The sequence below is a fragment of the Diadema antillarum genome, unplaced genomic scaffold (assembly GCF_040938485.1).
Source record: "Diadema antillarum isolate AM-2024a unplaced genomic scaffold, OU_Dant_1.0 seq00000814_RagTag, whole genome shotgun sequence".
In the NCBI taxonomy this organism is placed as follows: domain Eukaryota; kingdom Metazoa; phylum Echinodermata; class Echinoidea; order Diadematoida; family Diadematidae; genus Diadema; species Diadema antillarum.
This window is the reverse complement of record NW_027271693.1, coordinates 582,893-654,981: the sequence shown is the minus strand read 5'-3', so window position 1 is coordinate 654,981 and position 72,089 is coordinate 582,893. Positions and strand designations below refer to the sequence as shown.

At 39.0% G+C, this 72,089-nt stretch overlaps 1 protein-coding gene, 1 long non-coding RNA gene and 6 other non-coding genes across 8 annotated transcripts; 1 reads left to right on the top strand and 7 right to left on the bottom strand.

The window, feature by feature from the left end:
- Positions 1 to 17,765: 17,765 nt before the first annotated feature.
- Positions 17,766 to 48,993, bottom strand: LOC139739742 (DNA ligase 1-like). The gene is made up of 22 exons (XM_071650346.1): positions 48,782 to 48,993; positions 45,627 to 45,695; positions 45,001 to 45,217; positions 43,685 to 43,805; positions 42,687 to 42,952; positions 41,504 to 41,826; positions 40,787 to 40,879; positions 39,736 to 39,965; positions 38,853 to 38,917; positions 38,201 to 38,302; positions 37,288 to 37,364; positions 36,665 to 36,756; positions 35,006 to 35,090; positions 33,266 to 33,467; positions 22,797 to 22,882; positions 21,890 to 22,082; positions 21,317 to 21,461; positions 20,793 to 20,875; positions 20,355 to 20,507; positions 19,431 to 19,628; positions 18,833 to 18,925; positions 17,766 to 17,846 (listed from the first exon to the last, which is right to left on the bottom strand). Exons 1-22 carry the CDS (start codon positions 48,802 to 48,804, stop codon positions 17,766 to 17,768), a joined length of 2,997 nt encoding a protein of 998 aa, XP_071506447.1. The 5' UTR covers positions 48,805 to 48,993.
- A 1,117-nt stretch (positions 48,994 to 50,110) lies between these two features.
- Trnaa-ugc (transfer RNA alanine (anticodon UGC)) lies at positions 50,111 to 50,183 on the bottom strand. Its single transcript has one exon. It is a non-coding gene; the product is annotated as a tRNA-Ala (tRNA).
- Positions 50,184 to 53,395: 3,212 nt separating this feature from the next.
- On the bottom strand, positions 53,396 to 53,468 carry Trnaa-ugc (transfer RNA alanine (anticodon UGC)). The gene has a single exon. It is a non-coding gene; the product is annotated as a tRNA-Ala (tRNA).
- Positions 53,469 to 54,837: 1,369 nt separating this feature from the next.
- Trnaa-ugc (transfer RNA alanine (anticodon UGC)) lies at positions 54,838 to 54,910 on the bottom strand. Its single transcript has one exon. It is a non-coding gene; the product is annotated as a tRNA-Ala (tRNA).
- A 3,212-nt stretch (positions 54,911 to 58,122) lies between these two features.
- Trnaa-ugc (transfer RNA alanine (anticodon UGC)) lies at positions 58,123 to 58,195 on the bottom strand. Its single transcript has one exon. It is a non-coding gene; the product is annotated as a tRNA-Ala (tRNA).
- Positions 58,196 to 59,564: 1,369 nt separating this feature from the next.
- On the bottom strand, positions 59,565 to 59,637 carry Trnaa-ugc (transfer RNA alanine (anticodon UGC)). Its single transcript has one exon. It is a non-coding gene; the product is annotated as a tRNA-Ala (tRNA).
- Positions 59,638 to 61,398: 1,761 nt separating this feature from the next.
- Trnaa-ugc (transfer RNA alanine (anticodon UGC)) lies at positions 61,399 to 61,471 on the bottom strand. The gene has a single exon. It is a non-coding gene; the product is annotated as a tRNA-Ala (tRNA).
- A 3,256-nt stretch (positions 61,472 to 64,727) lies between these two features.
- LOC139739748 (uncharacterized) lies at positions 64,728 to 66,188 on the top strand. The gene is made up of 3 exons (XR_011711525.1): positions 64,728 to 64,854; positions 65,255 to 65,465; positions 66,063 to 66,188. It is a non-coding gene; the product is annotated as an uncharacterized lncRNA (long non-coding RNA).
- Positions 66,189 to 72,089: the final 5,901 nt, after the last annotated feature.

Genomic DNA, 72,089 nt, shown 5'->3' with positions numbered 1-72,089 from the left:
TCACGGGCCCATCATGAATTTATTTTTGTAAGTTTCTTTTTATGCTTTTCTGTTCACATTGTTCTAGGGCTAAGTATAAGTGAAGGACATTGTAATGGCGTTATATATATATAACATTTAAAAAAATCATAAAGGGTATTTTTTTTAGTTAACTTATGCGCACTATACATAACTAATACAATTACAGTGGTAGGCTTACAATGTACAGGTAACATGTGAATAAAATTACGTTTTATTCATTCCCGCATATCCATCAAGTATTCCTGAAGGCATGAAAATTTTAAATATATAAAAAGAGGCATAAGAAACAACTATATATCTACAAGTGCATATTTTTTTTGGTGTACAGTTTAAGACACGTTAGAGAAGGAAAAACCACGGACGCCACCACCTATATAGATTAAAGGACAAGTTCACCTTCATAAACATAAGGATTGAGAGAATGTAGCAATATTAGTTGAACACATCATTGAAAGTTTGAGGAAAATCAGACAATCCGTTCAAAAGTTATGAATTTTTGAAGTTTTTGTGCAGTACCCGCTGGATGAGAAGACTACTGCAGTGTATGAATAACTTAGATGTCACATGCGTACAACAATATAAGGAAAACATAAAGAGAATTTCACAAAATTCCATCTTTTGAAAAAAGTACACATTCCCCTGACTTGTTACCGACAAATGTTATGGGTAATATTATTCCCCCTGCCTTTAGAAAGAGGCAAGTCAAGTGCTCTTTTATTATGCGAAAAAAGTGAAAATATGTTGAATTTTCTTTTACATTTTCTTTATACTGTTGTACGCATATGACTCACAAGCTGTAGTAGTCTCCTCATCCAGCGGTTCCAACACAAAAATTAAAAAAATTCATAACTTCTGCATCGATTGTCCAATTTTCCTCAAACTTTCACTGATGTGTTCTACTAATATTGTTGCATTTTCTCAATCCTTATGTTTATGAAGGTGAACTTGTCCTTTAAGCTTTAAATTGACAGAGGCTTACATAGGCTTATATTGAGGAGTTGAAAATCTCCATGTCTTGATCTTGCCCCAAGATGTAGAATGAAGAATGAATTGTTGCGTATTGGTCACGATACAATGTAGGCATGAACCTAGCGTTACCTATACAAAATACGTGCCTTAGTGTGTTTGTATGTGTATTTGTGTGTGTGTGTGTGTGTGCGTGTATCAGACACACAAACACATATGTTATGTTCATGTGTCGATGCAATGGTGTGTGCTTGTGTGTGTGTGTGTGTATGTGTATGTGTTGTGAAAAACAAGGCACTTGAATGGCATGAGCAGAATGGATCACTATTGCCAAGATAGAACATTAAAACATTTGAATATAATTATCATCAACATCAACGGACATCAACGTCAACATCAACATCAACATCAACATCAACATCAACATCAGGACATCAACGACATCGACCGCAGTCTGGGCCTAGCAACAATGGGACGGGATCCAGGCGATCAGCGCAGAAGACCCCCTGGAAGGAAAATGCCCCGCAATATCATCGTGAAATTCACAAATTATCGGATTCGCGAAAAGGTGTACGGTGCCAGGATGAATCTCCGCAAGTTTGCAGACGAAGCCATCTTCATCAACGAGAACCTGACGAAGGAAAGAGCAGATCTGTTTTGGAGAATCAGGAAAGCAAACAAGAAAAAAGATCACAAAATCTGGACACAGGATGGAACAATCGTCGTGAAAACACCGAGAGGCGTCCGCATCAAGGTGACTCGTAAATCAGATCTAACGAAACTAACTGATTTGAACATTTCATGAACTGTTGTATGACAGGTACATCGTCATTTACTCATTTTTTACTTACCTTTGTTACATCAGTGTAAAGACTCAGAGTGTGTTATTTTGATCGCTAGTGTCAATGGTTATTTCATTTCCATGTGTTAGGTGTGATAAAAGTGTCAAAAACAATCAGAGAGCTCTGAAATGTACGCAACGCCACAAATGGGTTCACATTGAATGTATAGACATATCAAAGTCAAAATATGATGATCTCAAAGAAACATTCCTTGACTGGCTATGTACTAAATGTTTGCTGACTCAGCTGCCTTTTATGAATGATATTGATTATCCAGAAAGTACGAGAGAGGGGCCTGAATATGAATGTAATCTGTTAAAAGAAGAGAATGTGAAAGCACGGTTTCCAACAGTAAAAGGACTGAAAGTAGCACATTTAAATATAAGGAGTCTTCGAAATAAGACTGCAGATTTGAATATTTTTTTAACGTGTTGTCCGTTTGAAATAATGTCATTTTCAGAAACATGGTTAGATGGTACAATAAGTTCGAATATGGTTCAGCTTTATGGTTACAAACTTGAAAGGAAAGATCGTGATCAATACGGAGGCGGAGTGTGTTGTTTTATTCGTGAAAATATTCCTTACGTGAGAAGGTATGATTTAGAAAAAGTTGATCTTGAACTTTTATGGATAGAAGTGAAGCCCAGAAACGAGGCTAGTCTCTTTGTTGGGATAGCCTATAGAAAACCTAGTTGCCAAACGTCTTTCTTTGATCTGTTAGAAGAAAGCCTCGATCGTGTGTATTCAATCTCGGATAGAATCATCCTATTGGGAGACTTTAATTGTAACATGTCTACGGTAAATCCACTCTCCAAAAGGCTGGCAGAGCTGAGTGGGCTGGTGGGATTATCTCAGTGTATTCAACAACCCACCAGGGTTACTCCCAACAGCAGTACACTTATAGACTTGATTTTTGTGTCGCAGTCATTAGGGGAACTTCATTGCGGTGTACAATCACTCGGATTAAGTGACCACTCCCTAGTGTATGTAGTAACAAAGTCAAAGACACAACAGTCGAAACCTAAGACCTCGTCTTTTCGTTCTTTTCGATCCTTTAATCAGGATGCCTTTCTGAGTGATTTGGCTGCTGTAAATTGGAATAGATTGTTATCACAAAATGCAGATGTTGATGTGAAATGGTGTAAATTCCATGAAGTGTTTTCAGACATGTGCAATAAACATGCACCCTAACCAAACAGTTCGTAAAAAGCAAAAGGGATCGCCATGGATAAATGAGCAATACATCAACATAGCAAGGGAACGTGATTTTAATAAGAGAAAACACAGTGAAACTAAGGAAATGGCATTTTGGGAAAAATATAAATATTACAGAAATAAAGCAAATAATTTGAATAAAAAGTTAAAAAGGGTGTATTATCGCGATGCATTATCAGACAGTGGTAATGATATGAGGAAAAGATGGAAAGTGCTTAAAGATTTATTGCCAAATAAGAAAGTATGTGATGAGTCAAATGTATGTATTGACGGTGAACCAACTGATGATTTTCATAGGATTGCAACAGAGTTCAATGTCATGTTCAGTAATGTCAGCAAATTATGTTGTAGTAATAATGACAAGAATGATGAAAATCAGCAACGGCAAAAGTTTTTGAATTATGTAAACCGTGCACGATCTTTTTTTTCTTTTGATGAAATAAGTACAGATTTTGTTCAAAGAGAATTACAGAAGTTAGACTGTACAAAATCTGTTGGGTTGGATGAACTTCATCCTAAACTTTTGAAAATAAGCGCTCATCTGATAGCCTCACCTTTAGCGCATATTTTTAATCAATCGTTAGAAACGGGAGTGTTTCCCCACTCATTTAAGCTTGCTAAAGTTATACCTGTACCAAAAAATGAGTTTGTGAGTGACATACGCAATTATCGTCCTATCTCACTCTTATCCACTGTAGCAAAAATCTTCGAAAAAGCAGTCCACTCGCAACTCCTTAGTTACTTGGATGAAGGCGAGCTGTTGACGGAGCGCCAATCGGGTTTTAGACCCAGTCACTCAACCACAACATGTTTAACAGAGATTAGTGATTTTTTGTCTGATAACCTTGACAAAGGCAATGTGGTTGGGGCAGTCTTTTTAGACCTAAAAAAGGCCTTCGATGTCATACCCCATGACCTGCTTTTACTGAAATTGTCCTACTTCGGCATAGACAAAACTGAACTAAAGTGGTTTAATTCTTACGTAATAGGGAGAGAGCAATGCGTTTCTTTTAAAGGCAAGAGATCCGAATTTCTCCCCGTTCAAACAGGAGTTCCACAGGGTTCAATACTAGGGCCATTGCTCTTTTGTATGTTCATCAATGATGTTCCTAACTTAAACTTTAGTACTTCGACTAAAGTATCTCTCTATGCAGACGACACGGCAATATTTCACCCAGGACGTGATGCTTATAAAGTACAGGAACAACTCCAAGCAGACACTATACTCCTCAGTAAATGGTTTTTAGACAATGGTATGATTGTTAATTTAGACAAAACGAAAGCTATGTTATTCAGACCTCGCCGAGGAAAACAGAGACATTCTCTTCAAATTTGTATGAATGACAGGCCTTTGGAAACTGTCGCGAGAATCAAACACCTTGGGGTAATCTTTGAACAAACTCTTGACTGGTCTCCCCACATCGATGAAGTAGTCACGAAAATGTCTCGTTCTATTGTATGTATACGAAGAATCAAATCGTGTTTGACACGTAAAATCATGAATCAGTTGTATTTTTCTTTCATACTTCCACATATTGATTACTGTTGTGCTGTATGGGGGTCATTAACAAAGACAAATTTAAATAGATTGCAACGCTGTCAAAACAAGTATGCTCGTGTAGTATTGAATGGAGGTTATTACATGTCAGCGCAAGCTCTTACTCATGCTCTCAAATGGCAGTCAGTTGAACAAAGAATTCAATATCATTACTGTGTCCTGGTGTACAAATTATTACACAATTTAGCCCCAACGTACATAGCCAAACTTGTGACCAAACGCCCTACTACTTATACCACTCGTTATGCCCTTTCTTGCCAATTACATATACCCAAACCTAGAACTGAATATAAGAAATGCTCCTTCACATATGCTGCAAGCAAATTGTTTAATGAGTTACCCATTTCTATTCAAACAGCCTCCTCATTGCAAACATGTAAGAATCGTGTACGCCAACATCAGTCTCTCATTTGATATAAACCCTTTACACTAGCTACGAATTATTCAGATATTTATTTTCTCATAAATAAATAAAATCATCTTATACTAGCATAACGAGGTTTGTCCGCCATCGCTAATGGCGGACAAGCCTCGTTGATGTACCTTTAAGTGTCGCTCGTCATAGAAGCACTTGCCGTGCAAGTATGCAGAAGTTATCTCGACGACACGAAAAAAAAAGTTACATTATACTTGGCGCGAAGAATCGTTCGCTTGCCAGGCGGAGTTGTGGGGGGGGGGGGGGGGAGGGAAGGGAAGCCCATTTCATTCACGATTTACATTAGAGAAATTCCTATATACATCACTCTCTGGAGTGTGCTCTCCTTTGGGTGCAAACGGATTTATTCATGTTATAGGGGAAGAGAGACTCGGAGAGGAAAAGAGGGTAACATGCCGAATAATAATTATGCGCGCCAAACGCTTCTCTCTCTTCTCTCTCTCTCTCTCTCTCTCTCACACACACACACACACACACACACACACGCATACATAAACACTCACTCACTCTCTGTGGGGTGTGTATGTGTGTGTGTATGTGTTTATCCTTTTCCTAAATGCACGTTCACTCGTGCAGATTGGGAAAGATAATTTGGCCTCATAAAAACCATAAGACATCCTAGACGAGAGGGAAAAGCCCCAACGTTCACGTTCCTTGCATGCGACATGAATTTCGAGGTAATCGTTTGCGGTGACAGGAGAAAGAATTATCGGGTTAGTGTTTTTTTCTTTTTTTATCCCTTTTTTTTTCTCCCCCAGGCATCGAGTGTCAAACTGTTGCGGGTGCCATGAGGTGAAGCATAAAAGGAAGGTAATAGAAAAGGTATTTTGCGAAGGAAGCCGGATGATCAATTTCTTCTGTTGTTGTTGTTGTTGCTTTAATCGCCTCTTCTTTTTTTTTAGTGAAATTAGTTGTTGTTTTTTTTTATTATTGTTGTTGTTTACTTTGACGGAAGTGCACTTGTCTTTCATCGAGCGTCAGGGCTGATCTGCCAAATGATGTGCGAAATACTGATGCACTAGATTATTGCGAACCCTATTGATTTCCATGGCTTTCTGCATATTCCGCCATTATTCGGGTATCTTATCATAATTATGCTCGTGCAGTTAAAACGGGGTCATCCCATGAGACCAACACCCCGCGAGTCATACAGCCCACCAGTTCGGCATTGAAAAAAGGTCCATGAGTCGTCATACAGCCCATGAGTTCGACACATGGTAAAAAACAGCCCACGAGTTCGACATTGCAACACGGGGCTTAATGTGTCGGTCTCGTGGACCTTGTTACTTTGTCTACTCATGGGCTGTATGACTCGTAGGCTGTATGACTCCTGGGTGTCGGTCTCGTGACCTGCATCCCACCACTAACCCCTTGCTCCTACGAGGGGGATTCGCTATATCTTCATTTCGTCACCCAAATCTAGACCGAGTTTATGGGCTGGAGAAGGCAGTTTTTAGTGGTTGATAATGTTTTGACCTCCGTAAGTGAAATTGAATTTCTTTTTAAACAACGATATCACAGTGGCTTTTACCAACAATAGCAAAGGTATCCTTTGGGTATTCAATATCTACTTTGAATCAAAACGTCACTAAATTAAACAACAACTACAACAACAACAAAATTATTCAAACTCTTTGATTTGCTTTTTTTTCTCCTCGAAGTGCGGATCGCGACAGCCCCCGGCACTCGGTCTTATTGAGAATGCTAGCACTTCCGCTGGTAGTGTGTAGAATATTCAGATTACTAAGAGTACTGGACCGCTTTGATACTGTTTCCTTATAAACTCAGGAATAATTTTGATTAAGACAACGTGATGTCTCATTTCTAGTCATTTCCGAAAGTGTGTGGTGGTGACAGTAGACATTTTGTCCAGGTTAACTTACACTCACAGATAAATAGGTTCAACTTTGCACCTTTAACAGTGTCATAGTACAGGGAGCACCTTTACTGGTGCAACTTTGCACCTTTCAGACCAGTGTCACAATGGGGAGCACCTTCAAAGGGTGCAACTTTGCACCTTTCTGGTCTGATAGGTTCAAAGTTGCACCCTTTTAAGGTGCTCCCAGTGTGATACCGGTAAAGGTGCAAAGTTGAACCAAAGTTTTTCTCTGAGCGCACTCTGGAAATCTGGAATGGGGATGGAGCAACAGTTACTGTCTTCGTTAATCAAGCCAGGATTAGCATTCAACAATTGATTGATTGACCGATTGATTGATTAAGTAATCTTGTCCCGAAACCCAGAACTTAGTATATGAAAAAAATCTTTCGAGTACGATGATTCTACCTTATGGAATGATGTCCCACTTAGTTTTAGAACTGCAGTATCATTTTTATTTAAGATGAAACGCAACTTATTTCCACCATTGATCGGTTACAACCACTTATTTATTTGATTACATATACTATGTAATTATGTTTTCTCCAACCACATACTCATCTTTTTTATGATTCCGATCCTTAATTATTATAATTATGAATTTTGGTTAGATATCAATCGTTTTATTACCCCTTTTTATCTCACTCTTGATCTGTATTCAGTTTCTAATTATGTATTATTACTTTAACAGTATTTTGGTATGAAACTTTTTATGTATTCTGTATTGTTCTTATGCAGGGCCCCTTTGCAAATCACTTCCCTTACTGAAATGGCTACCCTGTGAAAATAAAGCGGATTGAATTAATTAGATGAATGGTTGATTTATTACTTGATTGATTCATTATTGCCCCTTCTTCAAAATTGTAAAACAAGGAAACCCGTAGAATCATACGGACACTAGAAGGCTACAGAAATTTACATTGAGTGTTACGAATACGCAGGGCTTCTAGATGTGTATTACTTAATCAATGTTGACTGTTGAAAATGATAAACGCTTTTAAGGGATGAGATGAGAGGGAACGCCGAAGAACGGCACAATGATCAAACGCATGGTAGACTGTTTATTATGTGCATGCTTGATATTAAAAACTTAATTCGTGTGGAGACCGGTTAGTATGTTTGACGAGCCAAAATAATCATTGAATCCAATACATTACATAAACTCTTGGACCGGACCAGACGGTCGTAAAACCTTTACTAGCATCGCAGTTCTTAACGTCTTGTCTTGCATAGCTGCATATGAGACAAAGCTGGATCCTAAATGCGCTAATGAGGCATTACATGAGAGGAACACTTTACGAGTACCAATTCACCACGGTTCTTGCATCAGACACATCCGAAAGAGTGCATTTTGTTTTTTGTTTTTTTCTCTCATGATAGACGCTTTATTGCCGGTTGTTTACCTACATGGAGAGGATATTGAAACTGCGAGAGTGGGTGACAGAAACGGGCAAGCGGAAGCCATGACGTTCAGGGGCATTTTCTCGCTCGGAAACATCGACAAGAGAGTCTGGGAAGAACATAAGAGCAGTGTTTCAAAAATAGAGCGGAAAGGTCGCCGGCGAAGAGCAAGGAGTGTGGGTTTAGCGCAAACTACGTCATTGCGCGTCATACACGCGGAAAAAGCGTCCGTGCGGACGACAAGGGATCACGTTAAGTAGCGAAATATTCATTAGTTTGTTGTTACGTCATTTTACGTCACGGCGCCCAACAAACCCTGGTACGGTTCAGCCTTCAGTGAGAAAGCTCGCATTTTGTGAGATGGAGAGAGAGAGAGAGATGGGGAAAAGGGGAAGAGAGAGGGAGAGAAGGGGAATGTGAGGAGAAAAGAGTGCAGCGTAGCGGGGGCTCCAGTGCAGCGCGAATAAGGTGGTCTGGCAAAATGATGTTGGTGATGTAAAACCATGCAAGGTTGACTCTACGCACAAACACCGAATCCTTTTCACCGGTACGTATATAGGCTCGAAAGGCGAGCGGAAAAACATCCACCCTCTAAATGTCAGAATAGGGGTACTTTAATCATTTTCTCCCTTTTGTTGACTGACAAGCACCCCGGATGCGTGATCCCGAAATAGAAAATTAAGTGATATTATTAGCTCAGACAGTAAGTCAAGCTCCCATGGCCAAAGATCAAGATAGGATAATAAAGACTGAAAAGAAAAAAGATTAGCGGGAAACCTGTCTTTGGAGGCAGGAGTGAATTTGAACATGTCATGTACGGAAGTGAGTGTAGGGATCCATGGTCTCTTAAATTTCGCTGTTGCCTTTATTATTATTATTATTATTATTATTATTATTATTATATACAATGAATACAATACAATTAATGCTTGATACGCTCTTCCCACAGGCTCAGAGCTCTTACAAAATTACAAAAATAAAACAAAGATTGTTTAACAGAAGAATGGAATATTGAACAACAACAACAAAAAAACACACAAAAAACACAACATTCTGATCAACCTTATATAGATCCATCATTTAAACTGCATAGCATAAGAAAACACAGGCATATACACAATTCATTTACTCATCTATACATATATATGCATACACATATATGCATACACATACACATACATATACCTGCACTGTGCAGAGGTATAAGATTGGATTTAGAATAGGTACGTTTTCAGAGCTTTTTTGAAGGGGTTTATGGTTACTGATAATCATTATTCAACAGTTTTCAATTATGATCATGATCATGATTATTATAAATATTCTTGTAATAATAATGATAATTATCATTATTATTATTGTTATCATTATTATTATTATTAGTAGTAGTAGTATTATCATTATTACTATTATTATCGTCAGCATACATTTTATATACACATGCATATGCAAACGCATATTTTACAATGGATGATTGTTTATAACAGCCTTTGAAATTGGAAATGAACACACAGTCTCTAGCAGGAATAAAATATGGTACATTCGAGTCATGACAAAGTTTGTAGCAAACCTTTAGCCGTCGAGGATCCATCGTAATTTTCCTTCTTATTACATTTCTACAGACCTTTGAATTATATGTATCTACATTTATCTCATTAGGTTTCTATCTATAACATATTATATATCATGTAATCAGTGAGAAAGACATTTTAATGTCTGTTCGATAGCTTTATGCTCGATATTGATTACTTAACTATATATCACAATCCACATACCTAAAACCTTGGCATTGAGTATCTGTATAGCATCATCGTAAATGTCAAGCGATATTTCGTAATGAACTGAACTTTGATCTAAATTCTGGTATCAGTCGTCGGGTAATAGAAGAGATCATGAAATTTGATAAATACATTAATGTGTGTGTGTGTGTGTGTGTGTGTGTATGTGTGTGCGTGTGTGTGTGAGAGAGGAGATCATAAACCTTTACCAGCAGTTGCGTCTCTAATCGCTTGACATTTTATGCATTACATTAAAGAAAAAAGATATGTATTATCGGGATGGGATGGAAAGCATGAATGGAATCAAAATAAACACAACTTTAAAAGGATCAAGGACCATGTAGGATGATAATCCATTCTCATCTCCTGATGCGACGACATACAATGTAGAGAAACCACTTTCCACCCAGGAGCAAATATAGGGTCCCCATGATTGCTGTAGGTACGTACCTGAAGAGAAAGTGCCGCAGGCGACATCACGCACGTGCCCCGTATACGCGTAAAGGATTGGCACGCGCTCCGATGTGTGCGCAGAGTAGAAACATGCACCGTGTCCATTGACGGTGAGTTAACGATCGTCACATTCGGTTTAACTCTTCTATTACCACAGTTTCAAAAACACCAGCTATCACACTAGATTGTTTTGCTCTTTGTTGTGCTAGGGTTAACCACAGCCTAGCTAGAGAAAGTATTTCCCTGATTACAAAATGTCTCTACGGGAGACTACTTAGCATTGCACCCAACCAACCAGCTTTCAAGGTTTCCTGATTGGTATAACAAAAAATATCGTTTGTTCGTTAAGGAATGGCATTTGATAGCTGTTAAGGAGAGTTACTGTTCCACATGTAAAGCCTCTTACGTGATAGGGTAACTCGTATGTAAGGCCTACTTTGGGTATGAGATTTACACTCAACTCCATATCCATAATAGATTATCACGAAAGCGATAAATATCTTGACTGAATCCTGGCTGAACTTGGGTAAAGGATCTCTTAAAGTTTATTTCAACTAATGCACGGTGTACTGTACCATTATTATCCTATCACTATTGTACATTACTTGCTTGATGACAATAACCATGATCATAAAGGCGTCTATGAAAGTAAAGGGAAGAGCTTATACTGGAGGGTTGTTCAAAAGGGTGCACGTCACAAAACCAACACCCACGAGTCATACAGCCCATGAGTCATACAGCCCACGAGTCATAAAGCCAATGAATTCTACACTATAAGCAAACAAGACCCGCGAGACAGACACATTAAGCCCCGTGTTGTAATGTCGAAGTCGCGGACTGTTTTTACCTATAGTGTCGAACTCATGGGCTTTTTTGCCTAGTGTCGAACTTATGGGCTGTATGACTCGTGGGCTGTATGACTCAAGGACCTTTTGTCAATGTCGAACTCGTGAGCTGTATAACTCGTGGTTGTCGGTCTCGTGGGATGACCAAGTTCAGAAGACATAATCGTCGTTTACAGACAAATGTTTATGCTGTATGTCGTAGAGGGCTTCCTACTAGACATACCATCGTGAATCCTACCTCTGTTTTTGATAGTAAATGATGAGCCATTAGCAAACAAAAAACAAAAAATAACGATAAAACAATAAGAACAAAAAGAAAACAAAAAGAAAACAGCAAACAACAACAACAACAACAAAGAAAAACAAAAATCAGATCAAACAAAGAATATCATAAATCAACACAAGTTAACATCGCATTTGCATTGGATAGATTCTTTTGACAAGTTCTGTCTCGTATTCCCTGGCAAATTATTTTGCATGTCAATGATCGTGTTCAACTCAGGGCTACTTTATGATATCGGACCAGATATTTAAAGCTAGTTTATCATTGGTAATATTTCCCGATAAATAGTATGACGTCACTGGAAGAGATCATCAGTTCGGCCTGTGTGATTCTGACGATTAACAAAAATGAGAGTCATCTCTAGAAGGGGATAGAATGATTTCGTCACCCGAGGGCGCTCGTCTAAGCTGCTGAGATACCGTCCGTGTGTGACTTCGAAATCGTATTTGTTGGCCCCACGGCCTATGCGGGCGAAAATGGTTCCGGTGGTATCTATCGAATCAGGGCAATTAACCCTGCCGGTTAAATACTAGTTAGTGATAAGGTTAAAGTAAAAATAAGGGTTAGAGTTTGGGTTAGGCTTAGGGTCGGGGAAGGGTCCGGGGTAAATATTGTCCAGGGGGTAATTGCTCTAGAACCGAAATCTATAGCCCGCAAGAGCAACTAAGAATGTGATCACATTATTATCTGCAGTGATATGCCTTCCCTCCGACATTTTATTTCGTATCACGATAGCATCGTGGTGAAATGCAGAAACTATAACCTTAAATAGTAAATTTACCCAAACAATAACGGTCGATATGTACATCAATAACAGTGTTCATAGAGATTATGAAAACACTCGACGAAAGTTTAAGGAAAATTGGACAATATGACTGCACTGAACCAAAAGTACAAAATTAAATGAAAATGGTGACTTTTACAGGAAATGGTCCGATTTTTATTATACTTAGTACTGTCTTTTTGTTTGCATGTGGCGAAAGGACATGTTTGGAACGAAATGTCCCTTTAACAGTCTAGTAATGGCTATTTCGTCGGGCAAATTGAACACAAAATGAAAGAATTATATTATCGTCTTGATATTGAGAAACTAAAGCATACACGATCATGCATTCATTTGGGCTTAAATACGTTTAAAATCAGCTGCGCATCTGGTGACTTCAAGGAGAATAAAACCCAAATAGATCTATGTGTGTGAATAATGAGGGAATGGAGCAATAATATTAGTAGAACACATCATTTTAATCATTTTAAAGTTGTGAATATTGAAAGTTTTGGTGCTGCCATCGATGGATGTGAAGACTACAATATTTTGTAACGTCATTTATTATGTGTAAAACTATTTTTAAAAATATGAAGAAAATAGAACATAATGATATTATATGTTCTATTTATGTTCACTTTTCTCCCACAATGACAGAACACTTGACTAACATCTTTCAGAAAGCAGGGAATATTTTACCCTTAACATACACAATTCGAGGGAAAGTGTAATTTCATTTCAAAAAAATAATTGTTTTTTTTTTTTGTGGAATTATCTCTATATTTCCTAGATATCGTTTTCCATACGTGACGTCACAAACAGTGGCACTAGTTTCATCCAGCTATCACGGCAGCACGAAAATTCAAAAATTCATAACTTTTCAAAGAATTTTCCTGAAAATTTGCTGACGTGTTCAATTATTATTGCTGCATTCACTCAATCCATATGAATATTGTATTCCATTCCCTTTAAAGGGAAATTTCACTCGAAGAAACTAAAATAGTAATGTTTAAGCACTAGATCAGACAGATTTTGTGAGAAAAAAAGATGAGTAATCATGCTTACGACATTGTGTGGGAGTCATATAAAATGGGGTCGAGATTAAACATCATTAATGGATATGCACTCACACACACACACACACACACCCACACACACACACACACACACCCACACACACACACACACACACACACACACACACACACACACACACACACACACACAATTAGTTTATTGTCGGCTGTTTTTTTTATCCCCCTCCCCTCTGTCTCTTTTACGGTCACGAAATATGAATTTTGCGTGGGCGCGCATTTTCCTTTATACATTTTTATATGCCCAACCTGTCACAATCACAAGATGCTAAAATTACTCCTCAATTTATTTTTGACAGTCTTTGTGTTCACGTTATTGTTTTATTTTCATCTTTTGTCCGCTATCCATGTTTGTCGTTAAAATAGTCAGGGCTGAGCACTTACTGTTCGGGCAAAAGAAACAAACAAAAAACCTATAAGCGTTTCATTTTATTGAGGATGTTCCTGATTTCCCACAGCAGATCAACAAGGAAACATCGATTTTTGGTTCACTCCAATCTCGCTTACAACTCACGGGCCCACCGGGACGACTAAATATAACAAGGTTTGCCCATAACCTCCGCTTGCGTGGCATGTTATGAGGGAAAGTGCGAAAGAACAGTAGAGGGGAGTGGAGCGGGGGGGGGGGGGGGGGGGGGGGGGGGAAGCAACAACTTCAAGATGTTTGTCACCGTCCCATAGTAACACGTGGGAATTCCCTCTGCGAGTTCACTTTAGTTACCGATGTAATTCTGAGAACAACTTTGTGAATTGGTCTCCGCGCACGCGTACGACGGGGTTTGATAATTACCTCGTTAGCGGATATTTTTCATCGCGGAAACCTCGTCCGCCAACGTGAAAAGGTCAAGTTATTTTGATAACCGCGCATCAAGCCGTAGTACCAGCGCACTGCTTCCCCGGTCACGATGATTGAATTAACTGATTAATCCCGACCTTGCCACGGCCAATTTTGAAAGTTCTTGTAACCACAAAACCTCATTCTTGCACATTCCGCATAGATGACTTGCATGAAAATGCGAAGTATTTTGCGTCTTTCCCCCTGGCCAAAAAGTTTGTAAAATGTAGACCCTGCCAAGAAGTACACAATCTAATCTTCGTTGGCCTGTTGGATTACATAAGTTGGGCACACCTGGACCTCCGTATGGGGTCCAGTACCATTCGTGCGGTGAATAGGTCTACTACTCTAGACTGGTCTAACTCTAGACTTCCGTCTTTCTTATTAAAGATGAGATCGTAAAATGTGGAGTTACGTATAGGCATCCATCGGAAACCTTAGAGCAACTTGACTTACGATACGAGTGGACTTGTCAGTGGGCTGTAGCTACTCCCGAATATTTGCTTCGTGATTCTTGTAATGAGTTGGAAAGAGCAGGGAGGTGAGAGGAACTCACCTCCCTGGAAAGAGTAAGTGTCTGTAGGGTAGAGGAAAAGTTAGATAAGATTACTAGTACTCCAACTACGATCTCGTCCCAAACAAACCACTGGCGTGTGTAGTTTCATTTCCCGCCATTCTGAAGCAGACAGCTCCCGCAGAAAAACAAATTAAGTTGTGTGATGGACAAATTTCCCGCTTGTGCAAGATAATTCCAACATGATTATCATGATCGATGATGCAATTGAGTTAGAAATACATGTACTGCTTAGGACTGGATGATATGTACTCGGGCAACATTAATTGAGACATTTTCATTTCATGTTTCAACCAACATGGGGTATGCTGACTTGTGGTTTTGAGAAGTAAAACCCCAAACAATACAATACCTGTTGACTTATTAGGTATGAAATTCTATAAAAAGAAAAACCACACAAACAAACAATCAAAACCAAATAATATCCAATCACCTAGCAAACAATATTATACCAATCACCAAACAAACATAGTTCAACACCGAATCGTGTTACCAACACTTTGTCTGTTGACAAGCAGAAGGCCGTTATTGCTGCAGAGAAGCTCTAATGCCCTTCTTGTCTTCACCAGACAACCCATCTCTTCTTCCTGGCAAGCAACAAGTCACATTTTATGCATTCCACATATTGCATCAACATTCCAATACAACCACCACCCCTGTAACAATCCTTGAACAAAATTCATCATAAATCATGTACAGTTTTGGTTGCAAACCAATACATTTGTTTTTAATAAAAAAAGGAGTGAATTTCAATCAAGAAAAAAAGTTCATTTACAACAAAATTCCTTGCAATAATAAGCCATTTTTTTTTTGTTTCTTTTTTTGATAGAGTGGAAATGATTAACAATTTCTTGGGATCACAACTATTAGACATACATACATACATTGTACAAATATACAACTTAAGGGACTACATACGTACAATGTATCTTTCTTTGCAATTCTACATGTACCAGTTTGCATTCCCCGCAACACAAGATCACACATTTTTCTTGCATTGCCCCCAAGCAATGTACTCGGTATTTCACAAAATTGTAGCAAAAATCAGTAAACAAGCTTCCCCTCCATATTAATGCTCTTAAAATTTGCCAGGGAAATGCACTTCCTGTAACTGTTCATTTAAGTTCCTCAGGGGTGGGGATATGAGTAAACACCCCCCCCCCCCTAACAACAACAGTTCTTTGAGACATCTGTAGAATCACCCTATGTCTGTCCGAGTGTGTACATGTAAAAATCACCAATTTGTATCCATTTTGGTTGGTCTATATTCATATTGTGCATTTATAAAGAAGTCTCACTTAGACCTCAATTAGCCAGAAATGAGTTTAGAGACCAGCATATCTACAAGAACATTGTATGCAGTCCCATGTAAACTAATTTTAGGATTATTTCCATGAATGTTTTCCCAAATAAGCTTTGTACGGAGAATCAATATCATCTTCCACGAATGCAATTAATGTTGACCTACATCTATACAATGTAGGGCGCTACAGCAAGAGCACAGGATCTTTAAGAACTTGAGTCCATGCTACTTCACACTCATTAACATCAAACAAGATTACTGAAAGATGCTTTTAAAAATCCACAATAGCGAGAAAATTATGAATTAAATTCGTCTAAAGTATTAGGCTTATCCACTGATGCAACACTTTGTCATAGTCTGAGCAGTACAGCGCCATCTAGTGGTTACTTGTGTCTCATTTTATAAAAGATGTTAGGATCATAGCAATTCTTGCTAGAATGGCAACTTCTCCTAGCAACAGCCAATCAGGAAGCTGGATTCTTGTCTGTTACCATGGCACTTGATATTGCATCATTGCATCAAGAGTTGATATCATAGCAACTTTTTTTTGAATGAAATGTAGCTCTGGAGTTTATTGGCTCAATACCAAAGGTGGCAATTTTAACCCCAGTTTCAAAAAGTTGCTGCCAATTTAATGCTGAGTCACTCACATACTTAGAAAGATTGACTTAAAGCAGTTCTTTTTTTCTTAACCACAGAAAAGACAAAGCAAATCTCAAGACTTTCAACTTTTCTTTTCTTGTTAAACCTACTCACTTAAAAAGTCATTTACAGTCCTATTCAGAAATATTAAGTCTTTGTATGATGAACTGTACATATCCATAGCATTTCCATGAAGCATTATCCGATGACAATACACTTTCTCGCCACTTGTGTAGGGGCATCGGGGAACCTAAAGTCTGACTAATTCCCCAATTTCAAAGTATTGTTATTCCATAGGAAAATAATGCTTTCTTTAACAATTTTTAAATCCTAATGTCGAATACATACAAAACCGAACATTGAAAAATTTCATTATATCAGTAATTCGTCAGACTTCAGCTTAGTTCAAAAGGTGCAAATCATTTGACATGTTTTGGATGATTTGGCAGAATTCATGAAATGCTACACTCTCCATGTAATGTGATAAATCCTATATAAACTTTAATGATCTAGAATAGCAAATCCACCACAAAAATAACTTTGTGTGATGCAAATATAACGTCATCTGCTTTACAGTGGATTTCTCCTTTGCTTGTTGATGAAAACTTTGGTGTGTTGATTCTCACTTGCCAACAAAGCAGCCTGCTGTTCAAACACGTGGCCGTAAATGGCCAAAGGAATGGCTGCAAACCCAAGAACCAAACACAAACCTAATCCGGTCCAAGGGTCAGCAAATTTGTCTCTGATTTTGCAGCAATCATAACATGGTATGTTCCGACACTTGATGCACGTGTCCGACACTTCTTTCACTTTCAATAGGTGGTCACTGCTGGACTGCTGCATGTAGTTTTTTCATCTTTTTTGTTTTTTTTGGGATAAAAATCTAATAGAAATCCTCCTCTGCCATTTTCTTGCTGCCTTGCTGGTTCTTGATCTGGTCTTGACTTCGGTACATAGTTGCCACCTGTGAATGAGTACAGGAAATTTGTGTTGAATGATGGTGAGATGCAGGGCCTGCAAATTTTTTTTTCCACTATTCTGGACTGATGTGCATTAAAAGAGAACTACAGATGATTTTCAGACTTTTACATTTGAACAACTATAAATTGGATCTACAGGGTACAGGTTTCAGAATTACAGTGATTGGGATTAGGAATAATTCTTTTTTCTTCAAAATTTATGACAAATCACAATAATCAAGGATGATGACATAGCAGCTTCAATGTAAGAATGAATGAGTGGGGGCTCAAGGAGGCAGAACAAAAGAAGAAAGCACGCATAAATTCTACACAGGTGACCTGGTTAAGCAAGCGGTATTGTAACGGAATTACATAGCTACATTTCTGAAATATGTGAGCCTCTTCCTCATGCATTCTTACGATGAAGCTGCTATGTCATCATCCTTGTTCAGTGTAATTTGTTTTTTAAGTTTTAATTTCACAAATCTAAACACGGAGCTCTCGATTTATGTACCAAATGATGTGAAATTATGAAAATCACCTTTATGAATCTTGCCAAAAAAGATTATTTCTTGAACAATGGGAAAGTCATTTGAATTGATTTCCTTATTTTCCATCACATACATTTCCCTCCTTGTCCGACCCACCAACTTTGTACATTTGAGAACTACAGGAAATACAGGTAACTTTGCCTATATCGACCTTGCACAAGTCAAAAAATTTGATGTAAGTCCAAGAAAATTTTTTATACCAGATGGATAAAAACATGCGTTAATTCTATTGTGTCAACTGAAATTCAAGTAAGTCGTTCAAGGAATTTTCTGATCCCTTTGGATTCAACTTTAGCAATGTTGACTTAGGCTACTGGCAGACAGGAAAAGCTGTTACAAAAAAAAAAAAAAAAAAATGATGCCATATGGTATGTTTAAGCCATTGCCCGTGCCGAGTCCATTGAGCTTTACGAGTCTAGCAGGAAATGAGTTAATCTCACCTGTGATGCATTGGTTGCTTCCTCCGGCTTCTTGTCGTCCCGAACTCGAACGAACCTCGGGAATCGCAGCGATATCCCCTTGGCCGGATCGACCTGCAGTTGGCGACAAACACACACAAAAAATTTTATTTTGAAAAATACCTTACGGCTCTTTTGGGAAAGTGGTGTCTGTGTTATGAGGAGAGGACAAGGGGGAAATCACAAGAGGCAAACAAGTAGGCACCACGGCAGAAGCAGAGGGTATGAAATAAAATTTTGCTTACATTTGCTGGCTATTGCATAAAATAATCATGAAAGGGGGAAACATGAAAATAGAAAAAAAAAAAAAAACACATCAGTAACAGTGCTGTCTGCTGATGTTGTTATGAGTGTTTACTGTAAAGTGCCACTTCCCTGGTGAGTATTGGGAGTCTTATGATGTTGTTTTTGGTTGTGTGCTTACTACTTCTGTCCCGGCCGATTGATTGATATGAATGAAAGATGGCTGACGAAAATTTTGATGTCAGCCTTTCTCATATGCACTGTGAGTATCAATGGCAAATGAAGGAAGGCTGTATATTGTGTGTAGCTGAGAGAGCATCAGTGGTTGGCTACTCACGATTCCTATAGCTGCCTTGTGGACGGGCGAGACCGACAAGTCGGCAGCTTTGATCTCCCACACCTGCACGGCATCGAACCAGTGGTCCGGGGCCAGGGTGGAGTCGAAGTTGTAGTACGGGCGGGGCTTCTCCACGACGTGCTCCCGGAAGAACTTTGTGTGCTGCTCCAGTTCCTCTTCCTTGAAGCCGGTGCCAATCTGCAGAGAGTAATGATAGAGATTGATGTGGAGATGGTCGGTCATCTGGAGAAAACTTTATGCTGTTCTATCATAACATTAGTGACATCCTTCTTGATGTGATCAACTATGATTTCTATAATTACAAAGTATTTGACTGTGCAGTAGGAATATGATGAGATGAGATGCTTGCAATATTGTTTTTGATCTAAAATTACTCATACTGATACCACTGATTTTAGAGACAATCTTGTTGGCTTTTACTTTGACAAATATTTGCCCACACCGATTATTTCACTTTTCCTCTGCTGATGCTAGTAACTCTTGGGTGATGGCCCCTCAACAAAACATAAATTCATCACCTTTAAGAATAATTCCTTTTCTTTTTGAGCTCTGAGCTATCATTCTTGCATGAGAGTCATTCTTGAATTGTTGTAACACATACATGACACATCTAGGTATACTTTTTTTTTTAAAACCAAGCTGTCATCATGGTATATAACCAGGGCACCACTTCATCCCCTATCATCATCCCACTCCTCCTGGATTTCCTTTGCCTCCTTTGTTTTCAACTTCATTCTCTTCCTCCTCCTCCTCCTTACCCTCTCATCTTTCTTCTACTCAACCCTCTCCACCATTGCCTTCTCATCCCCTCCCCTCCACTTTCTTCTTCTCCTCCTCCTCCTCCTCCTCTTTCTGTTCTTCCTGCTCCCCTCCTCACCTCCTTTGCCTCCAACTCCATCTTACCTTGCAGATGGACTGGAATTCCTCATTCTCGTCGTCATAGCAAGCCAGCAGGAATCCGCCGTAGGACCCTGCCCGTCTACCGCGCCCCTGGTAGCCCCCAATGACCACCACATCCAGCGTGTCTCCAACACCCTCCAGGTAGTCCTTCTTCAGCTGTAAATTTCCAGACATTGAAAACAAATAAACAATGGTTTGAGGAAAACGGTACTTTCCCTGAATGTGATTTGGTGGACAGAGTGTGCCAAAGCAATGCCTGTCTCCAAAGTGCAACTAGTAAATTAATGAAACAAAGTTACTTTTGGTGAAAAGTTAAAATCATTGCTGAATAGCATCACAATATTGAGCTCGCACATCTGCAAATGTAAAGCTTATCTCAAGTACCATGCATGACCGAATACTAACATAACAAATTTACTTTCTTATACCTAGGATACTAACCTTGAGCCAGTTGTGAGACCGTCTTGCAATTTCATACGTGGCATCAACGTCCAGTGTCTTCACCATCAAGCCTTCACAGTTACCTGGAAAAGGTGTGTGTGTGTGTGGGGGGGGGGGGGGGAACATTGAATGCTGTTTGTACACCTTAAAGATGATTACACTTTAGTAAGATACATTTCTGAGATGTGACCACTATGCAAAGGAATATTAATGACCAATGGTCACCATTAATTTTGCTCAGGGTTTCATCAAACATATTAGTTAAAATGTCCTGATCACAGAGAAAAGACTTAGCAACAATAGACATGCATTTTTAATAAAAAGAGTTACCTCCACCTGCAAATCTTATGTTAATTGCTTTATCCAGTTATTTTGTGATTCTGGGATTTTCTGCTTATATATACATATGTCAAGAACAATTTTCTCCTCTTTATGTATATTTCAAAATATTATAAATTAGCAGTGTAATTAATTTTGTACAAGATGCCAAAAAACCTATATAACATAAAAACTTTTCAATGCACCTTTGACCGACTCATCAAGGAATTCTCCAATATCCTCTGTATTGGATGAGATCATAGACTTGGCAAAGACAAACTCTCCCTCCACCTCCTGGAAGTTTGACCTCAGGAGGTCACGGCGCTCCCTCAAAGGTTTTCTGACCAGCGACTGAAAAACAAATGCACAAACAGATGTGAAAGAAATTAGGCTGCTATTTCAGGAAAAATATTTGTCAGACATTATCATCTCGTTTCTTTTTCATCTCTTACAGAATCTGGAAGAATTGGCCGCTCTGCATCACTTAATGACTTGAACAGTTGTAAAAGTGGAAATTTTTGCACATTTCATATAACAAGAAACCAGCACGAAAATAGAAACACACAAATATTTTTTTTTTGTATGTTATATGTTTCTCTGACAAATGACTTGATACCATAGAATTAAAACACACGAAATTCATCTTATTCTGCCAAGCACAAAGAATAAAATATGACCACTTTTACAGTAGTAGCATGAGTCTCTTTATCTAGAGATAGAATATGTTTAACAACTTTCTGCAAAAGCTGGATAAAAATTTGTTTGGCTGGCGAGCTCACCTCTCCGTTGAGGTACAGCAGGTCGAAGGCGAAGACGCAGACCTGGACCTTGATGTCGCCAGCGTCCGCATCCTTCCGCTTCCTGGTGCTCAGGACCTGGAAAGGCAGGATCTGGTTCTTCTCCTTGTCCCAGGCCACCGCCTCTGAGTCCAAGATGCAGGACTTCACTCCCTCCTTCAGGGCAGACGGTAATCTGGGGGTGAGGAAATTTTCCCAAGTTTTTGATGATTATTTTTGACATATTTCAGTTATCAGCTGTTATTCCACACAAGTCAGTGATATGGTAAAAATATATAGAGTATCACATACAGAATGTTCAAACTTTTAAACAAAACTTTTATACAAGTTGAGATAACAACATATTCTAATTTCTATGACTAAGATTAGGTGACCGTGCAACTTGTCTTCAATAGGCAAATTAAGGACACAAAAAATCACACGCAAAATGCATAAAGTTATTATCACTAACAAGTGAAGGACTTATAAAAGTTAAGGTAATAGCATATTTTATCTCTATGTCTCAATTTAGTGACTCTACAACTTGTCTTAAATAAACTATGCCAAGGGGTCATGATGATAAGTAATGAATCAACTTTGTTTTTAAACACAGTACAAAATAGCAAGTTCAGAGACAGCTGTGCACATCTAGTGTTTGCAAGATGACCTAAAAATCAACTGCATTTGTAAACATTATATATGAAATATCACGATCAAAGACAGCATTGTACATTCATTTCTCACAGAATACGCAGCCCCACAGTTCAGCCTGGAAACAGTTACACAACCAAAAGTATCAATTATCAAGACAGCTCTACACAATATCTAGTCAAATGATCATGCCACTCCAACACTCTGTCCCATTTTGCCCTCTATTCTAACCAGGAAAATAAAAATAAAAAACATTCACCTTGAAATGATGTCTGGATACTTCGATGTGTTGTCCTCCTGGTTGCGGCTGTAGATGTGAATCTTCCCCGACTCTAGGACATGGATCTGGGGAAATGTTTTTGAATGACAAAAAGTAACATTTAGAAGAAAGCAGAGGGCAAAGACACACACACACACACACACAGAAAAAAGTCATTTTCAACCAAAGTTACGGGCAAACATAGGACATATTCTTCATAAAGATATATTATGATATCATATGGTATCAAATGGTTGCCCAACTCTGCAGGTCGCACTACTCACTGATGCACAGCAAACGAAACTAGATATATCGCTACGGCGACTGATATGCCTCCGCCATAATGCATGGTTCTCCTAATGTAGGTCTATAGTACAATGTCTTGACAATGTGTGATGACAGTTTCAAACTAGAAATATCACTTAAGGTGATTAATACCCCCGCCCCGTGACGACAGTCTTACCCAAGGAATGATCTTTACTTGATCTTCTGCCATTTAAATGCCGTTACCATGGCAACGCAGCTTCCGACACGTCCGAAAAATATGTCTTGCACATCTGCCCACCAAGACTATTGTGTGTGCCACATTTCATAAGCTTTTGTCAAAAACTGAGGAAGTAGTTCAATCCACAAGATCTTTCCTTGATCTTCCACCATTAATATGCCGTTACCATGGCAACGCAGCTTCCGACACGTCCAAAAAATATGTCTTGCACATCTTCCCACCAAGACCAACGTGTGTGCCACATTTCATGGGCTTCAGTCGAATACAGAGGAAGTAGTTCAATCCGCAAGATCTTTCCTTGATCTTCTGCCATTTATATGCCGTTACCATGGCAACGCAGCTTCCGACACGTCCAAAAAATATGTCTTCCACATCTTCCCACCAAGATCAAGGTGTGTGCCACATTTCATAAGCTTTGGTCAAAAAACTGCGGAAGTAGTTAAATCCGCAAGATCTTTCCTTGATCTTCTGCCATTAATATGCCGTTACCATGGCAACGTACTTTCGGGTACTGTCAAAAAATGCGTCTTGCACATCTACAACCAAAGGCACACATCTGTACCAAGTTTCATGGAAATTGGGCAAAAACTGAGGAAGTAGTTTGCAACACAAAATTTTCCATCATTTTGGCTCATAATATGTGAGCTGTTACCATGGCAACATACTTTTTGTCACTGTCAAGAAATGTGTCATGCTGACCTATATCCTAAGACAAACATTCAATATGAATTCCATGAGAATTGGAAGAACACTGATGAAGCAGTTTTGCCATGAAGCATTTTGCCCTATATTTTACCAATAACATGCCGTTATCATGGCAACGCACTTTTTGCCACTGCGGAAATATGTGTCTTGCACATTAACATATTCAGACGAACATCTGTACCTAATTTCATAAAAATTGATCAAAAACTGTGGGAGGAGTTCACGACGCAAGATTTGTAACCATTTTTGCCCATAATATGCCATTACCATGGCAACGTACTTTTGGGTACTGTCACAAATGCACACACTAGTAGTTATGTACATATGTATGATGTACTGTATGCATGACTGTTTTAATGTGTATGTATACAGGTTGACCAAATTCATGGAGAACATTCTACATGGTATAGATATAGTACATACAGGCTGACCAGATCAGTGGAGAATTTTCTAGGTGGTATACAATGTAGTTATACAGTACATGCATGTAAGAGGAAATACATTATAGCTCACTCAATCTAGATTGATTTCACCCATTCCAGAATGTTCTGGGAAGTGCTAACATATTTGGCTGAGTGAGGCACTGTCCCTGTAGCCCAATGTGATTGGTAGTTATTCTTGGCAGTGATGTTTTGTACATAGTTAGGCAGTGAGTCATCCAGGTTTCCTGGAACTTAGACTGGCTAGTAGGTTGGAGAGAGTTATAGAATGTGCTAGAAGGGGTGAATAGATAGTATATAAGCTAGAGAAATTCTGCAGTAGGCAGAGTACCCAACACCTCTGCTCTGAGAGTTACGTCACTTCTGGCTCTGAAGCGACTTGTTATAGTCAGTCCTGTGTTACCTGCTGACCTGTTATGTTTGTGGAGATAAGGCCTGGGAGACATTTTGCCTGCAGATAATTAATTTGCCTACATTGAAGATAGACTCCATATTTTTATGTCAATGGACATTGCTACGGAAAAGCTGTGACGGGCTGGATTCCTAGCTGGACAATATTAAGTGAATCATCATTCAACGCATCAACTGGACGTGGTCGTCACAACATTTGGACTCTGCACGTTTCGCCGTGGACGTATATCGTGGATTTTACCCCGGATCTATACCGTGGACTATCGTAACCTGTACCTCTGGAGTTACGTCAGAGGAATCATTCATCAGTGCATCGCGGATCATTCGTTTGTGCATCAAGCATCGTATTTGGACATTTCCAGGGATATTGCGTGTAATGCGTACGTAAGTGATTCCATTACTGACTATATTTGTTTCTATTGATCATTATTGTACTGATGTGAAACCGATTACCAGTCTGTACCCACAATATCACTGTTAATAAACCGCCTGAACATCAGTTGATTGTTTCTTTTGTGCGATCATTCTCAGAGTGATTTTGGTCGTAACAAAATTGGGGGCTTGTCCGGGAAGTGAATTTAAGCCAAAACTTAGAATTTGGAACGTTCCGGAATCCAGAATATTGGTACAGACAAAATACCAGTTGAGTTGATTGTTCAATTGTATATTGTGTGTTATACATTGTAACAATGTCAATCAGTACAATGGATGTTCAGGCATTTGTTCAGAGGACAGATTTGTCCCTCAAAGATTTGCAAAGGTTACGCAAATGTGATTTGACTGCTGTTGCACAGCATTTGAATGTAGATGTTCCACAAGGTGCAAGAAAGGCAGAGATTCTTGACTTAGTAGCTGGTCACATGGAGCTCAAAGAAGAAATTGACACTCCAGATCAAGCTCAAATTTCTGATCAAACACGGCTTGAACTTGCTAGATTGGAAATGGAGAAAGAGAAGATGAGATTAGAAATGAAGGAAAGAATAGAAATGAAGAGAATTGAAAAGGAAATGGAGCAACAACTGAAATTGCGTGAGATGGAATTGACTCATGCACAGACTGTTGGAAATCATGAAAGGGCTCCCTCTGAATTTGATTTGGCCAAGAACATTCGATTGGTGCCAAAGTTTGAAGAAAACAGAGTTGATGCATATTTTGTGTCATTTGAGAAGGTGGCTGACAGTTTGAACTGGCCACAGGAATTTTGGCCCATGCTCCTTCAAAGTGTGTTTGTCGGCAAAGCAGCCGATGTGTACTCATCTCTCTCAAAAGAGCAATCACGTGACTATGCTACAGTCAAGAAAGCAGTGTTGAATGCTTATGAGTTGGTGCCAGAGGCGTACAGACACAAGTTCAGAAATTCGTACCGCAAACCAGGCCAGACACATGTTGAGTTTGCTCGTGAAAAAGAAATGATGTTTGATAGGTGGTACAGATCCCTGAAAGTGGATCAGGACTTTGATAACCTACGTGAGGTTGTTCTCTTGGAAGAATTCAAAAAGAGTGTTGCTTTCAGTGTGAGGTCACATTTGGATGATCACAAAGTGACAAGTTTCCATAAAGCAGCCTTGATGGCTGATGAGTATGAGCTGACCCACAGAAATGACAACAGACCACCTTTCAGGAATTTCTCTGGAAATAAGAGAGACAAAATTCAGTCGAGCAGTCCAAAGAATGTTGGTTCTGAAAAAGGCACGAGTTCTGAAACTTCATTGGCACCAAAGCCTCAATCTGACAAAGGGTCCAGTACAAGTGCAAATGTCATCAAATGTTTTCACTGTAATAAGACAGGGCATGTAAAGTCACAGTGTTGGAAGTTGCAAAACAAAACAAAGAAGGACTTGGGATTTGTTATGTCAAAAAGTGTCCTACCCGAAAACAGTGTCCCGTTCAGTGAAACACAGGCCATTGAAAGTCAATCTCCCAAATTCAAAGATAGGATGAAGCAGGTGGATGAGAGCTATCGTAGCTTTTTGTTCGATGGGGAGGTGACCCCATGTACTTCTGGTGAGGCAGGTAAGCCAGTGGTCATCCTGCGGGATACGGGGGCCTCTCAGTCGTTGATGGTGGGTGGTGGTATGACTTTTCCACCAGATAGTGCAGTGAATGCAAAAGTCTTGATTCAGACTGTTGATGGCAGTTATATGTCAGTGCCACTGTATAGAGTGGATTTGAAGTGTGACCTAGTTTCTGGTCCTGTTACTGTTGGAGTTGTTCCTGAGTTGCCCATGGCAGGCATTGACTTCCTGTTGGGGAATGACTTGGCTGGGGACAAGGTGGTTGCGTCTCCAGTTGTTTCGGATAAACCAGTGGTGGTTGCTGAAACTGAGCAGTTGCAGGAGGAGTTTCCTGGAATTTTCCCAGATTGTGTTGTGACTAGGTCTCAGGCTCGTAGAGCTGTTCAAGATGATGCGGATTCTGTTGATGTGGAGGAGAATTCCGGTGTTTGGTTGGCAGAAACCTTTTTCAAGGATTTGAATGATGGGGTTGCTGTATTAGGCTCCAAGGCTAACAGTGATGGGCTGTTTAGCAAGTCTTCCTTGGTTGAAGCACAGCAGGCAGACTCTGAGTTGAAAGGCTTGTCTCAGACGGCGTGTTCTGAGGCTGAGGTTGAAAAGGTCCCTGAGTGCTATTATGTCAAAGATGGCATTTTGATGAGGAAGTGGAGACCTCCCCATAGGCCAGCTGATGAGGATTGGACGGTGGTCCGTCAAGTTGTTGTCCCTCCTAGTTACCGCGGTGAGATCTTGAGGATTGCTCACGAGTTACCTGTTGGCGGCCATTTAGGCGTCAGAAAGACAAAGGATCGGATCATGAGGCATTTTTATTGGCCAGGGTTGAATGTGGATGTGGCTGAGTTTTGCAAGACTTGTCACACATGTCAGGTGGCTGGTAAACCACAGCATTCAGTGAAGCCGGCACCATTGATTCCGATACCTGCGTTTGAAGAACCATTCAGTCGGGTTCTAGTTGATTGTGTTGGACCTTTGCCTAGGACTAGGTCGGGTCACAAGTACCTCTTGACAATCATGGATATGTCTACACGGTTTCCAGAGGCTATCCCATTGCGAAACATTACTGCTAAGACTGTGGTAGATGCTCTAGTGCAGTTTTTCACTAGGTATGGGTTGCCCAAGGAAGTGCAGTCTGACCAAGGGTCAAATTTCATGTCAGGCATATTTCAAGAGGTGATGTATCGTTTGGGTGTGAAGCAGCTGAAGTCGTCAGCTTATCATCCCCAGTCCCAAGGTGCGTTGGAGCGCTACCACCAGACCCTAAAGACAATGATTAGGGCATTTTGTGAGGAGTATCCCGAGGATTGGGATAAGGGCATCCCTTTCCTGCTGTTTGCAACGAGGGACTCCCCAAATGAGTCGACGGGTTTCAGCCCATTTGAGTTGGTGTACGGTCATGAAGTTAGGGGCCCACTGAAGCTCATCAAAGAGAAATTCATGACTGAAGATGATGAGGTCCACCTACTTGACTATGTGTCAAAGTTTCGTGAAAGGCTTTCCAAGGCTTGTGAGGTAGCTAGGGAACACTTGAAAGTGTCACAAGACTCTATGAAGAGAAAGGCAGACAAAAATGCCAAAGCCCGAACTCTCAACCCAGGTGACAAAGTTCTTGTACTGCTGCCCATACAAGGTGAACCACTGAAAGCCAAGTTCAGTGGCCCATACTGTGTCAAAAAGAAACTCAATGATGTGACCAGTACGCCAGACAGACGCAAAGAACAGAAAATGTGCCATGTCAACACGTTGAAAGAGTGCTATGACAGAAAGTCAGTTGGTGTGACATAGATAGTGGATAGCAGAGTAGAAGTTAAGGGTGAAAAGTTTTCACCGCATATCATTTCCAGTGTATGTGTTTAGCATATATTCATTAATGTGTGCAAAACAGTTTGATATGATTGTATAAGCTGCGAGAATCCAAGCAATATCGTTTAAAATGGTATCCATGAAAAGAGAACATGGAATTAATGCAGCTATTCAAAAGGCATGTGATAGTATGTGATTGTTGTTGCTTGACTTGGACTTTACCTCACATTCGTTGTAAATAACAATGAGAAATTGTGAAGGTAAAAGAAACCCTTGCTACAGCAAGGCTTTCTTTTTCCCATGGGGGATGGTGTCACAAATGCACACACTAGTAGTTATGTACATATGTATGATGTACTGTATGCATGACTGTTTTAATGTGTATGTATACAGGTTGACCAAATTCATGGAGAACATTCTACATGGTATAGATATAGTACATACAGGCTGACCAGATCAGTGGAGAATTTTCTAGGTGGTATACAATGTAGTTATACAGTACATGCATGTAAGAGGAAATACATTATAGCTCACTCAATCTAGATTGATTTCACCCATTCCAGAATGTTCTGGGAAGTGCTAACATATTTGGCTGAGTGAGGCACTGTCCCTGTAGCCCAATGTGATTGGTAGTTATTCTTGGCAGTGATGTTTTGTACATAGTTAGGCAGTGAGTCATCCAGGTTTCCTGGAACTTAGACTGGCTAGTAGGTTGGAGAGAGTTATAGAATGTGCTAGAAGGGGTGAATAGATAGTATATAAGCTAGAGAAATTCTGCAGTAGGCAGAGTACCCAACACCTCTGCTCTGAGAGTTACGTCACTTCTGGCTCTGAAGCGACTTGTTATAGTCAGTCCTGTGTTACCTGCTGACCTGTTATGTTTGTGGAGATAAGGCCTGGGAGACATTTTGCCTGCAGATAATTAATTTGCCTACATTGAAGATAGACTCCATATTTTTATGTCAATGGACATTGCTACGGAAAAGCTGTGACGGGCTGGATTCCTAGCTGGACAATATTAAGTGAATCATCATTCAACGCATCAACTGGACGTGGTCGTCACAACATTTGGACTCTGCACGTTTCGCCGTGGACGTATATCGTGGATTTTACCCCGGATCTATACCGTGGACTATCGTAACCTGTACCTCTGGAGTTACGTCAGAGGAATCATTCATCAGTGCATCGCGGATCATTCGTTTGTGCATCAAGCATCGTATTTGGACATTTCCAGGGATATTGCGTGTAATGCGTACGTAAGTGATTCCATTACTGACTATATTTGTTTCTATTGATCATTATTGTACTGATGTGAAACCGATTACCAGTCTGTACCCACAATATCACTGTTAATAAACCGCCTGAACATCAGTTGATTGTTTCTTTTGTGCGATCATTCTCAGAGTGATTTTGGTCGTAACAGTACTGTCAAAAAATATGTCTTGCACATCTACAACCCAAGGCACACATCTGTGCCAAGTTTTATGGGAATCGGTTGAAAACTGAGGAAGTAGTTCGCAACGCAAGATTTGCAACGGACCGCCCGCCCGACCGACCGCCCGACCGCCCGACCGTCCGCTGATTCCTATATACCCCCTTCAAACTTCGTTTGACGGGGGTATAACAATTGGCAAAATATTAAAATGACAGGTTTGACACAAATGTGCTGAATGTTCACTTTCCTAGAACTAGGTTCAATTGGATGAATGATTAAAATGTCAGAGTGCAGGTATTTGGGGAACTGATGATTTTTACTTGAGTTTTGACCCTTTTATAAGTTTATGCATTGAGTAATTTTTCAAGGTATTGAGAAAAAGTATAATTTCAGTATCAAATGGGAAAATAGCATTATCTAAACCTGGCCTTTGACCTTTGACCTCATAGTTCCAAAGAGAATCACTGTTAGGTTGAACATGCATAAATATGTAAGTTTCATGATGATACCTTGAATTACTTTTGAGATATGGAGGAAAAAGTGCAATTCAGCACTTTCACTTGACCTTTGACCTTTTGGCAAGAAACTTCCCACAGAATATATTTTGGGTAATACATGTATACATCAAGTAAAAAAAAAAAACCTTCATTCATTGCATAAATATAAGGAAAGTAGTGATATTTTGAGGAGTTGACCTTGACCTTTGACCCCCTGACCTTTGACCCATGACCCCCAACTTCCCTAGATAATCACTACCCATCGGTACAAGCATATATACTAAGTTCCATGAAGATACCTTGAACCATTTGCGAGATATGGACAAAAACATGAAATTTCAATTTTTTTTCACAAAATAACCTGTGACCTTTGACCTTTGACCCTGTGACCCTAAAATCCACACAAAGTATTATCCCCCAAGGATATACCCTCATACCAAGTTTGATGCAAAACCACCACACGGTTCTTGAGATATCAACAAAAACAAAATGGGACGGACGGACGTACAGACGGACGTACGGACGGACGGACAACCCGAAAACATAATGCCTCCGGCCTCTTCGTTGCGGAGGCATTAACAAGAAAAAATAAAAACTATTTTTTCTGAAGACACAGAAAAGCTCAAAAAAAAAAGAAATTGTAATGAGTATGTGGAAATCAATTTTGGAAAAGCACACTTTTCACTCCAAAACCATGTCCTCATTTAGACAAAAAAAAAATATATATAGGCCTAATATACATGGTAACAAGGAAAAGTAGAAATTACGCGGTGCGTAAAATATGTCCCCGCCGGAAGTAGCATTTAGTAGCAAAATGTACAATATCGGTCAAAAATCAAGGTCAAAGGTCAAAGAAGTCAAAGGTCAAAATTCTGTGTAGAAGTTTTGAAGCCCTCACCTAGTGCCATCACAAAAAGCAAACGGAATCGAAATCGGGTTAGAAATGGCGAAGGAGTAGCATTTTGTAGCCAATGTACAATATAGGTCAAAAATCAAGGTCAAAGGTCAAAGAAGTCAAAGGTCAAAATTCTGTGTAGAAGTTTTGAAGCCCTCACCTAGTGCCATCACATAAAGCAAACGGAATCGAAATCGGGTTAGAAATGGCGAAGGAGTAGCATTTTGTAGCCAATGTACAATATAGGTCAAAAATCAAGGTCAAAGGTCAAAGGAGTCAAAGGTCAAAATTCTGTGCAGAAGTTTTGAAGCCCTTACCTAGTGCCATCACATAAAGCAAACGGAATCGAAATCGGGTTAGAAATGGCGAAGGAGTAGCATTTTGTATCCAATGTACAATATAGGTCAAAAATCAAGGTCAAAGGTCAAAGAAGTCAAAGGTCAAAATTCTGTGTAGAAGTTTTGAAGCCCTCACCTAGTGCCATCACATAAAGCAAACGGAATCGAAATCGGGTTAGAAATGGCGAAGGAGTAGCATTTTGTAGCCAATGTACAATATAGGTCAAAAATCAAGGTCAAAGGTCAAAGAAGTCAAAGGTCAAAATTCTGTGTAGAAGTTTTGAAGCCCTCACCTAGTGCCATCACATAAAGCAAACGGAATCGAAATCGGGTTAGAAATGGCGAAGGAGTAGCATTTTGTAGCCAATGTACAATATAGGTCAAAAATCAAGGTCAAAGGTCAAAGAAGTCAAAGGTCAAAATTCTGTGTAGAAGTTTTGAAGCCCTCACCTAGTGCCATCACATAAAGCAAACGGAATCGAAATCGGGTTAGAAATGGCGAAGGAGTAGCATTTTGTAGCCAATGTACAATATAGGTCAAAAATCAAGGTCAAAGGTCAAAGAAGTCAAAGGTCAAAATTCTGTGTAGAAGTTTTGAAGCCCTCACCTAGTGCCATCACATAAAGCAAACGGAATCGAAATCGGGTTAGAAATGGCGAAGGAGTAGCATTTTGTAGCCAATGTACAATATAGGTCAAAAAATCAAGGTCAAAGGTCAAAGAAGTCAAAGGTCAAAATTCTGTGTAGAAGTTTTGAAGCCCTCACCTAGTGCCATCACATAAAGCAAACGGAATCGAAATCGGGTTAGAAATGGCGAAGGAGTAGCATTTTGAAGCAAAATGTACAATATAGGTCAAAGGTCAAGGTCAAAGGTCACAACTGAAATTCTGTGTAGAAGTTTCAAAGCTCCCATGTAGTGCTATCATATAAAGCAAACAGAATTAAAATTGGCTCATAAATGACAGAGAAGTAGCAAATTGAACATTTTGATCACACACGGACGCACAGACAGACGGACGGACAGACACACGGACACACACACGTACGGAGCCCGTTTCATAGTCCCCTGCTCGAACTCGTTCGGCGGGGACAAAAACACAGAAATTGGCAGCACTGCTATCACGCTCAGTGTTCTGCAATAAGCAGGCTTCCTCACTGAGTAATCACCACAGATACGGCGAGGTGTCAAGTTGGGACAGAATTGCTCTTCAAGCTTCCTTTGCAGTCATGTGAGAGTTTTAAATCCACCTTACTGTAGTAGTCAGGACATACTGAAATTCACCACTCATCTAACAGGCAGTTCATAAAATTCATGTCAATAAGTAACCCGTTCCATACTGAATTCTTGAATTCCCATAAACTTAAAACAGGCCACAAGGTTCCCATGGGGAACGGGTGAAGTTTTCCCATGACCCCATCAAACATTACCTGGGCCCTCTCGCCATCGTACTTGTACTCGCAGGTGAAGGCCATGTCTTGGAACCGGTCCAGGACCTCCGACACGCCCTTGGTAGGGTGCGCCAGCATGGGCTTGAGGGGGATGGCTGGGGTGAGGCGGCAGTGGTCCGGAAGGGCCTCCACCCCGTGGGAGAGGAGGGCAGGAATGAGTGCATCATAAGTTGGCATCTCGCTGTTAAAGAGGGAAGGAGAAAGCAATATATGGTAGGTAATACAAGAATGACTATACAGGGGAAACTCAGTATAACGAACACTGCTATAGCGAGATATCGGTTATTACGAGGAAATTTTCCCGGTCCCAAATTTCCTTCCACACAAGTCTATGTAAAATGCTACTCTTATAGCGAGATCGGCTATAACGAAATAACTGCTATAACGAGATAAATTTTGTGATTTCCAAACAAAGAAAAACATAGCCAATCAAACCTGATATAGCGAGGTAAAGCAAAATGTCTTCGGGTAAAGCTTTACTTCGCCTGTGCTATCATGTTCCGAGATTGTAAAGCTCGATGCGCCAAAAACTGTCTTGTACACAAGCTTACACACATATTTTCTTCAGTTCACTCTACAGCTAGCACCGCATGTTGTACGTGTATATATGTGTGTGTGGGCGCACTGATACATGCAGAAAATGTGGTGGGACGGCCGTATACATGACATCATCATGACGTTTAGCAAGTGTGAGGCAATCTGATGCTGTGATTGGCTTTCTACGTAGGGAATTCCCCATCTTCACACACACGCAGTCATAATGTACATGTATACAAAATGTGTCACACACACACACACAGCATTGTGCAGACCATATTCAAGCTTTCCACACACAACACACACCCATACCGTCACCACACACCAATCCACAGACGATCTTCACACAATCGCAAGCAGTTTAGATTTACAAATTCAAACATCTACAATTGATAAGAAAAACATTCTTGATATCGGATTTCATTGGCGAAAAAACATCTTCTTACCCATAAAGGTGAGTAATTACCTCACACACATTACCAAGTTATCAGTATTGATTGAAAGATGATGGGTAGTCCCACATGTGCAAATTAATGTCTTTATGTTATGCTTTCTTTTATGCCTACTGATATAACGAGATATCGGCTATAACGAGGAAAACGACTCGGTCCCGACCATCTCGTTATATCGAGTTTCCACTGTATAGGAAAGGGACCTGCTTCTGTAAAGCTTGTTAACAGTCATTGGACGATACAATACTGGAGGTTACTATGGCAGCAGCTAAGTGACAACACATCAGTAATGAGCACTTTGGTTGTCACCATGGTAACTGCAATGATTGTTAACTGACAATACTGTAAAAGTGGAAATTTTCATTTTGTATGACCAGAAACTAGCTACAAAATAAAAGCCTAGTTCTACATAACACTAATGTTTGGATTCCATAGAACAAAAAAAAAATAGGTGAATTTCATCTAAAACGGCCAAGCACGAGAAATTACTTGTGTGAAAATGTCCACTTCTACAGTAATTTAAAATTCCTATTTGACTCAAGGCCAAGTTTACTATGTGTTTAAAATCCGTTCAAAGTTCCCTCACCAAAGCTGTCCTTGCCACTCCCTGTGTTGGCCTTAGTTTAAACCTCACAGAGCAAAAACAAGTAAACATGTGAGATTTTTTTTTTTTTTTACAACTTGACATTAAATTCTCTGAATTAACTGAAGATTCTTCCCACAAACTCACCAGTAGGCCGTCTTGACCAACATGGCTGCCCTCTCCATCTCCTTCTTAATGCTGTCGGACACTTTGGTCTTCAGGGTAATTCCATCTGAGTAGACAAGGGTCAAGGGGTCAAGGGGTCATAGGGGTGAGGGGAGGAGGGAGGGAGAGGATGCAGATGTGTCATAAAGATTTTAAGAAATTCAAATATTGAGAAAAACTGGACAAGAATCAAGAATGAAAGACAATTAAAATTGCAGTTGGTCGTCTGGAAAGGTGTGCCATGGGAATCTTTGCACAGATGTACTGCTCTCAGGACCAGGATGTATAGGACTTGCGCAGAATTCTGTATTTCTTTTGTACATACACATTTTTAGTGTTTGTAGGAAAGAGACAAATTCCTTTCTTGGGGATAATGTGTTGTCAAATTTTGACATAACGTATTCACGGAGAAAATAGGCCCTCTAGAGAAACTGTGTTATCGAAGAAATTTCAGCACTTCACCAGTAAGAGTGTTTATGCCTGAGTGACGTCAATGGCATTTGATGAAGGCAACTAGACTGAAGTACTGATGTCAATTCTAAATATCTTCCAAATATTCAAGTGGTCACAGCATTCTTCATATCAACTTGATTCTTCTCAATTTTCACAGCTCTCAAACTCCTGTTACAATGCTTCCATGAAATATAATCTTCTTGGACACACATTCTCTTACCCTAACCCCCTTAAAAAAAAATGAAGTAAAACAAAAACACTTGACCCAATAAACATCCTTACATATTCCACAGGTTTGGGGAAATATTCATGCAGATTATCTATCAATGCTATGTGGTTATGTTTTTCCTTTCATGTTTTCTAAATAAATAAAAACTTTTCTGACAATTCCTCTTTTTTTTCAGGTGTGCACTTCACCATAAAAAGCAAAATAAAGAATTGAACATGGCAACGCCTGTCAGTATAAATGAACCAATGTGAAGAAATACAATTGAAATATTTTCACCACCAGAGTCCAGTCATAATCTTGAAGCATTAACTTGTGCTGTTGCCATGCTTTTTAATTACATCATACATGGATCTATGATCTAACAACACAGATAATTCATTCTGTACTGATCTGAGGACTGGATTGAAGGGTTTAGTGTGCATGAGAATATATTGGTTTAGAACACGGGCATTACAACAATAATCAGTTTTCAATTTGTATTACCCCAGAGCTACCAAGTCTCACGCATTCTGCTTGAGACTCAAGCATTTAGGGTCCGTCTCACGATCTCACGCATGGCACCCATTTTTCTCACGCATTGGGTGAAATCTGCAACTTGGGCCTATTAATAGTGAGCATAGCTCAAAGGATTAAAGTGATAGTTGCAATTGAAGGTATATTTCCCTTTTGTCTTTCAAAATTTATAAGTAAAAAATACCTGGTAGTCACGTATTATATGCACCTGATCGCACCATTAAGAGCTAAAAATTGAAAAAGTTCCCTACTAATCCCTCCCACACCCTCGCTCCGGCGCGCGCATGCGCGCACCGAGACGTTGAGTCATGAAAATCTCACTCATAAAAATTTTTTGAACTTGGCATCCCTGTTACCCAGTGCTTCTCAACTGATAATTTGCTAGGGTGCAATACACCTTTATTATTTCAAAACGAACTCTTCAAGTGGCATTTTGGAATTTGTACCTTTCTCTGGCCTGGCCAAGACAGCGGCATGACCAATGGCAACCAGGACAGACTGCTCCGCTAGACCAATGCGAAGTTTCCCTCCAAGTGATCTGCAGAGGGAAAAAAATCAATTCAATTTTTTATTTTTAGTCACCAAACACTCTTTTTCTTCATCCCCTTCTTCCTTCTCCACATTGATTGTTACATTCAAATGAAAATATCCATTAAAAAAAAAAAATCATGCATACTTACATCATTTGAGTTGGAAGTTTTCTACAAATATCTGCGCATAAGTTGTCATCTCAATTCTCCTGCACTGTTTTATACTTAATTTGTTTTCATTATCATGCAAACTATCTACACAAAGGAACATACCACAGATTGAAGTTTGGGGAACTTCCTGAAGTTCCTGTAATCATACTCAATTCACTATTATATATGTTGTCTGGTTTTTTTTAATGATAAAGCCTATACTTTTAGTCATCAAATAAAGTCATATAACATCCACAGAAATCCACGGTGGATCAAAGTGATCATGCATAACAAATCATCACAATACATATGCATATCTATGGCCAAGCAGGACAGAATATCAGATGCTTGATCAGCCACTGAAGGGTCGTGACCTTTGACACACTGACCTTATCAGATATCTTGCTTCACAATGCCTGCATGCCACCAGAAGTCCTTTGATGAGGTCGATCTTACGAGACATACTCTGAAACAAGACAAAGCGGGAAATCACTTATTGCTGGAGAAAACAATTGAGGCTGTACAGAGGAAACCTGCAACTTATATTAAAGTTTCATTTGGATTTAATTCATAGGGCCATCAAGAAGAAATTTGAAACTTGTAAGCAATACAACCATGGGAGTATGCATTTAGTTCCTCTGAAAGATAAATGCTTCAAGTCCCAGTCAAAATACTCAGTAACGGGCTTAGTTCACACTCCTTCCTAACATCATGGGCATGTTTATCAAGGGTCATGTCTTTGATTAAAAATGGCAAGCCTATCAAAGAAAGAGATAAAAATACAGAAAGTACAACAGTCATGAGGAAGGACGGTGTTAATTTTGTGCCGAGCTACTGGTCTTTTGGCTCTAAGATGATAACGTCACTATTAAGGTACCGCTCCTAAAGCAACCATTGAACAAGGACTATATGTCATCCAGTCCAATGCTGAAGTCATCAAACATACAGTCAACAGACAAGTTTTTTGTTTGTTTGCTTTTTTTTTTTGGGGGGGGGGGGGGTTGTGACTGATTAATCAATTGTCCTTCATCATTGTAAATACACACTGATTTTTTTCAGTGTTTTTGAGGAATAGACATGATAAAATATCATGGGCCTATATACTTGAGTGGGATTTGAACCCATGTCCAGATTGCTAGACAGGCATCATATCCATCAAACTACAGAGCTTGCTTCCATTAGCCAGTAATTGATTCTTATCCCTTATGGCAGCAGATACTCTGTATTTAATCAAATTAATGATTGTTGGATTGTTTTGTTTTTCTTCTTATGTACAACACATTGAGGGGCTCATTGACTCACAGCATTTCCACTCATGTTGGCGATGTCCTTCAGCTTGCCGAAGACCTTGGCGACGGTGAGTTTGGGAGGGGCAAACATGGTGCGCTGGTTACTTCTGCTGTTCTGCAGGAGGCAATGGAGCAAATAGAAAGAAATATGTTAGGTCCTTGTAGCACTGTAATCATTCGCACACTTCATATCATCGTCACATCATCCCTCATTGATGCGATCTTCTCTCGGAAGTTTTACCTTTTTCAAGCACTATTCAATATAAACACCAGAAGATCTGTAAATCACATACTTAATTCACCAGAGCAATTCATCCTTGCGTACTTAAATTCAAAAGTGAATTTGCCTCTAAAAAAAAATAGCGTGATGATTCTATTCGTTGCTTAAATCATAATATCATATTTTTGATGTGTAATGACAATATAGGTTTCTTGAGTAATGGCTCTGCCAATAACATATCTCATGATTTGAGGCATTAAAACTAGGGATTCAAGAACCCAAACAAAGTCTGCCATAGATCGTATCGTAGTGAGCATTTCATGGCATTTTATCGCAAAATAAACAGATAGGATCATAAAGACAGAGAACTTCTGTCACCAACTTCAATTTTACATTTTGTTAAAAGCATTAAAGAAAGAGAAACCATTAATCTGATGAGGTTTACCTCTGCCACGAGGCCGAGATCCCCTTTGTCAGCAGTGTCAGATTTTATCTTCTCTAAACTCCTTCCTGTATCGGAGAAAGACAAAATATATCATCTTCTGCAATGACAGCACACAGTACAGAGGATGACTCCATGTTCAAGCACTCATGCAGGACAATCTCAAGTGCCACTTTTACTGTGATATCTATGTTTTCAATAATGATCCCCTATAGAACATTTGCTGATGGGGTGATATTGTTGTTATGTACTCTTGAAATCTAGGTTGTTGAATACATGCAACTCAACTACCCAATTATGAAATTACACTATCAAAAACTAAAGATTCCTACTGGGATATGGCTATGCTCATCATAATTGTCCCATAAACGCAATGAAATGACTGGATATTTGTTATCTTCAGGGCCCCATTTCATAAAGAGTTATTTGATGACAACTCTTTGCTGGAATGACTATTGTCATGGTAATCACAAGAATACAGCTTCCTGATTGGCTGTTTGCTCTGGAAAGTTGTCATTCCAGCAAGAGTTGTCATCCTAACATCTTTTATGAAATGGGGCCCAGGAAAAGGGGAAAAAATACCGGCAAATGGTAATGACTTTTTTTAACACAGAAAGAGATCAATCACAAGAGATATGTAACTTTAATGACAGTGGAATAGGTTTTGGCAAAGTCCTTCTATAACATCATCTCTCAATACTTCTTGCACTACCTACCACTATTTGAAGCATTACAAAAATGGGGCAAGTTTCACAAAGAAAAAAACAAAAACAAAAACAAAATTGGTAAACTGCCAACATCATGTTAAAACATGTATGGACAATTGATAACAAATTGATAAATTATCAAGAGGAAAATAAAGATGCACTCCTTGGGGCTCTCGTACCAGTTGCCTGGGCGATGGCCTTCATCAGCAGCGTCTCCCCGATGCCCAGCTCCTGACCCTCGTAGGCTGGCGCCAACTTGTTGAGGCAGAGGTAGATGCACATCTTGAGGTCGTCGGGGGTCAGCAGCATCACCGAGGAGAGAAAGTCGGTGAGAATCTCGATGGTCTTCAGCCGGCCACTCGTCTCCTCGATGATGGAGAAGGTGCGGGCAAGCGCCATGTATGGAACCCTGGGGAGGGTCATGGAGAGTGCTTTGAGTACATGTAGCAATAAACAAGGACAGTCTTCCAGTCCTCAATTTTCTCCCCTCCCACCACCTTATATCCGGAGATTTTGTCTGTTGAATTTGCACTTACACACAGGTTTTGAATTGAAATTAAATTCAAATTTTGCATGTACTGCCTGAAGGTTGGGAACCTGGTAATACCATTAACATCTTTGATCAGCAGGCAACTATCCTATCTCTGTCTACTTATCTAATCATTTATCTTTCTTTGGAGGGGGTGCATTTGTAAACCAAAGTGATGTCTGACAAGAAGACTTCTACTGCTTTCCCCTATTTGAATGCATCATCAGCAATTGGCAGTTATTTTGTAATACTTTCTGTAATAGCTGACCAAAAAACAAAATGAAACAATTATCATACTAATTACAAAGAGGGCAGTGACAACGATTACGGAGGGTGATGATGGTGATGATAAGTATGATGATGAGAAAAACAAGATATATTGCTGCTGCCACTGCTGAAGGTAACAGTAAAATCTGATAATGATGATTGTGATATTGATAAAAAAATGATGATGATGATGAAGATGATGATGATGATGATGGTGATGGTGATGATGATGATGATGATTGTGATGATGATGAAGACAACGACGATGATGAAGTGATGATTGATGATGATGATAAAGCAGATGATGATGATAATGCAGATGATGAGGATGATTATGACTAAGATGATGATGATGTTGGTGGAGATGATGATGATGATGATGATGATGATGATCTTGTTGAAGATATATGCTGCTGATGATGGTGATGACTCACTTCTCTCCTTTCTTCCAGCAAGCATCATCGATGGGGTGGTATCTGGTTGCTCCAGGACGATAGGCCAGTTCTCCATCAGTCTTTGAGTCTGACCTACAGAAGGCATCAAATGCAGAAAAAGCTAATGCATATCCAAAGCCATAAAAAAAAAATGACTTCCATGCTATTGGATATTTTGCTTAGTTTGGCACTTATATCAATGGATCCATCAAAGAGCAAGACTTATTTGAGAAAAAAAAATTATTCAGTGAAGCAGTTCTTCAGGTCAAACAGATTTGGGGAAAAAAACAACTAACAAACTTCTTCTCATAGACCAAGTACTACTTAACAAAAATGCAAGCTCTTAGGATCATAATTTCCTCCTTTAAGGTTTGTACTTTCTGTGTTCACTAATATGTCTATTTTCCAAAAAGTCAGAAGTGACATCCTCTACAAAACAAAACAAAAAATTGAGTGGTTTTTAAAAGTTTTCGTACCCTAGAAATGTGATAATTGTAAAATCTCCTCCAGATTGAAAACACTTAAATATTTGTCAATTTTCTACAACCGCATCTGCAAGAATGAGTATTGCAACACAATGTGATTCAATTTGACTACGGATATAAGAAACGCCAAACTTACTAAAGCTGGTCACAATCTACGTCTGTTGCTAATGTAAGATGAAGGACAGAATGATACGATATCAAATTGTTGGTCAGATAATAACTTCACACTCACTTTTTGCTACCCCACATCAGCATGGTGGTCTTCTTCGCTGGTGTTTTGTCCTCTTGCTTCACGGCAACCTCCTCCTTTTTAACCGGTTTCTCATCCTTCCCATCCTCCCTCGATTTCGTCTCCTCCTCTTTGGGCTCTTCGTCGACCTTCTTTTCTGGTTTCAAGACTTGCTTTGGTGATTTTGTGCTCTTGCTCCCCTTTGCTGACTTCTTTGTTGATTTTGGTGTCTGCTTGTTTTTTCTCTGCGAAGGCGACTTCTTTTCCTTGTGTGTCGGTGACTTTTTGGCGACTGAAGAATCTTCTCTTGGAGGGGACTTTGCTTCCTAACCAACAAGGAAAACAGCACCAACAAACTTACCTAGCAACATCATGCAGTCATAATGCTTTGAAATTGACCGTAGAAATTACTTGCGAATAATGACTAAGATTGCTCAAATCAAAATCATATTGCATGTTGGGCAACTTGTACCACAGAAATTATGCAATTCATTCAACATCTATCTTATCATACAATGTCCTGGTGGTTAACTTTTTCAGTCCATTATCATATCATCTCATACACTTAGCAATCAATTGTTGCTGTTGTTTTTTGTTTTAGTTTTCGTAGGATACAAGATGGCATTCAGCTTGCCAAATCTACAGTTACTCTAGCAATCAATCTCCTATGGAATAAATACAAGGCATTATTCCATTGCTCAAGTCTGTCATAATCATACATTAAAAGTTTCACGATCCCACAGATATCATTGTTGTTAAAACTATAATACTGCCATACCTTTCAAATGGGATAGAATTCAAGATTCTAAGTGAAGTTTGGAAACAAGTCAACTACCATCATATAGCTATGCCCAGTTATCATTCAAGCCACATGTGCTATTCATCTTTACAGACGACTTTATCTATTTTGGAAAGAGCCATTATAAAAATTAAAGAGGACATTGCCATTTCTTCATCATTGTCTAAAAAACAAGAATATTTCTAAAAGTTATTGGATAGCCCCCAAACAGAATCATCAGATATCCTATTCTCCTCAGCTTCTAATAAGATGGCAGGTTGTTTGAAACACGAGATGGAATAATATTGTGCAAATGTAGGATCAGCCTAAGCAGGCATCCTTTGTATAATTGCATCTATGATAACAATGTAACTGCTTTGATAGGCATGTCACCCCTCTGCTTCCTACCTTTTTCTCCTTGGATACTGCCGGCTCCTCAACTTCCATTCTATCTTCCTCTTCCTCCTTCTCTTCTTTCACTTTGTTGGTTTCATCTTTCACCACCACCTCTTCCTCCATTTTCTCCTCCTCCTCCTCATCTTTCTTCTCACTCCTCTTCTCTTGCTTCGTCTCTGTCTTTTCTTCCATCGTCTTTTCCGTTGGGTCGGTCTCCTCTTTCTTGACAGAAACAGGCGAGGTCGCCAAGGGTTGCCTTCTCCTCATGTGCTTACGAGCTGAATGAATAAAGAAGCAAAATAAAAAAAAAAATCTCTCATAAATTCTATGAACAAATAAATAAATCTTCAAATAATCTGTGGATCAAGTGCTCATATCATAGCAGTTTATTGATGATCAGGTATCATAGCCTTCATATCTAAAACCTAAAAGCCATCGTGAATGAACTCAGCAGACAATCTAGAATAATGGTCTAGCATTGCAAGAAGTACCAAAGGCAATTCCTTTTGAGCTTATTGGAGGACTCATACATACTTTTTTGATTTGATAGATTTTTGTCCTAAACATGTCATGATTTGATGACATCAGTTTCTTTCTGCACATTTTTGTTTCGTAACATGTAGCGTACAAATAGTATCTCATTTGTGACACTAATGAGTTTGAAAATAATTTGCTGAGGTTGTTCAATCTGCATATCATTTTTCAGCCTTGCCTACAGCTTTATAGCAAAGCTAGTGAAATATATACAAGTGATTACAATTGCTTAGCAATATGCACTTAGCCTGGAATAACATTATATGTAATTCATTATTTATTTTCAAATTCATTATTCATTATTTAAATTCTTATTTCTAAATTTATAGACAATAAAAAGTGATGCCTGTCAACATGAGTAAGAAACAATGACTAAACCCTCTGACTACCAATGGAATGCATTTCCAGAGTTAAGCTATCAGACAATGAGGATTGGAGGAAGCAATGGGTTAAACTTCACAGCTGTATCGACTCACCAGTCTTCCTCAGGGGCATTCCATTCTTGGAGACGGGAGACACCTCTGTCTCAGAATTCTCTGTCTGGCTGGTCTGTGGTGACGAAGGTTCCTCCTTGACCTTTGAACTTTCGATCTTCGGCTGCAGATGGTTTTATTAAATGCACATCATTGTATAAACAGAAAACTCATGATTGTGCTTCTGCTTACCGATACCATGAGAAAACAAATTCACACAACACTACAAGAATCAGAAATGATGAAACAATTGTCTTTCTGTATGAATGTAAAAATGGATATTATTTTCACAAAGAGAGATGTTATCAATAATCAAAAAGTTATTCTGCTTTTCATCTTTATTTGAGACTGAAATATGAAAATGTAAAGACAAACTACAACAAGACTGTGAATCTGATCTGCAGGAGTGAGCAAAGCAAGATGCCAAGCTTATCACTTTCTCTTGAGCCACCGCGAGAGAACAATTGTGGGCCGAATACGCAAAGCTAAAACAGCATTGTGGCACATTCACTGATCTGGCTCGAACTCACATCATTCTATCATTTCACCTTGTTAAGCCTAGAAATCATCTGGAGGTATCCTATAAACTTGTATCTGTTGATACTGATATCATATTCTAACCAAATGTAAGACAATTATGTCATGTAACCTATATAACACTCCCTGTAAGAGGTGTATACAGAAACAGCACCTAACAAAATAGAAACCCACACCAAGTTCCTACGCCCTGGGAAATCTTAATGAAACTAAAATCTTTTAATAGCACACTTAAGCCATAAGTTTTATTCAAAAACTGTGACTAAAAAAAGTGGAAAAGAAGTAAGTTGGGTTTTGGTTTTGTCTTTCTGACCTGCAGCTGGTCACATCATTCCTATTTCTTTGATATGGTACACCTTTGTGAATACCTCCTTAAAGGGGAAGGCTAGTAACTGATCAGTGGGAATCAGTGGAAATGCTGGGAGATGATTGTTCCAATCCTTATGGGATTCATTCAAGAGTTCACTGTATATCTATTGTTGTGTGAAAATGATTTGCTTCAGAACGGTCTCATATTCAAGTAATGTGCAGATTAATGCTCCGTCACTGACCAGGGACACTAACCTGGAAGCATTACTTGAATATGAGACCATTCTGAAGCAAATCATTTTCACATAACAATAGATATACAATGAACTCTTGAATGAATCCCATAAGGATTGGAACAATCATCTCCCAGCATTTCCACTGATTCCCACTGATCAGTTACTAGCATTCCCCTTTAATATTCCATTGACTTTGTGTGCAAATAGATTGCTAATAGACTTAGACGGGTAAAATACCTCAGGGACGACTTTCTCGTCCGATGGAATTTTTCCATTGGTTTCGACCGTAGTCTTCTTCGACGAGGGAGAGGTGGAAGGGGCGGCGTCGTTCTCGTCCTCGCTGTCGCTGTCCAGAATCCGCCTGGCTTTCTTCCTCACTGGCTCTCCTCCGTCAGCATCAGACGGCGGCGACCCATTCCTGGCCTGCAGCGGGGGCCGCGAACTCTCTAACTTACTGCTGACCACATCATAGAAATTAAAGGAGAAATAACAAATGAAAGCAAGGGAGCAAGGGAACTCAAGTCACTCTACACTTCACCAGAACAAATCAAAATTCATTCTTATCAGAGTCTTTGCAAATGATGTTACTAGCCATTGTAATTTTCAATATTTTCAGTCTATAGAATACAGAGCACAAAATCAACATGGTAATACAAAAATAATGCAATCAATAATATTTATGATATGACAATTTATACATGACATTATTAACAACTGCACAACGACATTTATTCAAACAATTAAGGTATGTTTAAATATCATAAGGAAAGACAAGAAATAAGCGCACAGATGTAATCCAGCATTAATCCGTCAGAGGATGCCATAGCAGAGGTGAACAGACTTTCACAATATTGTAGCCATACCTTGGTGAAGTTTTAGTCACGATCTTTTCAGCAGCCGGGGGCTTTGGCTTTGGTGAAGTGAAAAAAGAGCTGCAAAAGGAGAGAATTTAAGAAACAATTTGATTTTGAAGAAAACAGAAGCTTTAAAGTTAAGTTAATAAGTAAATTGAGTAAAATAAGCCAAGAGTTACGGACATGGTGTACTGTCTGGTCTACATACAATGTAGTGTCACTGTAGTGTGGGTCTGTAGGGTAGGGTCACCTGTATTCTGTTACCGGTACTGTACCTAAAGCAATGATCAAAATTAACTTAACAAAATTGACTTAACAGTTAGCAATCACTGTATAAAGACTAATAATATTAATAGATATTGAAGTCTGTCAGTGTCGTGTCCATAGAGTGAGAAACTTAAAAAAAAAAAATTAAGAATACCGCAAAGGAGTGTAGATCTACACCAGATGACAGACATACAGGCAGGTCTAGATCTGTTACACCATGACTGATGAGGGATCACACGATTATTAAGTCCATAAGAAGTAGAATCTAGCTTTGTGTTATCAATTTATTAAGTAGTGTCTAACTTAACCTTATTTAGAAATCTTCTAAAAATCTGCAGCCAGCAGGGTAAGTAGGTTCTACTACCTGGTACACGTTTTATTTGACGTAGACTAGATGTACAGTAGATGATTACCAGTTAAGCAATCTGTATAAAAACAAGCACAACTTAACTGAACAGCATCTAACTTACCCCTAACTCTTGTTATAGCGTTCTAACTGATTCACATATGCACCAGCTATTACTGTTGTACAAAAACATGAAATTGATAGGTCTATGCCTTATTGATGCAGCAGATCTATTTTAGAACTATAAATTGGCATACACTCACCAGACTTCTATGCTGTAATCATGACTTCAAGTAAAATGACAGCAGCAACAGCAGAGAATTATTTAGGCTATCACTAGATATCAATTAATCATGACTAACCAGTTAGACTCTATGCCATGATACGCCATATAGTCTAACTTTAGACACATATATGCACATCTAGGGGTGCGTTCGAGCGCTCTAAAGCGAACCAAAGCGAACTGAACCAAAGCATACCGTACCGAACTGTGCCAGTTTTGGAGCGTTCGAGCGCTCTGTGGAGAAAGCGTACCTCACGAGTTTATGTTTAGAAAGGTCACGCTTGCTTGTTGTAGCAAGAATGTCATTCACCTGGTGCTTGAACTACTTACAGCTGTCCCAAACAAAGATAATGATGTCTTTGCATTGTGACGTATGTGCATGATACACGCATGCTTTACAACGAACTTTTGGTATGCTTTGGTACGCTTTTGGAGCACATCAAGAAGTGGTCCACTTTTGGCTCGGTACAGTACGGTACGGTATACTTTAGGAGCATTCGAACGCTCCTCTGGCGCGGGTACGGTACGGTATCGTTCGCTTTAGGCTGCGTTCACATAGAAGTATTCGGTATTCGGGCACCGAGTACACCATCACCCGCACCGTCAACTCACCATCCCATGCAGTGAGGATTTCTCCCTCCTACATCCCAGCAAATCTTGTTCTTATTAACAATTTCTAAACTGCATCAGAATGTCAGTCTACATGCTTATTTTTGCTAAAGGGCAAATCCAGACCAAAATTGTCATTATTTCATAAACGAGAGACGGTATACGCTGCAAGAAAATCGAACAAGCTCGATTCCCACTTTGCTATACCGGTACTATTCGCAGCTATTCGGTACTTTCGAATATGTTCTAGTGCCCTCTTATGTGAACCGGTGTGAGGAAATCCTATCGTTCGATTCAAGCTATTCCCGTGCCCTCGAAAACGAGCCCCAAATACCCGAATAGTATACTTCTATGTGAACGCAGCCTAAGGAGAGCGCTTGAACGCATCCTAAGGGTTAGGAGTCTAACTGTATAAAGCCTGGGTCTGTAACGTTAGTAGGCCTGGGCCTTGACCAAAAAATCGGTCTGTATCTGTCCGTCGGGGAATGTTCCGCGGAGACTACGTCTGGCTTCACGGATCCCCTCCGTATACAGACCGAAGTCAATGATTGCGGCTCCTGTGTGGAGCAGTCGCGCACAGATCAAACGTTACGATAAACCAAATTTCAGACAGCTTTTTTACATTCAAACAAGTTTGACATGACATGACACATTATGCAGCAATATTTGGGATAAATTTCTCACATTGTGCAATCGAAATACTCACATAAACTCGGTTATAACGCAGGAATTTTATCGATATCGGAACATCGCAGTTCGCAAACTGTAAGTCGCCATTTTGAATCTGTAAGCCAATCACATGCGAGATACCATGGTACGTGTTTTAGTAAAACAAACACGTAGAAACTACCTCGCATGTGATTGGCTAATAGATTCATAGTGTATGTTTCTGCAGTTTGAACATGACGACCCGACAGGCTGTGTTTTACGTTGAAAATTCTACTAAAATGTTGGATTATTCATTAATCTGGTGAGTGTAATGTATTCTTAAAAAGCTAATTTCACTATACAAGCTTAAATCTGCCGACCTAGGGCCGTGAATTAGACGCAATCGAGAAGGGTGAGGTACCTCACCCAATTTTCCATAGAGACAGTGGTTAAGAACATCCACACAGCAATGGGTACTGCAACCTTCCAGCTGTCTACGGAGGACAGCGTTAATGGCAAAATATAAAAAGAGTCCTCCGGACAGACGGATCTTTCTGTCTTCTTCTTCTGTAATCTTCAAAGGGCTATGAAATGCAGCCTATCACGAAGATGAATACAACTTGTGTGCACGATGAGAGGAGGGGTGTGGGCTTAGTCACAGGATGTGATTTTGAGGTGGGTCATTAAGAGCTCCTTGAACTGCTCAGGTGAGACTGCACAAACTACAGAGCTTGGAAGTTTGTTCCACTCAGGTATGGATCTCTGGGCAAATGCAAATTTGTCAGTGTTGCCCCTGTCTAGCCCGGGCCCTGTTTTATCAAAAGATAAAATCGATTTTAAATTTCCTTAACACACAGGCTGCCATAGACTTATGATAGAAACCAACTTTATAATCAATTTTAACTCTTCATAAAACAGAGCCCAGGTCTACTACTAAAATTTACTAGCTGTAAATTTACGGTCTGTACGCTGTAGCGTAGATGATCTACCGATAAACTTTACGTAACTTACGTGATAGATCGCTGCCCAGGCATGTTTATGGTGGGAAATCAGTAACCGGATAGACAATGTTCAGACAAGTAAGGCACTCCCGTTGATGTCAGACAGTCATAACGTAGATCTACACTCGGAAATAACGAGAATATGCACAATGGAATACTGGGTTACCGAGGTTATCAATACAGTTTTACTAAAAAAAAAAATAGCTAGTAATAGTAGTATTGACGTTCTTGTACACAGTGCCAGTGGAGTGCACTCATAATCGTGCACACACAAAACAATCTCGGCGGCGCGCCGATTTCCTATTTTCCCGCGATAAATTCGCTGCTTCCTTGAGAGAGCGGGTGTACGTAGGTGCTGTTCTCGCTGAAGTTGGTTTTGCGAAAAGCTGGTGGCGCTAGACTATTACTAGTAGTACTGAAGGCTCTGTTATCTGAAAATTGTAGTGAAATTTTAGTTTAAACAAGAGCGAGCTATAAGGTATGAAAAGATCTTTCAGATCGTGGAAAACCCGGGCATCAATCCTGGTACATCTCTCATGCAAAACGAGCGCTCTACCATCTGAGATTTGAGCTACTCTTTTAGCTCCCCTAAAGGCTGGTCGCCATTGTTATTGTTGACTTGCTTTCTTCAACTTATTGCATTATTTTTTTTTTTTTGTCGAAAAAAGAAGAAGAAACAAACGTGGTCACGGGAAACTGGAGCGTTATGGCAACACATGAAAACGTCTAAAGTAGAGCCTGTTTGTATGGTCATCTTGATGCCAGTTGATATACATGGTTATATGGAATTAGAATCCGTGAATACAATTCACGTGGTATATACCTACTGACATCACATAAATACATTAAATGATGATCTAAAGAGACCCCAAGCTGGCTATTCATGTGATAAGACCAGACGAGGAGATGATCAATACAGCTTCTTGAGCATAGTATATCATAGTGACCTTCGAACTAAACCCGTTGCATTTCTTGGTGTAATACAAAATTCGCTGCATCTGATGGCAACAAAGCAAACGTTTATGTGTATATTAGGCATGCATACTCGGTGTACACTCGATGCCTTGAGGATTAAAGGTGGGCCGAAGCTACGTATATTCGATCCTATGCCACTTCTGAAGACGATAGGAAAAGTCCAAGACAGCATGCTGGCAGCAGAAACAGCAGCTATAAAACCCCTCCAATCACCTTTAAACAATATTAAAGGCAGTTTAAAATATTTTCTTCTCTGTATGTGTCCCGCGAGATACTATACAGTTTTAAAGTTATATGATGAACTATCAAAAGTAGAGCAATATACAGTGACAACAAGGAATTAAAAGAATAAAAACTTTCACCTTGGAGAGCCCGGGGATCGATCCCGGTACCTCTCGTATGCAAAACAAGCGCTCTACCATTTGAGCTAGCCCCCCTCAAGATTCTTACATGTAAAAGTAAATACTTATAGCTAACTTGCTTTCTTGAATGATTTCCTTCAGTAGTCACGGTTTCTTGACAACCTCTGTGCCACCTGAGTTAGTTGAAAGGACGAAATCTGCTGCTGTCTTATCCCATTTCACTATTGGCTATTCTCACGGAGCAGTATAGCTCCATGGGCTATTTTAGCTTGTAACGGTTTCTGAACAGTGTGTTGTATAGGAAACAAAGGTCGCTGTATCTTTTGGCATCAAAATAAAGGATTGTTCAGTATGTAAATTTGGTGTCTTGAAGATTAATGCAGAGAGGAAGCAAGATAGTTTCCTTTGCCATTTCCGAAGATTATAGGGGAACCTCCAATACAACATGCTGGAGACAGTAAGAGCAGCTTCTGTTCATCCTCTCTGATCACTTGAAAAGAATTTAGATGACATTTTGAAATAATTTTCCTCGTAGTTATCCAATCAGATGTATTTTCTGAAAATTGTAGTGAAATTTTAGTTTAAACAAGAGCGAGCTATAAGGTATGAAAAGACCTTGATCGTGGAAAACCCTGGCATCAATCCTGGTACATCTCTCATGCAAAACGAGCGCTCTACCATCTGAGAATTGAGCTACTCTTTTAGCTCCCCTAAAGGCTGGTCGCCATTGTTATTGTTGACTTGCTTTCTTCAACTTATTGCATTATTGACATTTTTTTGTCGAAAAAAGAAGAAGAAACAAACGCGGTCACGGGAAACTGGAGCGTTATGGCAACACATGAAAACGTCTTAAGTAGAGCCTGTTTGGTCATCTTGACGGATTAGATGCCAGTTGATATACATGGTTATATGGAATTAGAATCCGTGAATACAATTCACGTGGTATATACCTACTGACATCACATAAATACACTAAATGATGATCTAAAGAGACCCCAAGCTGGCTATTCATGTGATAAGACCAGACGAGGAGATGATCAATACAGCTTCTTGAGCATATATCATAGTGACCTTCGAACTAAACCCGTTGCATTTCTTGGTGTAATACAAAATTCGCTGCATCTGATGGCAACAAAGCAAACGTTTATGTGTATATTAGGCATTCATACTCGGCGTACACTCGATGCCTTGAGGATTAAAGGTGGGCCGAAGCTACGTATATTCGATCCTATGCCACTTCTGAAGACGATAGGAAAAGTCCAAGACAGCATGCTGGCAGCAGAAACAGCAGCTATAAAACCCCTCCAATCACCTTTAAACGATATTAAAGGCAGTTTAAAATATTTTCTTCTCATGTGTCCCGCGAGATACTATACAGTTTTAAAGTTATATGATGAACTATCAAAAGTAGAGCAAGATAAAGTGACAACAAGGAATTAAAAGAATAAAAACTTTCACCTTGGAGAGCCCGGGGATCGATCCCGGTACCTCTCGCATGCATAACGAGCGCTCTACCATCTAGCCCCCCTCAAGATTCTTACATGTAAAAGTAAATACTTATAGCTAACTTGCTTTCTTGAATAATTTCCTTCAGTAGTCACGGTTTCTTGACAACCTCTGTGCCACCTGAGTTAGTTGAAAGGACGAAATCTGCTGCTGTCTTATCCCATTTCACTATTGGCTATTCTCACGGAGCAGTATAGCTCCAGGGGCTACGTTATAGCTTGTAACGGTTTCTGAACAGTGTGTTGTATAGGAAACAAAGGTCGCTGTATCTGATGGCATCAAAATAAAGGATTGTTCAGTATGTAAATTTGATGTCTTGAAGATTAATGAAGAGAGGAAGCAAGATAGTTTCCTTTACCATTTCCGAGGATTATAGGGGAACCTCCAATACAACATGCTGGAGACAGTAAGAGCAGCTTCTGTTCATCCTCTCTGATCACTTGAAAAGAATTTAGATGACATTTTGAAATAATTTTCCTCGTAGTTATCCAATCAGATGTATTATCTGAAAATTGTAGTGAAATTTTAGTTTAAACAAGAGCGAGCTATAAGGTATGAAAAGACCTTGATCGTGGAAAACCCTGGCATCAATCCTGGTACATCTCTCATGCAAAACGAGCGCTCTACCATCTGAGATTTGAGCTACTCTTTTAGCTCCCCTAAAGGCTGGTCGCCATTGTTATTGTTGACTTGCTTTCTTCAACTTATTGCATTATTATTATTTTTTTTTGTCGAAAAAAGAAGAAGAAACAAACGTGGTCACGGGAAACTGGAGCGTTATGGCAACACATGAAAACGTCTAAAGTAGAGCCTGTTTGGTCATCTTGACGGATTAGATGCCAGTTGATATACATGGTTATATGGAATTAGAATCCGTGAATACAATTCACGTGGTATATACCTACTGACATCACATAAATACATTAAAGAGACCCCAAGCTGGCTATTCATGATAGTGTGATAAGACCAGACGAGGAGATGATCAATACAGCTTCTTGAGCATATATCATCAGGGATGCCAAGTTCAAAAATTTTGTATGAGTGAGATTTACCTGACCCAACGTCTCGGCGCGCTCATGACATACAATGTGCGCGCGAGCGAGGGTATGGGAGGGGTTAATAGGGAGCTTTTTCAATTTTTAGCTCTTAATGGTGCGATCAGGTGCATACTTAAGTAACTATTTTTCACCTACTTTGAAAGACAAAGAGAAAAATACCTTCAATTGCAACTATCACTTTAATCCTTTGAGCTAGGTTCATTATAGGCCCAAGATGCATACTTCACCCAATGCGTGAGAAAAATGGGTGCTATGCGTGAGATCGTGAGACGGACCCTAAATGCTTGAGTCTCACGCAGAATGCGTGAGACTTGGTAGCTCTGTATCATAGTGACCTTCGAACTGAACCCGTTGCATTTCTTGGTGTAATACAAAATTCGCTGCATCTGATGGCAACAAAGCAAACGTTTATGTGTATATTAGGCATGCATACTCGGTGTACACTCGATGCCTTGAGGATTAAAGGTGGGCCGAAGCTACGTATATTCGATCCTATGCCACTTCTGAAGACGATAGGAAAAGTCCAAGACAGCATGCTGGCAGCAGAAACAGCAGCTATAAAACCCCTCCAATCACCTTTAAACAATATTAAAGGCAGTTTAAAATATTTTCTTCTCATGTGTCCCGCGAGATACTATACAGTTTTAAAGTTATATGATGAACTATCAAAAGTAGAGCAATATAAAGTGACAACAAGGAATTAAAAGAATAAAAATTTCACCTTGGAGAGCCCGGGGATCGATCCCGGTACCTCTCGTATGCAAAACGAGCGCTCTACCATTTGAGCTAGCCCCCCTCAAGATTCTTACATGTAAAAGTAAATACTTATAGCTAACTTGCTTTCTTGAATGATTTCCTTTAGTAGTCACGGTTTCTTGACAACCTCTGTGCCACCTGAGTTAGTTGAAAGGACGAAATCTGCTGCTGTCTTATCCCATTTCACTATTGGCTATTCTCACGGAGCAGTATAGCTCCAGGGGCTATGTTAGCTTGTAACGGTTTCTGAACAGTGTGTTGTATAGGAAACAAAGGTCGCTGTATCTGATGGCATCAAAATAAAGGATTGTTCAGTATGTAAATTTGATGTCTTGAAGATTAATGCAGAGAGGAAGCAAGATAGTTTCCTTTGCCATTTCCGAAGATTATAGGGGAACCTCCAATACAACATGCTGGAGACAGTAAGAGCAGCTTCTGTTCATCCTCTCTGATCACTTGAAAAGAATTTAGATGACATTTTGAAATAATTTTCCTCGTAGTTATCCAATCAGATGTATTTTCTGAAAATTGTAGTGAAATTTTAGTTTAAACAAGAGCGAGCTACAAGGTATGAAAAGACCTTGATCGTGGAAAACCCTGGCATCAATCCTGGTACATCTCTCATGCAAAACGAGCGCTCTACCATCTGAGAATTGAGCTACTCTTTTAGCTCCCCTAAAGGCTGGTCGCCATTGTTATTGTTGACTTGCTTTCTTCAACTTATTGCTTTATTATTTTTTTTTGTCGAAAAAAGAAGAAGAAACAAACGTGGTCACGGGAAACTGGAGCGTTATGGCAACACATGAAAACGTCTTAAGTTGAGCCTGTTTGGTCATCTTGACGGATTAGATGCCAGTTGATATACATGGTTATATGGAATAAGAATCCGTGAATACAATTCACGTGGTATATACCTACTGACATCACATAAATACATTAGAAAGAGACCCCAAGCTGGCTATTCATGTGATAAGACCAGACGAGGAGATGATCAATACAGCTTCTTGAGCATATAGTGACCTTCGAACTAAACCCGTTGCATTTCTTGGTGTAATACAAAATTCGCTGCATCTGATGGCAACAAAGCAAACGTTTATGTGTATATTAGGCATGCATACTCGGTGTACACTCGATGCCTTGAGGATTAAAGGTGGGCCGAAGCTACGTATATTCGATCCTATGCCACTTCTGAAGACGATAGGAAAAGTCCAAGACAGCATGCTGGCAGCAGAAACAGCAGCTATAAAACCCCTCCAATCACCTTTAAACAATATTAAAGGCAGTTTAAAATATTTTCTTCTCATGTGTCCCGCGAGATACTATACAGTTTTAAAGTTATATGATGAACTATCAAAAGTAGAGCAATATAGAGTGACAACAAGGAATTAAAAGAATAAAAGCTTTCACCTTGGAGAGCCCGGGGATCGATCCCGGTACCTCTCGTATGCAAAACGAGCGCTCTACCATTTGAGCTAGCCCCCCTCAAGATTCTTACATGTAAAAGTAAATACTTATAGCTAACTTGCTTTCTTGAATGATTTCCTTCAGTAGTCACGGTTTCTTGACAACCTCTGTGCCACCTAAGTTAGTTGAAAGGACGAAATCTGCTGCTGTCTTAGCCATTTCACTATTGGCTATTCTCACGGAGCAGTATAGCTCCAGGGGCTATGTTAGCTTGTAACGGTTTCTGAACAGTGTGTTGTATAGGAAACAAAGGTCGCTGTATCTGATGGCATCAAAATAAAGGATTGTTCAGTATGTAAATTTGATGTCTTGAAGATTAATGCAGAGAGGAAGCAAGATAGTTTCCTTTGCCATTTCCGAAGATTATAGGGGAACCTCCAATACAACATGCTGGAGACAGTAAGAGCAGGTTCTGTTCATCCTCTCTGATCACTTAAAAAGAATTTAGATGACATTTTGAAATAATTTTCCTCGTAGTTATCCAATCAGATGTATTTTCTGAAAATTGTAGTGAAATTTTAGTTTAAACAAGAGCGAGCTATAAGGTATGAAAAGACCTTGATCGTGGAAAACCCTGGCATCAATCCTGGTACATCTCTCATGCAAAACGAGCGCTCTACCATCTGAGAATTGAGCTACTCTTTTAGCTCCCCTAAAGGCTGGTCGCCATTGTTATTGTTGACTTGCTTTCTTCAACTTATTGCATTATTATTTTTTTTTTTGTCGAAAAAAGAAGAAGAAACAAACGTGGTCACGGGAAACTGGAGCGTTATGGCAACACATGAAAACGTCTTAAGTAGAGCCTGTTTGGTCATCTTGACGGATTAGATGCCAGTTGATATACATGGTTATATGGAATTAGAATCCGTGAATACAATTCACGTGGTATATACCTACTGACATCACATAAATACATTAAATGATGATCTAAAGAGACCCCAAGCTGGCTATTCATGTGATAAGACCAGACGAGGAGATGATCAATACAGCTTCTTGAGCATATATCATAGTGACCTTCGAACTAAACCCGTTGCATTTCTTGGTGTAATACAAAATTCGCTGCATCTGATGGCAACAAAGCAAACGTTTATGTGTATATTAGGCATTCATACTCGGCGTACACTCGATGCCTTGAGGATTAAAGGTGGGCCGAAGCTACGTATATTCGATCCTATGCCACTTCTGAAGACGATAGGAAAAGTCCAAGACAGCATGCTGGCAGCAGAAACAGCAGCTATAAAACCCCTCCAATCACCTTTAAACGATATTAAAGGCAGTTTAAAATATTTTCTTCTCATGTGTCCCGCGAGATACTATACAGTTTTAAAGTTATATGATGAACTATCAAAAGTAGAGCAAGATAAAGTGACAACAAGGAATTAAAAGAATAAAAACTTTCACCTTGGAGAGCCCGGGGATCGATCCCGGTACCTCTCGCATGCATAACGAGCGCTCTACCATCTAGCCCCCCTCAAGATTCTTACATGTAAAAGTAAATACTTATAGCTAACTTGCTTTCTTGAATAATTTCCTTCAGTAGTCACGGTTTCTTGACAACCTCTGTGCCACCTGAGTTAGTTGAAAGGACGAAATCTGCTGCTGTCTTATCCCATTTCACTATTGGCTATTCTCACGGAGCAGTATAGCTCCAGGGGCTACGTTATAGCTTGTAACGGTTTCTGAACAGTGTGTTGTATAGGAAACAAAGGTCGCTGTATCTGATGGCATCAAAATAAAGGATTGTTCAGTATGTAAATTTGATGTCTTGAAGATTAATGAAGAGAGGAAGCAAGATAGTTTCCTTTACCATTTCCGAGGATTATAGGGGAACCTCCAATACAACATGCTGGAGACAGTAAGAGCAGCTTCTGTTCATCCTCTCTGATCACTTGAAAAGAATTTAGATGACATTTTGAAATAATTTTCCTCGTAGTTATCCAATCAGATGTATTATCTGAAAATTGTAGTGAAATTTTAGTTTAAACAAGAGCGAGCTATAAGGTATGAAAAGACCTTGATCGTGGAAAACCCTGGCATCAATCCTGGTACATCTCTCATGCAAAACGAGCGCTCTACCATCTGAGATTTGAGCTACTCTTTTAGCTCCCCTAAAGGCTGGTCGCCATTGTTATTGTTGACTTGCTTTCTTCAACTTATTGCATTATTATTATTTTTTTTTGTCGAAAAAAGAAGAAGAAACAAACGTGGTCACGGGAAACTGGAGCGTTATGGCAACACATGAAAACGTCTAAAGTAGAGCCTGTTTGGTCATCTTGACGGATTAGATGCCAGTTGATATACATGGTTATATGGAATTAGAATCCGTGAATACAATTCACGTGGTATATACCTACTGACATCACATAAATACATTAAAGAGACCCCAAGCTGGCTATTCATGATAGTGTGATAAGACCAGACGAGGAGATGATCAATACAGCTTCTTGAGCATATATCATCAGGGATGCCAAGTTCAAAAATTTTGTATGAGTGAGATTTACCTGACCCAACGTCTCGGCGCGCTCATGACATACAATGTGCGCGCGAGCGAGGGTATGGGAGGGGTTAATAGGGAGCTTTTTCAATTTTTAGCTCTTAATGGTGCGATCAGGTGCATACTTAAGTAACTATTTTTCACCTACTTTGAAAGACAAAGAGAAAAATACCTTCAATTGCAACTATCACTTTAATCCTTTGAGCTAGGTTCATTATAGGCCCAAGATGCATACTTCACCCAATGCGTGAGAAAAATGGGTGCTATGCGTGAGATCGTGAGACGGACCCTAAATGCTTGAGTCTCACGCAGAATGCGTGAGACTTGGTAGCTCTGTATCATAGTGACCTTCGAACTGAACCCGTTGCATTTCTTGGTGTAATACAAAATTCGCTGCATCTGATGGCAACAAAGCAAACGTTTATGTGTATATTAGGCATGCATACTCGGTGTACACTCGATGCCTTGAGGATTAAAGGTGGGCCGAAGCTACGTATATTCGATCCTATGCCACTTCTGAAGACGATAGGAAAAGTCCAAGACAGCATGCTGGCAGCAGAAACAGCAGCTATAAAACCCCTCCAATCACCTTTAAACAATATTAAAGGCAGTTTAAAATATTTTCTTCTCATGTGTCCCGCGAGATACTATACAGTTTTAAAGTTATATGATGAACTATCAAAAGTAGAGCAATATAAAGTGACAACAAGGAATTAAAAGAATAAAAATTTCACCTTGGAGAGCCCGGGGATCGATCCCGGTACCTCTCGTATGCAAAACGAGCGCTCTACCATTTGAGCTAGCCCCCCTCAAGATTCTTACATGTAAAAGTAAATACTTATAGCTAACTTGCTTTCTTGAATGATTTCCTTTAGTAGTCACGGTTTCTTGACAACCTCTGTGCCACCTGAGTTAGTTGAAAGGACGAAATCTGCTGCTGTCTTATCCCATTTCACTATTGGCTATTCTCACGGAGCAGTATAGCTCCAGGGGCTATGTTAGCTTGTAACGGTTTCTGAACAGTGTGTTGTATAGGAAACAAAGGTCGCTGTATCTGATGGCATCAAAATAAAGGATTGTTCAGTATGTAAATTTGATGTCTTGAAGATTAATGCAGAGAGGAAGCAAGATAGTTTCCTTTGCCATTTCCGAAGATTATAGGGGAACCTCCAATACAACATGCTGGAGACAGTAAGAGCAGCTTCTGTTCATCCTCTCTGATCACTTGAAAAGAATTTAGATGACATTTTGAAATAATTTTCCTCGTAGTTATCCAATCAGATGTATTTTCTGAAAATTGTAGTGAAATTTTAGTTTAAACAAGAGCGAGCTACAAGGTATGAAAAGACCTTGATCGTGGAAAACCCTGGCATCAATCCTGGTACATCTCTCATGCAAAACGAGCGCTCTACCATCTGAGAATTGAGCTACTCTTTTAGCTCCCCTAAAGGCTGGTCGCCATTGTTATTGTTGACTTGCTTTCTTCAACTTATTGCTTTATTATTTTTTTTTGTCGAAAAAAGAAGAAGAAACAAACGTGGTCACGGGAAACTGGAGCGTTATGGCAACACATGAAAACGTCTTAAGTTGAGCCTGTTTGGTCATCTTGACGGATTAGATGCCAGTTGATATACATGGTTATATGGAATAAGAATCCGTGAATACAATTCACGTGGTATATACCTACTGACATCACATAAATACATTAGAAAGAGACCCCAAGCTGGCTATTCATGTGATAAGACCAGACGAGGAGATGATCAATACAGCTTCTTGAGCATATAGTGACCTTCGAACTAAACCCGTTGCATTTCTTGGTGTAATACAAAATTCGCTGCATCTGATGGCAACAAAGCAAACGTTTATGTGTATATTAGGCATGCATACTCGGTGTACACTCGATGCCTTGAGGATTAAAGGTGGGCCGAAGCTACGTATATTCGATCCTATGCCACTTCTGAAGACGATAGGAAAAGTCCAAGACAGCATGCTGGCAGCAGAAACAGCAGCTATAAAACCCCTCCAATCACCTTTAAACAATATTAAAGGCAGTTTAAAATATTTTCTTCTCATGTGTCCCGCGAGATACTATACAGTTTTAAAGTTATATGATGAACTATCAAAAGTAGAGCAATATAGAGTGACAACAAGGAATTAAAAGAATAAAAGCTTTCACCTTGGAGAGCCCGGGGATCGATCCCGGTACCTCTCGTATGCAAAACGAGCGCTCTACCATTTGAGCTAGCCCCCCTCAAGATTCTTACATGTAAAAGTAAATACTTATAGCTAACTTGCTTTCTTGAATGATTTCCTTCAGTAGTCACGGTTTCTTGACAACCTCTGTGCCACCTAAGTTAGTTGAAAGGACGAAATCTGCTGCTGTCTTAGCCATTTCACTATTGGCTATTCTCACGGAGCAGTATAGCTCCAGGGGCTATGTTAGCTTGTAACGGTTTCTGAACAGTGTGTTGTATAGGAAACAAAGGTCGCTGTATCTGATGGCATCAAAATAAAGGATTGTTCAGTATGTAAATTTGATGTCTTGAAGATTAATGCAGAGAGGAAGCAAGATAGTTTCCTTTGCCATTTCCGAAGATTATAGGGGAACCTCCAATACAACATGCTGGAGACAGTAAGAGCAGGTTCTGTTCATCCTCTCTGATCACTTAAAAAGAATTTAGATGACATTTTGAAATAATTTTCCTCGTAGTTATCCAATCAGATGTATTTTCTGAAAATTGTAGTGAAATTTTAGTTTAAACAAGAGCGAGCTATAAGGTATGAAAAGACCTTGATCGTGGAAAACCCTGGCATCAATCCTGGTACATCTCTCATGCAAAACGAGCGCTCTACCATCTGAGAATTGAGCTACTCTTTTAGCTCCCCTAAAGGCTGGTCGCCATTGTTATTGTTGACTTGCTTTCTTCAACTTATTGCATTATTATTATTTTTTTTTGTCGAAAAAAGAAGAAGAAACAAACGTGGTCACGGGAAACTGGAGCGTTATGGCAACACATGAAAACGTCTAAAGTAGAGCCTGTTTGGTCATCTTGACGGATTAGATGCCAGTTGATATACATGGTTATATGGAATTAGAATCCGTGAATACAATTCACGTGGTATATACCTACTGACATCACATAAATACATTAAAGAGACCCCAAGCTGGCTATTCATGATAGTGTGATAAGACCAGACGAGGAGATGATCAATACAGCTTCTTGAGCATATATCATCAGGGATGCCAAGTTCAAAAATTTTGTATGAGTGAGATTTACCTGACCCAACGTCTCGGCGCGCTCATGACATACAATGTGCGCGCGAGCGAGGGTATGGGAGGGGTTAATAGGGAGCTTTTTCAATTTTTAGCTCTTAATGGTGCGATCAGGTGCATACTTAAGTAACTATTTTTCACCTACTTTGAAAGACAAAGAGAAAAATACCTTCAATTGCAACTATCACTTTAATCCTTTGAGCTAGGTTCATTATAGGCCCAAGATGCATACTTCACCCAATGCGTGAGAAAAATGGGTGCTATGCGTGAGATCGTGAGACGGACCCTAAATGCTTGAGTCTCACGCAGAATGCGTGAGACTTGGTAGCTCTGTATCATAGTGACCTTCGAACTGAACCCGTTGCATTTCTTGGTGTAATACAAAATTCGCTGCATCTGATGGCAACAAAGCAAACGTTTATGTGTATATTAGGCATGCATACTCGGTGTACACTCGATGCCTTGAGGATTAAAGGTGGGCCGAAGCTACGTATATTCGATCCTATGCCACTTCTGAAGACGATAGGAAAAGTCCAAGACAGCATGCTGGCAGCAGAAACAGCAGCTATAAAACCCCTCCAATCACCTTTAAACAATATTAAAGGCAGTTTAAAATATTTTCTTCTCATGTGTCCCGCGAGATACTATACAGTTTTAAAGTTATTTATATGATGAACTATCAAAAGTAGAGCAATATAAAGTGACAACAAGGAATTAAAAGAATAAAAACTTTCACCTTGGAGAGCCCGGGGATCGATCCCGGTACCTCTCGTATGCAAAACGAGCGCTCTACCATTTGAGCTAGCCCCCCTCAAGATTCTTACATGTAAAAGTAAATACTTATAGCTAACTTGCTTTCTTGAATGATTTCCTTCAGTAGTCACGGTTTCTTGACAACCTCTGTGCCACCTGAGTTAGTTGAAAGGACGAAATCTGCTGCTGTCTTATCCCATTTCACTATTGGCTATTCTCACGGAGCAGTATAGCTCCAGGGGCTATGTTAGCTTGTAACGGTTTCTGAACAGTGTGTTGTAGGAAACAAATATCGCTGTATCTGATGGCATCAAAATAAAGGATTGTTCAGTATGTAAATTTGATGTCTTGAAGATTAATGCAGAGAGGAAGCAAGATAGTTTCCTTTGCCATTTCCGAAGATTATAGAGGAACCTCCAATACAACATGCTGGAGACAGTAAGAGCAGCTTCTGTTCATCCTCTCTGATCACTTGAAAAGAATTTAGATGACATTTTGAAATAATTTTCCTCGTCCAATCAGATGTATTATGATTACTTGTACTAGCGATAGCAGAGCCTTAGAATACAAGGCTCTGAGTACTAGAAGTATTTACTGTATGATATGTTGACAGCATTCTGTAATTTCGATGGGCCCTGCCTCTGATAATTCTCGGTGTTTTTCTCTTTTTTTTTTCGGTAGGGGGCCTAAACATAATGACGGAATGATCTCATCGGTATGACTGATGTATACAGTTGTCATCTACCAATTAAAGTAAATTTGGTATAACCTCATTTGAATAACAATAGAAATAGGGCCATTTCTTTGGCTGTCCAATAGGCCTATTTTTTATTATTTTTGGGAAATGTAAAAATAATGTGGGAACATAGTGAAATCCAGTGCTCCGAATGCTATTATTACAAACAAATGGCTTGGGATAAATATTGATGACTAATACCTGAGTTGGGATTAAGTCTACGGGAAGAGCCTTTAAAATAAATATTGAACTTTTGGTAACGCAAAATAGAATGAGATGAAACTGGACATATATGATTTTAAGTATGACAATGTTAAAGGTATCAATGCCTGAGCCTGGTGCCACCACCACCAATACATCATTTCGTGAGAAATTGGCCTTACTGAAAGAGAAGGGAAAAAAATAGGCGTATCAATTTGCTGACATTCTGTAGGCTTAGTGTACGTGGCCGTGGAACGTTAGGTCCCACATGTATACGAGTATCTTTGGTTTGGCGTCAGATTAATTTGTAGTTGATCATCATCATGTACTCAGTACTATAGCCAGTTGCATTCTGTCTCTAATGATAGGTTACAGAGGTGGATGCGGTGGGGGGGGGGGGGGGGGAGCGCACCGGGAACCCCCTTTTTGTTTTGCAAAAACAGAAGAAATTAAAAAAATGAAAGGGGGGGGGGGGGGTGTGCGCGCCCTCTCTTTACGGAATTCCTGGATCCGCCCATGGATTATACTGTGGGTCAACGCCTTACATTAACTACTGTAAGGGTATAATTATATTATAGTGTTCATCTATTAGATATCATACTTCTATATAGATCTTAGATATGCCAGATTATATTGTGATAATTTGATTCACGGAGAAAATTCCTATGCTGATATTGCCATGTCCTGTGAGGATCTGGTGCTACTTCCTGGGTTAACTGGCTGACAAGGAAACAAAATAATAGAAAATAAAAAATAAAAGGTTTTATAAACCCCAAAACATTGTTTTTAATAAAAAGGTTAAAGGTTTAACATTGTTTTTAATAAAAGGTTTTATAAACCCCAAAACATTGTTTTTAATTCCTGTTGTATAGTAGAAACAGATGTGCTTGATATTGTAAGTAGCCTAAAGAGGAAAAAGAGTCCTGGGTATGATGGAATTAGCAATGATTTGCTAAAAGGAATTATACAATATATAGTAAGACCCCTTACTCACATTTATAATTTGTCCATCGTTTATGGTATTGTGCCCGATAAAATGAAAATCGCAAAAGTTGTTCCTATTTTTAAAAAAGGGAATTGTACAGAAATAGGTACCTATCGACCTATATCTTTACTTACAGTTTTTTCTAAAATTCTTGAAAAACTTGTATACTCTAGACTTATTGCATTTCTTAAATCATGTAATATTTTTTCTACTTCTCAATTTGGTTTTCGTGAAAGGCACACAACATCTCCTGCTATCTTGTGTTTAGTAGAGAAAATAGCATCTGCCCTAGATAATCATCTTCATACTATTGGTATATATTTAGACTATTCCAAAGCGTTTGACACTGTCAATCATGATATCTTGTCGCATAAGCTATATTACTATGGTATATAAGAGGATCAGCACTTGAATGGTTTAAAAGTTATCTTAGAAACAGACAACAGTTTGTACAACTAAATGGTATTGGTTCTAGAATGCAGTCTGTCACCTGTGTTATGGAGTACCCCAAGGGTCTCTTCTACACTGTAAAAAATGCGACATGCGACATGTTTATGAACTAAACACAGTGTTGAAAATCTAAACACTTTGTTTAACATCTAAACACCCGGTGTGTATAGCACGTGTAAAGTATTGAGAGTTAAAGTGTTTAGCTTGGAGTGTTTAGTTGGAGTGTTTATTCTGGCTATGTCCATACATATGAAGGAGTGTTGGAAATGGTGTGTAAATTGCAATTTCTAGTTTCCTTTTATCACGAGAAAGTGGAAACTGTGACGACATCAAGATACACTATGAAATAATTCATGTTTTAGGCCTTTCATGGAAATGCCTAATCAATAAGGAAATAGGATAACCTAAAATTATGTAATACAACTGTAATAAATTTATATTTTGGTTTCGCATGTACAGTTCTATATTTTAACTGCTAGAAAAAAATGGGAGTTGCCTTTGTTAATAATTTCGTTCATGGTTTAGGGCATTACCCAAATGTTTGTTGGTTAGGCCTAAACACTTCTACTGTCAGGGTAAACAGACGCGTTTACATTTAGAACGCCTCGTAAACACGTTCTAAACACCGCACATGTTTAACATAAACACTGTGCTACTCGTACTCTACAAGTCAGCAGCGCATGGAATTGTGACATGACGGCCGCGGCCACAACGCACGCAGTGGTGCCCTGTGCGTGCGCTTCTAGCGCACACTCGTGCTATGCATAATATGACCATAATCAATGCACAATTGGCGGGAAAGGAGATGTGCGCGTACGTCCTGTGCGGATGGATCTGTCTGATTGCCTGGCTGGCGCTGCCCTAGCAGCGTGGATGTGCGTAGGCCTACAGTACGTGCGCATTCGTTCGAGGCTTGTTATCGCCCACTATACACTGTCCTTACGACTCGATCGACTGCACTGACTGTATTGTCGTACTAGCTGTATAATGTATACAGCTAAAGGAGCGGATCTAGCTAAGATGGCGTCGAAGCGATAAAGTTCTAGCCTGGCCGGCCTGCATGAAAGCGGTAAGTCTGCTAAGTCTGCTAAGTCGGTGAATAACAAGATTTATTGCAAAATTGCCCTCGTTTAATGTAACAAGTTAAAACTGTAGTAGGCATAGAAATAGGCTACGCCCTGAAAGATTTTGCTCGTTTGTTTTAGTTTTCTATTTCTAAATCTAACGTTAGAACGGGGAACGCTCTCCTCTAACTGTAACGTGTTAGTGTTGTTAACGTTACAATATTCCTACACTCTACAGATTACCGGTACCGTAGTTATGGGTAAACTCGGCCTAGCGGGTAAACTCACTGTATCTTTAATTTTACGAAGTTATGAAGTATCTTTCATGTGAATGACGATGGGTTAGTGACTATATTTTGAGTGAAATTCAGTTTTATTCCCTGTAAATCCTTCATAACTCAACAGGTGGTGAAAATTGAATGTAAAGCCCATTAGGATGTCTTGGAAAGGGATGCCGATGGCACCAAAGTGGGTGACGATGATGTCCTGACGACTGTTTAAATTCTGCAAGACATTACCTCTGCTGGCAGAGAACGAGGAATGGTGCAGTCAGCAGAGTAAATCAACTGGGGATAGTACATCACTGTATACTACCCATGTGGAAAGTGGAAATCAAGTAAGTACATGTACTCAAAATTGCAGAGCCAAATCAATGAATATTATGTAAAAGGGCATGTAAATGAGTTTCTATAAAATGCAGATTTTAGATGCTTTAAGTTCTTCTGTTTATTTGTTTGTTTGTTTGTTTGTTTGTTGTTTTTTCTTCTTTTTTTTTTGGGGGGGGGGGGTTTACCTACTCCCGAATCCCGAATCCAATCCATTAGCTAAAATAAATATGAAAAATTGATTTATTGCAAATATTGTTGAAAGTGTAAATTACAGATGTGAAAATCTTCACCCAAGAGACAAAGGATATAGTAATGGTCGTAACTCTGCTTGATAATGATGATGAATAAGAAAGAAGCTACAACAACAACAAAAAAGACTTGAATTATTTCCAGAAAATTCATCAAAGTAAGGAAAAACTGACGCAAGACACTAAGTGCTAATGTGATGAAGGGATTCTGTCATTCCTTTTAATTTGAACTTGCTTATGGATTCAGTCAACTTCTTTGCTATCCATTCATTTTCAGAATCTATGGGAGCAGTTAAGTCCATTGTATTGGAAAGCCAACTGATTTGTTTTCCTTGTGTAATCATTTCTTTTTACCAGCACCAGTACGTCATGGAAGAATTGATCAGGGATCACACCAAACCTGTCTGGATTAGACTGAAAGATGCATGCGCTTACTTCTATACAACCCGTCTAAAAGTGCAAACATCTGAGGATTACAAGGACATCAAAAGATATACTGATATACAGTATATCTATAGGCCTACATGCCATATGAAGGAAATGAACCATGGATAATAATTTTGAATGTTACTAATCTTTTTCCCGCTAGCCATGTGATGTCCCACATCGTCATGATGCACCACAGACCTATTAGGAGGCATCCCACCTGTTAGAGCAACCTTTCTATTGTTTTTTTTTTGTCTTCACTGACAGTGTGCATCTAAACCTGTATACTAGAATAAAGTAAATCATATGGGGGATGATAGGGTTTTGTATGCGATGGGGCTTCAGTTCTCCGTGTGTGTGTATGCGTGTGTGTATTACATAATGACGAACCTCTAAAGAAATATGAAGGTAGGGGGCCTGGATATGATTCGAAGAGGAATTCAATGCTTATTTGATGAAAATGGCAGGGATATCCAAAACAAAGCAATTCTATTGTCCTCTGTGCTTACGATAATGGTCACCTGCATTCTCATTGCTCATAGATATGTGTAATTGTCTTTTTTAACAGCTGGTACGTAAAATTGTAATTTTATCTAACATGTTAAGACACTTGCTCGAAATCGTTTTACACTATTAAGAAAAACAATTTATTCACTTCATTTTATTCATCAACCAATGTTCTTGTAATTCACTGTTAAGGTATTACTCAAGAACTTTGTTCGATTGGCTTTCTGTTATATTCTTGTGCAAAAAGGAATATAGAAATCAAAACAAATCAAATCAAAATATCAGCCATTTCATTTTTTCCTTCAGGTGCTTCCAATACAATCAGCAGATATTGGACGTAAATAAGAGGCCAGTAGTTGCATTTGTTTGGAATTCTTTGCAATTTTCTTGTAGACCTGATAGGAAATGCAGTATTCGGTAGTTAATATTTTATTTCTGAGATATTCTTGAAATCGGTCACATGGAGAGAGGTATTAGAAATGTAGTACAACATGTATGGAGAATAGGGAGGAGTCTTGCAACTGACTGACAAATTGACAAGGGAGGAGTCTTGCTGATCACATCGCGTGTTCATGACAGCCTTGCATACCCTCCCGCCTCCAGTTGCAATGCATTATTTTTTCTTTGTTCATATCCTCTTGTCTTTACCAAAAACTCTGCTGTGTCGAGATTGAAAGTAGCCCTCCATACCATGATTATGTGGAGTATGATGAGACTGATTAGACTCTAATAGACTATTCATGTATACCCATTGAGTTTGACTTCTTTCTCCAAGGTTCTAGCAAGGTAGAAGTTTTTTTCTCACTCACCCCTTGAAATCCACTAACATTCTAATATTTCTCTCAAAATAGCAAAAGTGAAAAATCCATACAGTACTGTTAGCCTACATGTACTTTCAGTGATCGTCGCAGTGAAAAGAACAATATCATGTATATATTTAAGTTCCATTATTGGTACTGATCAGGGAGTGCAGATGTTCACCACAGGCTAAATACAGTGAAAACATTTTTTTTTTTTTTTTTTTTTTGGGGGGGGGGGGGGGGTCTCCTTATGATGGAGTGCATCATCTATCATCTACACTCCCTGATCAGTACCAATACGACCATAGTGTTGGTATAATTTGCCGTGAGCTAATCTGGTTCGGGTACACCCCAAAGCACTTTGCCAATAATTGATGCAATCTTCAAGGTCGGCATGGATTTGTTCACAGACTGCAGTTATGTTCCTGGAGGTGTTACATACATGTCAAGCTTCCGAAGCGTTGAGTTGCAATTCACAATCAACAAGTTTATTAGTTTGTTTTACAATACTAAGAATTATTTCTGAATATAGTAGAAAGACGGCAATTCTTGAAAGTAGGCCAAGAATTACATGTGACTGAAAAGTAATTGTCAAATGCAATATTTTTTTTTTCTCCAAAATGAGTTGTGTGCCATTTCCTGCATATACAAACTTTACTGTGTGTTTGGGAGAGAATTTCATTTACGTCTTCGTGTACAGGCCAGTGACTCCCAGGTATCTTGCATTTAACTCAGTATTGTGTCGTATAGCAAAACATGGCAATATTTAAAGGGGAAATCCAGTCCAAATACAAGTTAGTCTGATAAGAAAGAATAAAATATTAAGAGTTCATTGGTAAAATTTGATCGAAATCGGATGTAAAATAAGGAAGTTATGACATTTTGAAGTTTCGCTAATTTTTGAGGAAACAGTTCTTGAATGGTTGATATGAATATGCAAATGGCAACGTGGGCATGTCATTCTCTCACAACTTACTTAATTTCAAGTTTTTCATTCAAACGCAATTATTCCTGAGGCTCAAGTCCTGATATATCTAACTGATCACTTTTCTGAAGTTATAATATTCAACCAGCAATACCATAATGTTTCACATTTCATTAACATAAACATTGAATTTCATCATTTTTTGTACACGATCAACGGAAAATTGTGAGGTTATGGTATGGTCAACTCACTCATTTGCATATTCATATCCACTTTTAACTGCTTTGCAGAAATTAGCAAAACTTCAAAATTTTATAACTTCCTTATTTTTCATCCGATTTCATTAACATTTTTATTGTTAAACTTGTAAGATTTTACTCTTTTTTATCAGACTATCTTATTTATTGGACTCGATTTCCCCCTTAAAGGATTTTAACTTATTATTCATCAGATATTGCCCAAGCTTTGACTGATGTTTTGATAACTTGCATTCAGAGAATTGCCTTTGACTCTTGTAGCCAAAATGTTTGTGAAAGCCAGCCCAGGTCTTCCCTGGTATTATGCGATGTAAGTGTGCTGATGATTTGGTACATACTGGGTAAATTTAATTCTATATAATGTTATGCGTTTATCTCATTCCATGCAAAAAAAAAAAAAAAAAAATGGAAACAATCCACTTTACATTAATAAATACATGGGAATTAACATGCATGATGATATGTCTCATTTAAACACGTAGAAATTAGCATGTATGAATGTATGATGTGTAAACATGTCTCATATAAACACGTGGAAATTACCATGTGATGTACGATGTGTAAACATGTCTCATATAAACACTCAGCATGTATAAGGTGTAAACATGTATCATATAAACACTGAGAAATTGCGATGTTTAATATGTAAACATGTCACATGTTTAGTGTATGCAATTTTGTGATCGATCTAAAAATCAGACATGTGTTCTGAGAATAAACACTAAAATGGCAAATAAACATGTCGCAGTGTTTTTAATCTGTCACAGCGAATAAACATGTCGCAGTGTTTACATTGTAAACACTGCGTCATGTTTATTTTTTGGTTCAGTGTTTAGATCATAAACATAGTGGGTGATTATGTGACTGTGCGGTGTTTAGTATTTAAACACTGTGAGTGATTATGGTGTAAACGTTTGGTGTTTAGGCTATAAACAGAGCAGGTGTTTAGTTTTTAAACATCAGAACCGTTTAAAACATAAACATGTGTGTGTGATAAACACCTCGGGTGTGCTGAAAATAAACACAGCATGTGTTTAGTTCCTAAACATGTTTAATAAATAAACGCGTCGCAGTGTTTTTAAACTGTCACAGAAAAGTGTTTAGTTAGGTGTTTAGAAACTAAACAAATTTTTTACAGTGTAGGACCGCTGTTATTTATTCTCTTATGTAAATGACTTTCCAAAATCATCAAATGTCTTTTCTTTCTTGTTATTTGCAGATGACACTAGTATTTTTTGCTCTAACAAAGACCTGCGTGTCCTGTTGGAGACAGTAAATATGGAATCAGATACATGGATTAACTAATGGATTCATGCCAATAAGTTATCCTTGAATCTGCTTAAAACAAAATACATGTTATTCAGTAATAGAGACACCTTAATGCCTGGTCCTGTAATTTTTGATAATGTTCAGATTGAAAGAGTTATATCAACCAAATTTCTTGGCATCCATATTGATGACAATTAAGTTGAATTGGAAAATGCATACAACTCACCTTTGTAACCTTCTCTCTAGAAATGTAGGTATGATGAACAAACTAAAGTCTTTTCTTCCAAATAGCATTTTGGCCATGCTATATTCATCTTTGATTTTGCCTTACTTAAACTATGGTGTATTAGCTTGGGGTGCTACAGCCAAAACTCGCTTAGAAAAAATTTTGCTTCTTCAAAAGAGAGCTGTTAGGATTATGTCAGCAGCAAATGCACATGCTCATACTGATACGCTGTTTTATGGGAATAATGTTTTGAAAATACAAGATATTTAGCTATTGTATTTGGCATCCCTCATGTATCAGATCAATAATGGTAATGTGCCCCACGCAATAGCGTCCATGTTTGTTAAGAATGATAGAATACACAATTATTGTACAAGACAGGCTGCTTTATATCATTTCACATCAGTCAGAACCCAACTCAGAAATAACACTGTCGCATTGGCAGGCCCAAAATACTGGAACTCTCTGCAATCCTCTTTTAGACAGGCCATTAGCCTCTCTGGATTTAAACGTAAGATGAAATCTTATCTTCTTGACAGATACAATGAATCCTGATGGGTTTTTTTTTTGTATTACTGTAGTACAGATGAAATAACTTGCATAGTTATAAATATACATTTTTGTGCATAATGTGAGTCTGTTTTATGAATAGCAATTGGGACCTTTTTCAAATTGTTGTTTACTGAGGTCCCACTGTACAAAAGATTTGTGTGACATACAACTTGTGTCAAATATTTTGACCTTCTGTGTATTGAAATTTGAACCTGTATATTTTTTTATTTTTTACACTGAAATTTGTCAGAGGGAATACATACATGTGTTTCCACTGTTGATAAAGTTCCATAAATTGTAATCTTTAAATAGGGCTGAGTGTTAAATTCACATCTTTATGAATAATCAGATATATGTAGGCTTTTTGATATAATCTGCTTTATTGGTTGACATTTTTTTAATTGATTAATGCTGAGCTACATCTTAGTTAAGCACTGGATATCTTGTAAGTCATTGCCATTATTTCACCCTCTTTACTCTTGTCCCTGTAACTGTGTGTTCAAGTCCAAGTTATTTTTTTTTCTTCCCATTATCCAATCCCGTATTCTGTTTTAAATATTTTTTTCTTTTAACATCCGTTAGTGTGCTTTCTCCCCCCCCCCCCCCCCCCACAATTATCATTTCATTTTCGCATATTGTATGTATATATTGTACATAGTTTTTCAGGCTGAATTTTCCAGTCTTGTGTATCTGGTGTTTTTTTTGTTTTTTTTGTATTTGTAAATAGGAGTTTCTGCAATTTACAAGCTTTGCTTCTCAGCAGGACTCCTATCTTTTCCACCTCATGTACTAGTATATGTTAACTCTTTTTAGCTATCTGTCATGTTTGTGCAATCATTGATTTCTTGTCTTCACCCAATACTGAGGTATTACAATTTCTGTACTTTGTTTTCTTGGTGGAATTGAATAAATAAATTGAATTGAATTGAATTGAATTTAATTATAAGTCAATGATCCTTAAAGGTAGGGGATACCTTTTACAGACCTCCCAAAATGCAGCAAAACATTAAATATGAACCTCAGGGGACTTGCTTAGGCCACTGCTTTGAAATTTGGAAGTCAACAGTTATCTAAAATTTGAATAATGCACAAAACTCAACTACTCAGTAGTTCTGTGTTTCAGCCACACTTAAGCCTTTTTGTTGCAGTCTTCTGTATTTGTTATCTATAAACACAAATCTAAAAGTACAAGAGCTGGGGGCGTTTCATCAACGAGTTCGTCGGAGTTTTCACCGACAAATTTGCTATCAGCCAATCAGACGCAAGGATTTACACTGACAACTGTTAAAAGCTAATGAAATCCTTGCGTCTGATTGGCTGACAGCAAATTTGTCGGTGAAAACTCCGACGAACTCGTTGATGAAACGCCCCCCAGATGTAATAACATATAGAGTGTGTAGCAAGAATGTATGTAGAAATGTT

Bases quoted from the DNA above. Each gene is read 5' to 3' on its own strand.
- LOC139739742 (XM_071650346.1), bottom strand. From the start codon at position 48,804: ATGCCTGGGCAGCGATCTATCAC. The intron at 42,953-43,684 runs GTGAGTCGATAC...TTATTCATTCAG, and splicing joins AATGCCCCTGAGGAAGACTG to CTCGTAAGCACATGAGGAGA. The intron at 22,083-22,796 runs GTGAATGTTTTT...CCTCACCCCCAG, and splicing joins TATCCAGACATCATTTCAAG to ATTACCGTCTGCCCTGAAGG.